The following is a 72,089-nucleotide window of genomic DNA, read 5'->3' as shown; positions in this document are numbered from 1 at the left end:
TGCTCTCTACTTCTTCTTCTTCTTCTCAATTCTTTGTTGTTGCATTTATGATTTCTCTATTCTTTTATTGTAATTTCCTTTATGTTGTTTCTATGATTTATTGTAGATCTACTCTTGTTCCTTCTATTTTCTTCTAATTCAATTTGAGGTAATTCATAATAATTGTGTTTCTTTTGATTGTTGTTATTAATTCCTTGCAATAAGTAGTTGTTAGATTTCATTGTTGTTATTAATTTACTTTGCTTTTCTTTTATGCCTTCCAAGTGTTTGATGAAATGCTTGGTTGGATCTTAGTGTAGATTTTGTTCCTCTTGGCTTTGGTAGAGTAATTAGTAATGCTTGAGTTATCTAATTCCTTTGTAGATTGATAATTAGAAGTTGCTAATTGATTTGGATACCACTAAAGCTAGTCTTTCCCTTGGGAGTTGGCTAGGACTTGTGGAATCAAGTTGATTCATCCACTTGACTTTCCTCCATGATTAGAGGTTAACTAAGTGGTAGCAATGGATAATTGTGGTCACAATTGAGGAGGATAACTAGGATAGGACTTCTAATTCTCACAACCTTGCCAAGAGCTTTCTAGTTGTTAGTTTATTTTCATTGCCATTTACCTTTCATGTCTAATATCTCAAAAACCTCAAACATAGCTCCATAACCAATAACAAAGCACTTTATTGTAATTCCTAGGGAGAAAGACCCGAGGTTTAAATACTTCAGTTTATAGATTTTAGGGGTTTGTACTTGTGACAAACAAATTTTTGTATGAAAGAATTATTGTTGGTTTAGAAACTATACTTGCAACGAGATTTCATTTGTGAATTCTAAACCACACAAAAGTCCAATCATCAATGCCATATTGGCTCAGAACAAGATCTTAACCCAACAGGTCAATATGATCTCTCAGCATTTGACTGGATTACAAGCTGCAGCTGGCAGCACTCAAGAGACCTCCTATGAAGGAGATGTCTATGATCCTGATCAACCCATGATGGAAGAGGTGAATTACATGGGAGAACCCTATGGAAACACCTATAACTCCTCATGGAGAAACCATCCTAACCTTTCATGGAAGGATCAACAAAAGCCTCAGCAAGGCTTTAACAACAATCAAGGTGGAAGAAACCAAAATAGGTTCAACAACAGACCACCATTCCCAACTTCTCAGTAACATATGGAGACTTCTAAGCAGAGCCTTTCTGACTTAGCAACCATAGTCTCTAAACTCTCCAAGACCACTCACAGTTTCATAACAGAAACTAAGTCCTCCATCAAAAATCTGAAGGTACAAGTTGGTCAGCTGAGTAAGAGAATCCCCCTAGACTCCTCCTAACACTCTTCTTAGTAACACTGAAGTAAACCCAAGAAAGGAATGCAAGGCCATCACTGTAGAAGTTGAGGCCGAATCTGAAGGGGATACTCTGGTGTTGAACGCCAGTAAGGAAGTCTTTACTGGGCATTCAACGCCCAAGGGTGAGCCATCTCTGGCGTTGAACGCCAGTAAGGAGATCCTTACTGGGAGTTCAACACCCATAGAAGCACCATTCCTGGCATTGAACGCCAGTAAGGAATGCCTTACTGAGCGTTCAACTCCCCAGGTAGCACAAAAGCTAGCGTTGAACGCCAGTAAAGGGATACAAGCTGGGTGTTCAATGCCCAAAGAGACACAAGTCCTGGCGTTGAATGCCACAATAGGAGTAGTTGGATACCCAAGGTCCACTAAGGATCCTCCTATTGAAGAATTAATGGAATCCAAGGTTCATGAGGAGCCTATTGAAGTTCTCTTGAATGCTTGGTTGAAGATCATAGAATCTGAAGAGTACTCTTCCTCGGATGAGGAGGAGGAAACTAGAAATTCTGATGAAGCTGAATGCCAAGTTATTTGGAACAGGGAATTTGGAGGAAGAACATCCAGTGCTAACTAAGGAACTCAATGCCTTGGTTTAGCAGAAGTTACCTCATAAGAAGCCAGATCCCGGACGCTTCTTGATTCCTTGTACCATAGATACCATGACCTTTGATAAGGCTCTGTGTGACCTAGGGTGAAGTATAAACATCATGCCTCTCTCTGTAAGGGAGAGGATGGGAATCTTTGAGGTATAAGCTGTAAGAATCTCACTAGAGATGGCAGACAAGTCCATGAAAAAGGCTTATAGACTGGTAGAGGATGTCTTGGTGAAGGTTGAAGACCTTTACATCCCTGCTAATTTCATAATCCTAGATACTGGGGAGGAAGATGATGAATCCATCATTCTTGGAAGACCTTTCCTAGCTACAGCCAAGGCTGTGATTGATGTAGACAGAGGAGAACTAGTCCTGCAATTAGACGAGGACTATCTTGTGTTCAAGGTTCATAAACCTCATTCTACCTCAGTTGAAGGAAGCACCATTAACAAACATGAAGTGCTTCAACCACTCCTCTCAATACAGAGCCTAACAGAGCCCCCAGACACCAATTCTAAGTTTGGTGTGGGGCAACCACCATCAAGCTCCGAGAGAAAGGGCAGTAAGAAAGTGCCCAAGGGCTGGAGGGATAAGAAAATCCTCACTGAAGGCCTCTAACCTGGCATGAGAGTTATCTTCATTGACAATCCAATCATCCCAAACATTGTGAACAAGATCCTGTCTCTAGAACATATGGAACTTATCTATGAGAGCACAGGCAAGAAGTTCACTATAAGGGGCAAAATTCTGAGCCCCTATTCATCTCCGTAAGGAGCTAACCGTCAAGCTAGTGACGTTAAAGAAGTGCTTGTTGGGAGGCAACCCAACCATAATTAGTTATTTCTATTTTTCTTTAAGTTTATTTAAGTTACATCAGTTTAATTTTCATGTTTTCTTTAAGTTTGTGATCATGTACATTAATTAGAATAGAAATAGAAACAGTTAGAGCTGGAAACAGAACACCTTGGAGCAGGTACCTTGCTGGAATTGAACGCCAAACAAAGGGGCCAGAGTGGGCGTTCAACGCCCATGAGGAGCAGTATTGCTGGCGTTAAATGCAACCAGAGGGCAGAGACTGGGCGTTCAAACACCTCAACAGAGGTACAGACCTAGCGTTGAACACCAAGAAGGAGGCCCCCAATGGGCGTTCAACGCCCTAAAAGGAGCACATAGCTGGCGTTGAACACCAGACAGGAGCAGGAGCTGGGCGTTCAACACCCACAAGGGGACAAGGAATTTGAATTCCCTAGCCCCTCAGGACCAGTGGGTCCCACAGAATCTCCACTTACCCTACCTTCTTCTCTCTCTTACTTTCACTCTTTCCCACACACTCTTACCTATAAACCCTCAACCAATCACATCTATATCTCTTCCCAAAACCATCATCACTCTCGCCCACTTCAAATTCAAAATTTTCTACCTAATTCCCACCCATTCATTCGAACCATGCCATATCCTACCATTATAAATACCCCTGCTTCCAACCATTTCAACACACAATTCATACACTAAAGCCCCCACTTGGCTGAAACCATCTCTCCCTCCATCTCTACTATTCTCTTCTTCTTCTACTTTTTTCTTCCTTTGTGTTCATATTTTGCTCGAGGACGAGCAAAGCTTTTAAATTTGGTGTTGGAAAAGCCTTGCTTTTTGCTTTCCATTCACACTTATGGCACCCAAAGTCAGAGAATCCTCTAGAAAGAGGAAAGGGAAAGCTGTTGCTTCCACCTTCGAACCTTGGGAGATGGAGAGATTCATCACCAAAGCCCATCAAGACCACTTCTATGAAGTAGTGACAAAGAAGAAGGTAATTCCTAAAGTCCCCTTTAGGCTAAAAAAGAATGAGTACCCGGAGATCTGAAGAGAAATCCGGAGGAGAGGTTGGGAAGTCCTAACCAATCCTATACCGAAAGTTAGAATCTTGATGGTGCAAGAGTTCTATGATAATGCATGGGTTACTAAAAACCATGACACTAGTGTAAACTCACATCCCAAAATTTGGAGCACCATGGTTCGAGGGCAACCCTTGGATTTCAACCCAGAAAGTGTAAGGTTGGCACTCCATTTGCCAATAATGCAAGGAGACCCACATCCTTACACTAGGAGGGTCAATTTTGATCAGAGGCTAGACTAAGTCCTTTCATACATTTGTGTGGAAGGAGCTGAGTGGAAGAGGGATGCCCAAGACAAGCCTATCCAACTAAGAAGGCTTGACCTTAAACCCGTAGTTAGAGGATGGTTGGAATTCATCAAACGCTATATCATTCCTACTAGCAATCGGTCAGAAGTGACCATTGACAGAGCCATCATGATTCATTGCATCATGATTGGAAGTGAGGTGGAGGTACATGAGGTAATACCTCAATAATTGTACAAGAAAGTTGAAAAGCCTTCCACCCTAGCAAGGTTGGCATTCCCTCACCTTATCTGTCACCTATGCAATTCAGCTGGAATTATCATAGAAGGAGACATCCCCATTGAGGAGGACAAGCCCATCACTAAAAGAAGGATAGAGCAAACTAGAGAGCCTACACATACACCTCAACAAGAGCATGTGGAGATACCTCAACAAGAAATTCCTGAGATGCCTCAAGGGATGCATTTTCCTTCCCAAGGCTATTGGGACCAATTGCACACTTCTCTAGGAGAATTGAGCTCCAACATGGATCAATTGAGGATGAGACATCAAGAGCATTCCACCATCCTCTATGAAATAAGAGAAGATCAAAGAGCCATGAGGGAAGAGCAACAAAGACAAGGGCGTAACATAGAAGACATCAAGCGCTCAATTGGATTCCAAAGAGAAAGTAGTAGCTGCCGTCACTAAGGTGGATTCGTTTCATACTTCCCTTTGTTTATGATTATTTTTCTGTTTTCCATGTATTTTGTGTTATTGTCTATTTCTAGTGCATGATCATCTTTATTTATGTCTTAAAGCTATGAAATATTCCATGCATCTCTCACCTTGCTTAAAAGAAAAATTTTATTTGAAAAAGAGAAGTAAGATGCATGAATTTCGAGTTATATAATAAGAATAGTTCAATTATTTTGATGTGGTGGCATTGCTTTTACTTTATGAATGCATGAATAAACAGTGCATGTTTGATATTGGAGTTAAGAATGTTGGCTCTTGAAAGAATGGTGAAAAAGGAAAAGTATTCTTGATAATCTGAAAAAATCCAAAAAAAAAAAAGAACTGATTCTTGAAGCAAGAAAAAGAAAGAACTTGCAAAAAAAAAAAAAAAGAAGAGAGCAAGCAGAAAAAGAAAAAAAAAGAAAAAGCCAATAGCTCTTTAAACCAAAAGGTAAGAGCAAGGATCCAAGACTTTGAGCATCAATGGTTAGGAGGGCCTAAAAGAAACAAAATCTTAGCCTAAACAGTTCAAATGAACTCCTCCTCTAACTATATGATTGTGGTGTGAAGGTGTCAAGTGAAAAGCTTGAGACTGAGCAGTTAAAGTTGTGATCCAAAGCAAAAGAGTGTGCTTAAGAACTCTGGACACCACTGGCTGGGGATTCTAGTAAAGCTGAATCACAATCCTAAGGGGTTCACCCAGTTAAGTGTTTGTGGCGTTTATATATTTAGTGGAAATACTGGAAAACAAAGCACTTAGAGTCACAGCCAAGACTCATAAGAAGCTGTGTTCAAGAATAAAAAAGAACTAAACTAGGAGAGTCAATAATATCATATGGATTCTAAGTTCCTAAAGATGCCAATTATTCTAAGCTTCAAAGGAAAGTGAGATGCCAAAACTATTCAGAAGTGAATAGCTACTAGTCCCGCTCATCTAATTGAAACTGAGCTTCATTGAGAACTTTGAGATTTATTGTATCTTTCTCTTATTTTTTATCCTACTTTGTTTTTGGTTGCTTGGGGACAAGCAACAATTTAAGTTTGGTGTTCTGATGAGCGGATATTTTATACGCTTTTTGGCATCATTTTCATATAGTTTTCATTATGTTTTGTTTAAGTTTTATTCTATTTTCATAGGTTTTAGTGCAAAATTCATATTTTTGGATTCTACTTTGAGTTTGTGTGTTTTATGATGATTTCAGGTATTCTCTAGCTAAAATTGAGGAGCTTTGAAAAAAGTCTGATTCAAAGACAGAGAAAGGACTGCAGATGCTGTCAGGATCTAACCTCCGTGCACTCAAAAGAGCATTTCTGAAATTATAGGAGTCCAAATGGCGCGCTCTCAACGGCTATGGAAAGCTAACATCCGGAAAAATATAATAGTTTATACTTTGCTTTTGAAATGAAGGCCCAAAACTGGTGTTCAACGCCAGCCACCAGCCCCATTCCTGGCGTCCAACGTCCAAAAGGGGGTAGCTAGCGTCCAACGCCTAAAAGGGAGTCCCAAGCCAGCGTTCAACGCCCCTAAGGGGTACTAGCTCATGGAGACACTCCAAACTTAGCCCAAACACTCACCAAGTGGGCCCAGAAAGTGGACTTTTGCACCTCCAAGTCTAGTCTATCATACTTCTGTAATTCTTAGTTATCAGATGATTTTCTACAACACCTTATGCCATATTTTTGAATTACATTGTTTCTCTGTACAGTATGAGTCACTAACCTTCTAGGTTAAGGTTAGGAGCTTTGCTGATTTTTATGAATTAATAATATCACTATTCTACTTTAATCTATGCTTGATTCCATTCTAAGATGTATCTTCGTTCTTCATCCTAACGAATTGGGAGTGTAACTTGACCATCATCCCTATTCACATGGGTTCTTGCGAGTCCTTGATGGGATAGTATTAAACCACAAGTTTGATTATACATCTCTTAGACGGCTAATCCACGGCTTCGTTGGGGACTTCTCGAGATATCAGTTCAGCCGATGTGTGGGGTAATTAGGGCCTTGTGGTATAGGCTAGAACCCAAGGAGCAGCGTTCTCTGATCTGGAAGATCCGATCTTGTCTGTGGCGCTTTGAGTAGGATCACCAAGGGAATGGACTGCTAGAACTTCACCCCTGTTCAGATTAGATGACCGCTGACCCGACGTTTGATCTGAAGCAGAGGAGATTAATGACCGCTGACCCGGCGTTAATCATTTACAGCCTGTCATAGAATGAATCAATCAGAAGTTGTAGTAGATGGTGAGAAAAGTTGATCCAAAAGGAAGAAGCATCTCCAAAGCCTCAACCGTTCTCATACTATTGACTTCACACCTATCTAGTAATGTTTTATTTATTTATCTGTTTTATACATTTTCTCGTGACAACTATGTTTTCTATCCGCCTGACTAAGATCTACAAGGTATCCTTTGCTTGCTCAAACCAACAATCCTCGTAGGATCGACCCTCACTCACTTGAGGTATTACTTGGACGACCCAGTATACTTGCCGGTCTATCTGTACTAGTCAGTTTTATGCACCAGGAGGCGTCGGCAGGAGGTGCCAGCGGTGACGGGGCTAACGAATCGGCAGGAGAGAGGAGAGAGTTAGAGAGAAAGTGGGAGAAGAAAGGTTAGAGAGAGAGAGAGAGAGAGAGAGAGGAGATTTCAAAATGAAGGGGGAGGGGGTTTGCGCCTCGAATTTTAGGGCTTGTTACTGTCGGGTTTATCGGCGGATAAATTCGACGGTAACGCATTGCGGGTCACCAAAAAGCCGGTAAATCTCACTCTATATATCGTGCCTATTTTTTTATTTTTCCTCCAATTATTATTGGCAAATTTATCGTCGGAAACGGAAATCCGCAGGTAATGATTTGACCTGACGAATTTCACATCAAAACCGTCCATAAATCTGTCGGTAAAGTCGATGCTAATATGCGACGCTAAATCCGATGGTAACTCCAATGGTATTTAGCGCATCTCTTGTACTGAATACAATGTGGCATATAGTCGAAACATTGGATTTCGAGGTTAGTTTTTTTTTCTCTTTTATTTTGAGTAATTAATTAATTTACATATATTTAAGCTTTATTAAGTTAGTTAACATGTTATGGTACCTTGAGTTATTTAGTAGAAGATATATGAGAATAATGACAAGTCATATTATATTGATTTACATTGTTTTATTCAACATGTAAGGATAATTAGATATAAGTAGTTAGAGTACGTGGTAAAACATTGACATGTTAGATTAGATTTTTTCGCTTTAATTAATTAGGATAGTTGGTTTTAAATTAACTATAAGACCATTAGTTTTAGTATAAAATATTTTTTAGATGAATAATTAATTTTTTTTTAAATTACATGCATTTTTTATCGAATATTTAGGATATTACTAATTAATATTAATGTTGTTGTATGAACATATTATTCATATAAGAATAATATTTTGCTAATGAAATTATTTATGTACAAAGTGCTAATATTTAATTATAATAAATATTAGATATTCATGACTTAGATATGATTAATCTAGAAGACTAAAGGTTACTGACGATCGGTTTTTCTATCGGTAAAGAAATGTAAAAATATAATCGCGTTGTAAGTATAGTTTTTAAACCAACAGAAAATCCTTTCGTACAAAAGTTTGGTTGTCACAAGTAACAAAACCCAATAAAAAGTAATAACCGAAGTATTTAAACCTCGGGTCGTCTTCTCAAGGAATTGCAGGGAGGTATGATTTATTATTGGTTATGGAAAAGGTAGAATTTTGGATTTTTAATGTATAAGATAAAAAGCAAGAATAGTAAATGGCAAGAAAGTAAATTGTAAGGAATTAATTTAAATAAATAATAAAACTCTTGGCAAGGTATAAGAATTGGAAGTCCTATCCTAGTTATCCTTATCAATTGTGATGAGAATTGGATTTTTCTCCCACTTTGTTAACCTCTAACTATGAAGGTAAGTTAAGTGGATGAATTAATTTGAATCCTCAAGTCCTAGTCTTTCCTTGGGAAAGGCTAGAGTTATTGAAACTCGAATTAATTCTTGAAGAATTCCAATTTTCATTCAACACCTCGAGTTTGATAACTCAAGCGTCACCAATTATTTAACCAAAGCCAAAAGGGAAAATTCTAAATTATATTGAAGACGTCATAAATGGAATAAAGCAATCATAAATCTGAAACACATCAAACTACATTTAAACATAAATTCAAATATAACATGGAAAAATTTATAAAGTAAATTGGAAAAAAATAAATAAAAGGAACGTTGAACCTGAGAAGAAGTTGAAATCCTAAATCCTTTAAGAGAAATCCTAATCCTAAATCCTAAGAGAGAGGAGAGAACCTCTCCCTCTAAAAACTACATCTAAATTATGAAAAGTGAATGTATGAGCTGATGATTATGAATGAATGGATTCTCCCACTTTATAACCTCTAATCTGTGTTTTCTGGGCCGAAAACTGGGTCGAAAACAGCCCAGAAATCGCTGGAGAAGAAATCTGCCACGCTGATTTTCATCATTGCAATGCGTCCGCGTGGAGCACGCGTTTGTATCGCCTAGCGTCAGGGAAACTATGGCATATTATATATTAAATAGAAGCCCTGGACGTTAGCTTTCCAACGCAACTGGAACCGCGTCGTTTGGATCTCTGTAGCTCAAGTTATGACAGTTTTAGTGCGAGAGGGTCAGGTTGACAGCTTTGCAGTTCCTTCAACTTCTTGTATTCCTTCCACTTTTGTATGCTTCCTTTCCATCCTCTAAGTCATTCCTGCCCTATAAACTCTGAAATCACTTAACACACATATCAAGGCATCGAATGGTAATAAGAGAGGATTAATATTAGCAAATATAAGGCCAAAGAAGCATGTTTTCAATCATAGCACAAAATCAGGAAGGAAAATATAAAACATGCGATTTCTATGAATAAGCGTGAGAATAATAGATGAAAAAACCACTCAATTTAGCACAATATAAACCATAAAATTGGTTTATCAGTTACTATTCTTGCAGAGGCCTCAGTTGCTCTTGTCATGCCATGTAACATTGTCTATCCCCCCACCCGACGTTCTATTGCCTTACATTAGGGAGGTTAGATTCGGACATACAGTAGAGTTAAGGAATTTCATATTTGACAATACCTTGCTTTCTGTATTTGTGGAGCGGTAGAGGCCCAAGACCCATAATTTCTACCTTCTGTGGGGTGAGGTCATCATTACGCTGCAGGATGTTGCTTAACATCTTAGTCTGCATAGAGATAGTGAGCCGATCAAGGGTTTTACCAGAGACTTCCAACAATACCATGGGCACCCCACGTGGCTATGAGTTGAGGATTTGCTCAGGGATAGGTTGCCATCACAGTTAGAGGATAGGAAATAGATTTTTGGTTTGAGGATGACCTAGTTAAGGAGCAGGGTCTTACACATTCTACTTGGGATAGATCCAAATACTCTCTGTAAATATGCCCAGTGCTACTTGATGATGCTGATCGGAGGATTTTTGTTCACGGACAAGTTAGCGACACTTTTCCCTTTCAGATGGTTGTCACTACTAGAGGATTTCGATAGATGCGGACCATTGCTTTGGGGGGGGTCTGCATTGCTGGCACACACTTACAACTTTTGTGCACCACTTCTGGGCATGACATGACGGACATTGCGGGGTGTATACCATTTGTGTTGTCTTGGATTTACCATAGGTTTCTGAAGGTTCCAGAAGGCTTAGAGAAGGGGGGTTGAATCTATGGCCTTCTTTAACTTTGATTAATTAAGCCTTAAATATGAAATTAAACTTGGCTTCTGTTTGGTCTGCGCAACGGATTATGCAGGAGATAATTTCGTTTTGTCTCATAAAAACCGAAAAAAATAGAATTAAAGTAGAGAGGAAGAAGGTGACACAACCATATATCTTGGTTCAGTTGCCTTGTGCAATGCAACCAACATCCAGTCTCCACCATAGCATTGGTGGAATTTCCACTATCAATCCAAGTATTACATACACCAATTTTTTAGGACTCAATGTAATCCTATCTAGGCACACAAGCTTCAACATAAACTTGACTTAGCTATGCTAATACCTAGACTTATCACACTAAGTGCTTACCCAACTTAGCAAAGGAATCCCTCTCAGGTACATGACTTAAGACAGAAAATACAACCAAAAAGAATCTGAAATCACTCTTGGTTTTTCTCTCAAGTGTTTCTCTCAACCTTTTTTACTCTATGGTTTTTTTCAATGCCTCTCTTTCTTGCCTTTTACCTCTCAAAGAAACCTAAGAAAGATATACATTGAAATTGAAATACAAAACAGTAAAACATGAGGGAGATGACAATTCACAGCCTTGACTCTATGCGTTAAACCCAACTTCTGAACTTAAAACCTTGTTCTTCATCTTGGCGGAGTGCTCCCTTTAGTGTAGGTGCAATACTTCCAAGACTTCAAACTCAGTAGTAAGGATTCACTTTTTGCTCTCTCTCTCTCTCTCTCTCTCTCTCTCTCTCTCTCTCTCTCTCTCTCTCTCTCTCTCTCTCTCTCTCTCTCTCGGGTTCTCTCTCCTTGGTCTCTTATTATATTCAATTTTCTTTTTGTACCTTAGTCAGAGCCACGGTTAGGGTTCCTCAAAAGTCAACTTCTTGGACCTTGGGCTAGTAAAAATCATCCCTTCCTTTTCTTTAATCAATCCCAAAATTAGGGACTTTAAATATGGTTCTTTGTTTGATCGAGGTGTGCAGAGCAATAGAGATTTGTTTGCTCAGTGACAATCCAAAATCCAAACTCTTGAAATTGTGCTTTGGCTCCAAGTAACAATGTAAGCGATTGATTTACAATAGAGATAATCAGACACCAATTTCTTCATTTATCTCAAAATGGTATTGTAGAGAGTTGGAGAAGAAGTGAAAAGATTAACTTGCATGCAAATAGAAATAAATCACCTTTAACCTCTGACTTAACTTAACATGCTTTTGATTAGTGTGATTGGACGTTGTTTTCTTGATTTACTTTTTCTTTCTTTCTTCTCTGGTGTGAGCTCGAAGATGAAGCTCTCTCTCTCTCTCTCTCTCTCTCTCTCTCTCGTGTTTATCTGAAGTGCACAAGAGAAGCTTAGCTTAGGTTTGATTCACTAAAGCTTGGTTGACATTGGGCTTGGTTTGTAGATCAATTTCCATTCAGCATACTTGAGTGCATTGTGCCTTATTAGTTTGAGTTGCATCTTAAACAAATTTGGGCCTGCATCACTAAATAAAACAATCAAACCCAATTAGGTATTTAACCTAATAAATTAATGTTTGTCATCATCATTAAATTAATTGTGTTCTCAACTCAACAGTTTCCGTCCTTCTGTCCGACTGGGTATGATGTACAATGGTTCCCACTTATAGCCAGGTAATTAATTAATTAATATTCATTATCCGTTACTACTTGCAATATTAATTATTAAGAATATTTTATTCACCATGAATAGGTTGGCGGGATTAGAGCAACAAACCAGACACCACCATTATGACAGGATATTACAATTACGACGTAGGCTCGATGCCTTCACAGTTGATGAGGTATGATCTATTTTGGTTCCTACTATATTATGTTTAGTACTCTTCCATGTCTAATTATTAGAATTTGTATCAATGATCTAGTTTTGTTGGACACCAAACGAGGATCTCCAGCTACAGCACATGGCTCCTGACTGGATTAAGAGTGTTGGGGAGATTCATACATAGAGAGTTGTGGTCTGATTGTCTGCTTCTAGTTTGTAGAGTTTTTTCATGTGGACAAAGTAAAGAGACAACTTAGGGGAGAGTAGCACCGGTCAACGGATCTGGTCAATGTCGTCGAGTTTCTGTTCAAGACGACTCGAGGTGATGATATGTGGTGGCTTGATGTGCACCGTGACTGGTATGACTTGTGGAAGGCACATGGCCAGCCACAGCACATGGTGATCATCGACGGGATCCCTGCTCCTCGACCCACTTCGGAGTACTGGACATGGTGGCAGGGAGCATGTCGAGTTAAGTTTCTATCTAGGGAGAACGTGCTGGTTGATCCAAGGGTTGCGGCACCGCCTGCGAATATCCTACTGGCTACCCCAATACAAAGGGATGTCTTAGACATTCCAGTAGATGCTTCAGACCATTGACAACGGGCGAGAAGGCATGTCAGAGATGATGTTCGAAAGTAACATGGAGGCTCAGAATCAGCGAGTGAGATGTGCAGATGCGAATGAATAGTTGTCGGATGAGGCAGCTGAGTATGCACGCGAGGAGGATATGGCTGAGGAGGCCACAGAAGCGACACATGGTGATATTCCATTGCCCAGCTTCTTTGCTGGGCATGAGGCGGACATTGCGAGGGAGTTCATGCAAGGGTCCCATTAGGGGCACAATAACAGTAGCCCGGCCCCTCATCATCAGCAGCACAGCAAGAGGAGGGTACATTTGCTTGGGATTAGGCTGATTTTGACATAATCACACCCAACTTATACAGTTCCATGAGATGTATCAACTTATGACTGCACCAGGGGACATCATGGATTACTTGGCAGATTGCTATCGTGGTAGGAGAGACCATGATGAGAAGCAAGGAGGTCAGCCAGCTACTTCTTGGGCCTGACATACACGTCACTGACAGTACTATACAAACCTGGGCCATATATAGCTCCTGCTTTTCATCAGCAGATTCCTTTGTCGTGGGACTACACAGGCTCACCCCACATGTAAGTTTACCACTACGCCGCTCGTATATCCTCTAGTATCACATCCACCAGTATATCAATAGATGCCATCACGATATTACCAGTCTGTTATTCCTCATCCCTTAGTCTATCAGCCTTCATCACTTCCTATCACATCAGCCAGTACTAACTTCGTCACCCCCAGCAAACTCCTCTGCCAAAGCTCCTGGGTGTCATTCGTCCTCAGTCAAGCAAACTTCAGTGACAGATACGTGCACCTGATTATAGGACGGGGTACCACTTGGATCATCACAATGATCAACAATCATAGTTTTCTAACTGATGTATCAGTTTTATGGGTAAAGTACTAAATTGGTCCCCTAGGTTTGGGCGTAATTCTATTTTGATCCTTAAGGTTTAAAGTGTTCTATTTAAATCCAAAAAAGTTTCATTTAGCATCAATTTAGTCCCACAGTGAGGTCAAAATTAAATAATTAACAAAATGTCCTACATAACAACAGTACAAGAACAAAATCGATAATCTGGAGAACAAGTACAAGCTCCAGAGGCATAAAATCAACCATTGATACATCAATACATTTATTTATTATTATTTTTATAATATAAATAAAATATTTTCTATAAAACTAAAGAAAATAATAAATAAATGTATTGATGCATCAATGGTTGATTTTGTGCCTCTGGAGCTTGTACTTGTTCTCCAGATTATCGATTTTATTCTTGAACTGTTGTTATGTAGGATATTTTGTTAATTATTTAATTTTGACCTCACTGTGGGACTAAATTGATGCTAAATGAAACTTTTTTGGATTCAAATAGAACACTTTAAACCTTAAGGACTAAAACAGAATTACGCCTAAACCTAGGGGACCAATTTAGTACTTTACCCTAGTTTTATTCTGTTTTATTGTATATGTGAAACTTTTCTGTTTTATTGTATTTGTAGTACTTTTCAAATTTTTTATAATTTGGACTACTTTTTGGACTTTATCATTTTTGTAACTTTATGAATACCACTACTCCATAGATGCAACATGATGAAATATTAACAATAAACATGAAAGGTGAGGAAGAAGAAACCAAGTACCCCCACCAGTTGGAGTCTCTGATACATACTCCGCAAAAGAATCACTCTCGTTAAATGATCCGGTATTGGAAATAAAATCCGAATCTGAGTCACTATCGTCCTCTTTGACACTATCTCGAGGCTGGGCAAAGTGAATCGATATTGCCTCCACTGAGACTACCTGCGAGATAGAAGAAGACGGCCCACAGCCACCACCAATGTCACGAACGGTAGCATATCACTCCATCATACATTACGGCATTAGCCTAGCATGTATGTTAAACATTACCCTTACATGCTGATCAGCTTCGAGTCAAAATACCCTGTTAGTAAACCCTTCACTTGGCAGCATTGATAAAAAACTATATACAACTCTTCCAACCTCTTTGGGACCTATTACCCCCATGTTGCTTAGTATGACATTCTTTAGCATATCTAGAGGATCAACACGACAAGTACGCAATATCACAGTTTTTTTACTCAAATATCACACCTTCCTCACCACTTTTTATTGTCCCATTGGGATAAATTACTACAAAAAAATTGATTATTATCCATCTGTATGTGAAGAAGAAGTATACAGACTAAAAATAGAGATATGGATGTAGTGTGACTAATATTTAAACTAGGAAACTCCTTATATAGACTTTTTTTTATATGTAGTCATCTAGGATGCAGAGATACCTAGATAATTAGACACGTATCTCAGGTACTGTGATATCATTTTCTGTATGCACGTATCTTGGGTACTGTGACCCCGTTTCTTTAATGTACGCATCTTGGGTATTGAGTACCTATTTTCGTCTTCATACTATATTCTGAATGCATCCGGGATACGTTTAGGTTTTTTTGTCTCATATCTCGGGTTCTTAGTCACTGGATATGTGTTTAATGAATTTTGGGTCACATCACCCAAGATATGACATATTGCGTATATCAATAAATGCTCTTTGCTTTATGGATTTTAGAAAATAATATATTTAATTAATTTAAATAAAAAAATTCTAATAAAATGTTATGTCATTCTCTTCATCAATCGAAGTGAAGAGACTTAATTTATGTAGTGGTACAAAATATTTTTGAATAATTTGCTCTATTTTTGAGGGGTACAAAATTGAAGTACTCTCTCTTACATTACTAAATCGAATTTTTTTTATTTGATTTATGTAAAAATATTCAAATTGAGCTTAACTTATTCGATTTACATATATTCAAATAGGACAGATGTGTAACCAAACCCTAATAAAAATATTTGTGTAATTTTATATTCCAATCATTTTATTAAAATAAATTACTCCAATAAGTATCATAATCTATAATTAGATATTTATTGCAAATTTTTAGCTTTAAAAAGTATTTAAATTTTTAATGAGAAATATATCGCAAATCTAACATGAATAATAATACAATACACATTAATATTTCAAAATTTTTAGCTAGAAGATGAATTTAACTTTTATGTGTTGTCAGTAGAAAAGAATTTTCAATTAATCTTGACAGACAAGTGATTTTGCTCTACAAGTCTTACAAGTCCTCTAATTGATGTTACGCTCAAACGCGCCTATTATGCACATATGCTTCACACGCCTCTAATAGATTTTAACTCAATCAACGCGTGAATATATAATTTCCTTTTTTGAAAGGATTTCGTTTCCTTTTCTCGAATTTCTTACCTTCTTTCTTCGATCTCTTTCGTGCGTTTCTCTCTGCCTTCTCCTTCGTCTTTTACGTGTGTTTCTCTCTGCTTTCTCCTTTTTCATTTACGTGCTTCAGATTTTTCATCGTGTATTTTTCTATTATTTTTTTACATCAAGCTGTGAAATCATTTTTGAAGATAATGGATGATTCAACTTCAGATTGTCAGCTGAACCAGAGCAAAGTGGATTTTGAAACTGAATCCAGTGAAGTTCCTGAGGTGTGATTTAGTTTTAATTAGTAATTGAATCTGAATTTGAATCCAATTAGTAGTTTTTTGTTGTGTAGCTGAATAACGCGTGAACCTTGCCTGTGATATTTGTTGTTTATTCTTCCTTGTTTGAATTGAATCTAATGTACTAGTTCTCATTAGAATTAAAATAATTGTGTCCATTTTATATCAGACATTTGGGTGTAGATCAGTAATAATTGGGTGCATTTGAGGAAAGTTTAGGTGTATTTACAGTTTATGACTTTTCATTTAACGGAGGGTGAATTGTCTTATTATTTTAGTTGAATTGTTTTAGTTTCTGTTTAGTTATGATTCATGAATCTGGTTTTCTTATTTTTGATGATGGTTTTATAGTTGTATTTATATTCTATAGTTTATGCTTGTTTTAATATGGTGTATTTTGAGTGTATTTTGCAGACCTTCTGTGGTGTTGATGACCAATTTATCCCCAAGGTTGGGATGACTTTTAACACCCTTAAGATGCTGCAAAATTCTACAAGAATTATTCGAAGGTTGCAGGTTTTTCTACAAGAGTTCGGAGCAAAATAAGAAGGAAAATGAAATTAAGAATCAATTGATTACATGTAGCAACGAGGGAAAATGGAAATCAAAAATATCTCCTACCAAGAAGACAAATCCCTCAGCTGGTTTAAATTGTCCTACAAGAATTTATATACACGTATTGAAGGATGTTGGTGTTTGGATCATTTCGAAGGTCGTGTTGCATCATTCACATCCTTGCTGTCCAGATCAGGCACAGATGCTCAAACAGCACAGGGAACTAAGCATGTCCGTGTGTCGTACAATAGATAATAACGAGGAAGGCGGTATCAAACCTAGCAAAACTTTCCAATCATTTGTTGCAGCAGTCGGGGGTCACCGCGAGTTAAATTTCATCGAAAAAGACGTAAGGAATAACATCACTAGAGAAGTGCGGAATGTTTCGGAACAAGAGGATGCAAAAGAATTCGGGAAATAGTTATTAAGAATGAAAGAGAAGAATCAGAATTTCTTTTTCGAGCTCGAACTCGAGAACGATCAGTCCATTAAGCTTGCTTTTTGGGTGGATGCAAGGAGTAGAGCTGCCTGTGAATATTTCGGAGATGTTATTTCATTTGACACCACCTACAATACAAACACGTAACATGCTGTTCTGGTTTATGATGCTGAATTAATGTTGTTTTATGAATTTGCTGCAGAGGTGTGTATTGGAGGTTTTTTGGTGTATAAGATCATTATTTGGGTGTATTTGTTGATTTTAATTCTGTTTTGTCATAATCTGTTTCAGGTATAATCTGGTTTGTGATTCTTTTGTCGGGGTGAATCACCACGGTCAGTCAACATTCTTGGATGTGCTTTGATGAAAAACAAAGATATTGAATCATTCAAATGGTTATTTCAATGTCGGCTTCGTTGCATGGGAGGAAATGCTCCAAAAGGGATTCTCACCGATCAATGTGCATCGATGCAAAGGGCTATCGAGGCTTGTATGCCCACAACAATTCATCGTTGGTGTATTTGGCACATCATGAAGAAGATTCCAAGCAAATTAAACGGGGGACACACAGAAATCGAACAAGAAATGAGTCAAGTTGTTTGGAACTCTCATACCAAAGAATCATTTGATAGGAATTGGGATGATTTTTTGCTGAAGTATGGTCTTGTGAACAACAAGTGGCTTTCAGGTAATGACATTTAAAATTTGCAGCTGAGGTGTAAATTTCATGTTTTGTGGTGTATTATAGTCTGATTTGGTGTATTTTGTAGATCTTTATGAAGACCGTCATATATGGGTTCCAATTTATCTGGATCACCACTTCTGGGCCGGGATGAGAAGCACACAAAGGAGTGAGAGCATGCATTCATTTTTTAACAAGTTCATTACCCAGAACAGCTCACTTATCCAATTTGTCAAACAATACGATAATTGCCTTGGAAGCAGGGAGCAAACAGAGAGATAATCGGATGCTGCAGATTTTCACACGGTCATACCGTGTGCAACAAAATCCTCCATAGAAGCTTAGTTTCAACATGTGTACACTCACTAAAAGTTTAGGGAAGTCCAAGCACAATTCAGAGGGAAGGTGAATTGCATCACAAGATTAATGAATTCCGCTCTAGACTATACAGTATACGAAGTTGGAGAACAAGTTTCCAGCTCAATATTCAACAAGTTTGCGGTTACTTACGACTCAGTAGCAGCCCAAGTGAAATGCCAGTGCTTATTATTCGAGTCAAGAGGGATATTGTGTCGTCACGCCCTAAGCATGTTAAGCTTTGAACGAGTAACCCAAGTGTTACCGAGATATATATTAGAACGATGGAGCATAAAGGTAAAGAGGTGACACACACACATCAAGAGCAGCCACGACGAGCCACTGTTGGAGCCAAGAAGTAAGAGATTTGACGAATTGGTGTTTCGTTTGCAAAATATATATGAATTTGCATAAGAATCCGAGGAGCTGACTGCCATTCTGCACCATTCCTACGATAACGTCATGGTTAAAATGGAAGAACTGAAAGCCAAAAGGAAGGGAACATGTTTGTTATCTCACGAAGATGACAACTTGGAATCCGTTAACGAGCTTCAAAGTCCTCCAAGGGTTCGAACAAGAGGACGTCCAAAAAATAGGCTAAGTTCAAAGTTGGACAAACATATTACAAATGCCTCAAAGAAGAAGAAAATGAAAGCTCTAAGCGATGTAAAAGTGATGTTCTTTAAATAGGTGGTAATTGAGTTTAATTATTTTGTTAATAGTTTTTGCTAATATGTGAGTTTATTATTTCCAGTTAAACCTTTTTGATACTACATCAGTGGTGCAAGCAAATTCCAGCCATTGATATTATGAATTATTAGTTCAGGGATCCAACAACAGCAGATAGGTTTTTGGGTGTATAGTTACAGGATATTGGTGTAACTCTCAGTTTTTTGGGTATATTTCTGAATTCTCTTGTGTTTGAGATTTTAATTTTATATTTTTCAGATGCTGCTGTTTATGTTAGAAATTAGTGTTTTATTTAGTTTATAGGGTTTAGGGTTTAGGGTTTTGGGATTTAGGGTTTAGGGTTTTAGGGTTTAGGGGTTTAGGGGTTTAGTGTTTAGGGTTTAGAGTTTTAGGGTTTTAGGGTTTATGGGTTAGGGTTTAGGGTTTAGGGTTTTGGGATTTAGGGTTTAGGGTTTTAGGGTTTATGGTTTAAGGTTTAGGGGTTTAGGGTTTATGGTTTAAGGTTTAAGGTTTTAGGGTTTAGGGTGTAGGGGTTTAGAGTTTAGGGTTTTAGGATTTAGGGTTTAGGGTTTTAGGGTTTTAGGGTTTAAGTGTCTAGGGTTTTAGGATTTTGGGGTTTAGGGTTTAGTAGGGGTGGCAGTGCAGCGGGTAGGGACGGGTTTTTACCCTACCTGACCCCGCCCCGCCGTCCTGTTACTCATATACTACCCGCCCCTGTAAAAATTAAATAACATTTTAATTTTCACATATTCATATATAAATTAAGATAAAAACTTAAAATTCATGCATAAATTAAAATACAAACATAAGATTCATACAATGTTAATAACTTAAAATTAAAAAAAGCTAATGTTTGATCACTATAAATTTAACACCACAACAAAAAAATTACAACATTAATATAAAAGAGTATTCAATCTTTATTTTTGATCATTTTCCACCGTTCTTGTCCTCAAAAGACAATGACAACCAAGGCATACTTTCAAATCCTTTCTTAAAGGATTCTTCTTACTCATCAAGAGGTATCATCACAATCTCAAAGTTCTCCTCATCTGACCTTAACTCGTAATAAAACTCCACTAGACCGAAAGTAAAGTCAGTGCATCTTTCATATGAACTCGATGAGAAATAAAGCCCAAACATCTTGTTCTTGAATTCAAAAACATCTATCTGAATGAATGAATAAAAATACACTCAATCACATTTGGAAACTGCTACATATGTTTTAGTTTACAAAGTTAGTTAATTAGTAGCTTACTTTATTTTCATAATAAGAAATCACAAAGTCACCAGAAAGAGATAGCAAGAGAGGTTTCAAAGATTAGTTCCTCTTAGCTTCCTCTTCAAGATCCTTCAATTCTTGAATCTTTGCTAATGTAAAAGTCGGAAGCACTTTGAAAACTTTACAAATAAGCATTATAGCATAGGTAAGTATTAAATTGTAAATACTAGTATAAACTATAGAAGTATTAAATTTTTATTGTTCTGTTGATCTAAAGCATAAAGCATGAATATGATAGCCTCATTCTCAATCAACATATATAACCAATTGCAATTGCAACATACCAACATCATGAAAAATACTAGAGCCGATAACAATTTAAAATGAAAAATAAAGAACTGCAATCAAACACATATAAACAAAATTACAATTACAATGTCTCTTATTCTCATTCAAAATAAAAAATTAAAAAACTGCAATTAGACACATTAAAGCAAAATTACAATCACAAAGTCTCTAATGCTCAATCAAAATGAAAAATGAAAAATTACCATCAGAGACACAAACAAATTGCAATCAACAAAGTAATTCTCAATCAACAAATTTACAACAAAATTCTCAATCAAACACATATAAACCCACTTCAGCACATACATTTACAAAATTGAATAAAAAATTGTAAAACTTACAGTCACAGAATCATAGAGACAAAGAGAAGGGGCTCCGGTGACAGGCTCACATGCAATGGCGATGGCCAAGCTCATAGCAACGGCAACCAAGAGATGAATCTGTGGAAGAACAAAAAAGAACTTAGATCTCATAATATGATGGAGAGGGAGAGAGAGAAAGCGCGCATGAGAGAACAAAAGCAAGAGGAACTTACGGTCTTATGGAGCTAAAAACTGAGCAGCAACGGTAGGCTGGAGCTGCGGGCTGAGCAGCGATGGCGAGGAGCTGCGGGCTGAGCGGCGACGGCGAGGAGCTGCGGGCTGAGTGGTGACGGCGAGGAGCTGCGGCGACGACAAGGAGAGGGAAACGACGGCGAGAGAATGAGAGGCTAAGCAGCGACGGCAAGGGGATGAGGGACTGAGCAACGGAGAAGAAGACTATGGCCAGGTGACTTTGGTTCTCTGAGGAAGAAGAAGAAGATTATGGTGTCTGAAGGGGTTGGAGGCACAAAGAGAAAAACACTAATCCCTGAAGGGGTATGGGCGAGTTTACCCTGACCCCAAACCTGCCCCGCCCCGACATAAACCCGCCCCACTCTGGGTCGGGTTTAAACTCGTCTCGATCGGGTTGGGGCGGGGCGGGTACCCGCGGGTTCGGGTACTCCTGCCACCCCTAGGGTTTAGGGTATATATTTGGGTGTATACGGGTTATATTTGGGTGCATAATTAAGGTAATTGGGCGTATTAGTTGGTTTGGTGTTGTTTTTCTTTATTTTTTTGTACCTGTAATTTACAGTTTTTGAATACAGCACAGACAGTTTATTTATGCAAACAAATTTTATAATACAACTGCATTAAATATTCACAAAATTTTCAAGTGTTCAAACTATTTCAAGACTAGATAACACTGAAATTAACTGTCACTGTCAATATCATATGAATCTACTTGACAATATGGACTCAACAAAACTGCAGATGGCTTGGACAATCTCATTGCTTCACTTCCCCTGATTGCTGTATCTCTGTCATGATTCATCTCATGAAAAAGAATTCGGGAAGTAAATTCAACTCTGAAGTGGTCCACCTCTGCCTACAGTTTGAAAGAATATTCTTTTAATCAACTCTGTTAATTTAGAAAAGTAATAGAGAGTTATATAGTTTTAAATACAATTACCTGAGTCCAATTGTCCCACTCATACTTCCCTTTTTTAATGTTTTGAGGCTGGATTATTTCAAACCATTTCATTACATAAACAGCACAATCGTATCTGAAAAACAAAAAACAAATTAGCAATTTAATACAGGACAGTAAGAAAAAACACAATTTTCAGAGTGAAAGATTTATACGGTATTTGTTGGCCTGAAATGTCAATGTATGGAGGTTCAATTTCATGATCTTTTTTCTTGAAAGGTGCTCCCCCAGCATATATCCTAATTCTCAAAATCACGTACCCCTAAAAACAAAAAACAAAGCAAAATATAAGAAAGAATAAATCTAATAAATGAATATACCAAAAGGATCACAATGTACACCTTACTTTGAATTGAAATACACTCAAATTTTAAAATGCAAAAAACATAATCAACTTACAATAAATTTATTTAGCTTCATTCTGGCTTTGGAGGGACACTCCTTGTGATATGGGTCAAGTATATAAAATTTTTTCTTTCTTACATCAATCACCCATAACCACCAATGCTTTGAATAACAAACAGGTGCAAAAATTTGAAGCATGTCCACATTGAACAGTGTTTTACTTTAATTCACAGATAACCAAAGAATTGTGATAAGAAGTTTTAGAAATAAAAGTTTACATATGGATGTGATGCTAATTTTGTCAGGTCCAAAAAGGGTATAAACATTGGGTAGTCTTCGACCTTAAATGGCTTTTTGGATTTCGGCTGTAAGAACTCCCCATCTGGATGATTTCCAATGGCCATGTTCTGCAATATTTGTGAAACACAAAAAAAAATCTTTTCATGTACCCAAAAGATAACAAAATAAACCCAAATTTTATTACATTACACCTTACCACAATATTAGGCGGGAGACAGTAAATTTCTTCCTGAAATCTTTTAATATTTTCTTGGTTTAGGATCAAGCACATAACAGTGACAATCTAGAAAAACAAAATAGCCAAATTAATTACATCAATCAATATTTCAGTCACATGTCATAATATAATTATTAATCTTATTTTAATCTTACGTCAGCTTCGATATATGAAGTAGCTTTTAGAGATGCAAAGTGGACTCTTGACAACACCAATGGTTGTGGGACATTGAGTGTGCAAACTGGATCATACTCATCAGTACTTCCGTCCCCGTATGTCTTTATACGTGTGGCCCAGAGGTAGCATTTTTCTTTCATTTCGGCTGACATTAAATTGCTCCTTGCAGGAGTTTCAAACTTGTCAAAAATCTGGCCCACGGTCTGCTTTTCAATTGGGGAACTTTTACCCTCTGCAGAATCTAGTGCTGTCTTTACTCCACCCTTTGTAATTTTTTCCACCAACTCATCTAATTCTTCTATTAGTGCTGTGGTTTTCGGAATTTTTCCCACCTGAGGTTCTGGTTGCCCCTGCCCCTCTTGGCTCTGTGTTTCTTCTTGGCTTGAATCAGTGAAGCCAAGGCTGAATGATGGCAACGGACATTCTCTAGGTACGTAGGATGCTGTCCGGGCCATCAACAATAATGCAGCAGCAGTGGCTTCGGGGGCTGGATCACTGCATGTTGACATATATCATACTATAAGAATAAGAATAGATGAATGATATCAAAAACCAAGTTATATTGTGTTGAACATACATTTTAGATGGAGCTGCTGGCACCGTCGGTGTGATTTCATAAACTTTCTGGGGTTGTAGAGTGCTGCAGGGTTAGAGAAAACGAATCAAATTATAAAAAAAATCAACTACAGCTCAATTTTCAAGATATACACCCAAATAAGAAAACAATATACCCAAACAATAACTAAATACACCCGAATATTATTCCTCACCTCTCTGTTAGGGGGATGGTTCGATTGGTGGCACAGGGCTTGCTGATGTTATCTGGGATGAAGCCAGGCATAGTTGAATTGGAACTCTAAACAAGACAAAAATAAAACGTTAAGAAAGCCCTTTAAAATAGATTATTAGAAGGTTGAAATTTAGTTGTAAAACTTACATATTAAGCGATTCAGAGGGCGGTTGAAAAACGACCATTTGTTGTTGAGTTGGGTCACTGACCGATTCTTCTTCCCTACTCAACCTGAAATCCACCCAAATAAGAAAACAATGCACCCAAATAATAACCAAATACACCCGGAAAGGCTCTTTTTTTTTTTTTAGAACTTACGTAGTTGCAGATTTTTTTTCCTACCTTTTTTTTTCTTAAATAAAACATTAAAGGGCTCTTTGTTCTAAAAAAATATATAAAGAATTAGAAGAATATGGTAAAAAAAAGAATTTAAAAAATGGTATAAGAAAAAGATGTTACATGTAATCTGAAGGTTTGTTTACAATGCTTTGATCCGTTTGTCCTTAAAACAAAGGATCAGTCTCGTTTGCTAAGTTCACCTCCGGCATTCTAAGTATAGAATAAATATCATTCAGTAAAAAATACTATTTAGTTAAATCAGGATATCAAAATTCTATCAAATAAAGCAAGAATAATAATCAGCAACCAAAACACCTTAAAAAAGATCATATACACCCAAATTCAACATACCCCTGTGCAGCAGCCTCTTTCATTTGTTTTCTTCTTTTTTCATTGTCTTAAAAATTCTTCTATTGTTTCAGTTCCAATTTCAGTTTTGCCAGTACATTCAAAATTACATGTTAACAAAATATAGTTTTGATTATAGAGTGTAAGATAGCTTTAGAAAGTATCTTACCCATCATAGGAATGAATTTCTTCTTCTGAAGACGAATCCTCAATTATGTGCTTTCTTTTTTTGGATTGCATCCTGAAAATAAAAAAATTATGAATCAGACAAATACAACAATATTGATGATGAGATACTCTTGAAAGCAGTGCATACTTTTTTGCAGGAGTGTGAATTTTTTCTTTGATTTTTGTTTTTTAATTGCCAATGATTCTTCACTCCTAAAATTAAATGAGAAACCCTCTGTTAATACATTAAATTTTGTAAGAAATAGGAAAGAAATTGATGATAGTTTCAGAATCTTACTTATCATTGGATTCACTTTTGCTTTCTGAACTGGAATCCTCTAAAATTTGCTTCCTCTTTTTGGAAAGCAAATAATCATTAGGAAAAAACACCCTAAAACTGACAAAATAGACCCAAAAATATTACTTACTTTTTGGCCGTCCTTTTGGGATATTTCCTTCTAGGTTCCTTTGAGTCTTCTTTCAACTCAGACTCAGAGAAAAAATCAACTTCAGTCTCTGATGGATCACTCTCAGATAATGCACTTGGCTTCTTTTTTTCTGTTTTTTACTTTTCCTCTTTCTTTTCTTTTTTTTTTCATTTCTTTCAATTTTTTTTGTTTCTGCCATCTTGACGATGCCTTGAAATAGTAGAAATGTTAGTTTATAGCATCTACATAAATAAAACACACCCAAATCAGAGAAGGTATTCTATTCGCTTACCATATGACCATCTATCTCTGCTATCATCCTTGCAACGAGCTGCTCTCTATTCCAGTTGCTAACCCAGGGTAGTCCAGGATTTTCTTCTTCTTTCTTGTCCTTGTTTTTTGCTAGATGGAAATAGATTATCATCAAGACATAGAGGCATCCGTCAATTGATTTTTTCTTTTTCAAACGGTAATTTGTTATGCCTTTGATGATAAAATTCAGCCCCAGTTCCCCTCCGTTATTTTCTCCATCTCAAAAATTGGAGCTATGTGCATGGGAGATACTTTGTTTATTGTAGTTGGCAACAAGAACGCCATCTGAATATAGAGGATGAAAATCCTTTTGAACATCAGGCGATCTTGTTCGTTTTCAACATTGATACTCATCATGTCATCGGTCAGATTCTTTAGAGTGTTGCCCTGGAACTTTCTAAAAATCAGTTTGTTCTCTTCAAAAAGATTCTTATAACTCACTTTATCAGGAAATAGATCTCCTACAAAAAAGAAAACAATTTATTACTTGAAATACACCCAAATATCACTCATATACACCTAAATTTATTACTTGATTACATGAGATCAGAATAAGATATTACGAAGAATATATTACACAGAATGAAAGTATAGAGGTTTTCTGTAATGAGTTACTTGATGCATTGAGGCCAAGGGCAGCCCCTATTGTTTTGGGTTTAACGTTAAAGGAACCATAACTTGTTTCCAGTGTGTTTTTTCCCAATTTAAAGGAATTAGCCAACTCATTTAATAGTTTGTGAAGCACATTCATTGGCGGGATGTGCATGAGTCCACCAAAACCTAATTCATGAACGATCACTTTCTTTGGCTCGCTCATCTTTTCAAAATTTTTACTCAATAGTCTGGTGGCACACATCAAGTCTTTGGTTTGCTGTAAACAAAGCAAAATTAGAGTCATTTAAATAATCTATATTTGTATTAGGAAAATTTGACTTGTTCTAAGATATCTATATGTGCTTACATTGTATTTTTTTTCCACCTTGGTTCTTGGTTGTTATTTTTACTGCAAGAAAAAAGAAATACTGTCAATAGATAAAAAATGTACCCAAATACCAGATACATACACCCAAATATCAGCCACGTGCACCCAAATACCAGTCTCATACACCCAAACAAAACATGTATAAAATGACACTACAAGGTCAAGCACAATTAGAACAGCACCAGATATATATATATAGGAGTGTTCGCGGTGCGTGTTTGGTTCAGTTTTTAGAGAAAAGTCATCCGACAAAAGAAATTAAAATACGACAATTAAAAAAGTTTAAAGGTTCAATAGTCAACACAACAAAAAATAAAAATAAATTTCCAGCAACAGATAGCCACGTCTTGGTGTCCTCTCTAACAAAACAATGAAACTTCTTTAAGCAAACCTACCTAAAATCAAAAGATAGTTATATAATAAAAACAATAATAATTGGAAAAAGCACTTGATCATGTCACAGGTGAATCTTCACCATCATCTCTTAGGACCCATTCTAGGGACTACCTTATCAAACAATGTCAAAATTCTACCACTGACATGTCCAATACTCCAATCAAAAAGGATCCACACACATAGACCACTACAACCTTTATTTAAAGTGCACTTGATTTTATGATTAATTTGAACAATTATTTCAAAAATAAGATTATAACATTAACCATTTTACTTGTCAACCTAAAATTTACTTAACAGACCTACGATCAAGATCTATGGAAAGCATAGTCGAAATTGTGCTGTTAGATTGAGATGAGTTTAAGTAAATAGTTACCATGAATGGCAAGATCTATGGAAAGCACATTCGATGCAAGACCACCATGAATAGTTCCAGGCTCAGATGCCAAGGGATTTGTTGCTCCAATCAACTTTCAGCCAGTTGCAACAACACCTTTACCCTCCCAGACCATGGCAACAATAGAACTAGAGATAATGTATTAGACCAATCCATTAAAGAAAGACTTTATAATTACTAGCAATTTGTGGAGTTTCTAAGCTAAATTGTTAGCACGTATGTTAAGTAGTAACAAAAACAAAAGAATTTACCTTTTAAGTAAAATCCCTTCTTCTCAAATCTGCTAATAATCTCCCGAACCTAAAATAAAAAGTAGTTTTTTTTTTCAAATATTATAAGGGGAAAAAAGAATAACATTGACCTATTTTACAAAATAGCTACCTTCATCAACCTAATTACTAATATTTTCAAACAATCAGTAATGAACAAATAATTAAAAAATCAGTAATGAACAATAAACAACAACCAGCAATCAACAATGAACAATGAACAGCAATAGTAATTACTAGCAATTTCAAAAAATAACAACAAAATAATAAACAACAATCAACAATCAAACAACAAATATATAGAACAATGAAACTGAAATGATTGATTTATTGATTAACAAGTTAACAACAACCAGCAGCAATCCATTAATGATTATTGATTTATTGAACAGAAATTAGTCAAATTACTTAAATACATACCTGACTCGGAGGCTCGGGCTCCATATCTCAGTTGAATCGGCGGCTGGGTGGCTCAGTGGTCAGTCCTGTGCTGTCTTGTGTTGTGGGTTAAGTTAAAACGCTGCTGGCTGGTGCTGTGTTGGGTGGCTCAGTGGGAAGAAGGCTTCGGCAGTCGACGGATCGGTGCTGCTGGGAAGAACGTTGCTGGGTCGATGCTCGCTGGCAATGCTGGGCACTATTGGGAAGAACGCTGCTGGGTCGGTGCTCGCTGGGTGGAAGGCTTCGGTGCTGCTGGTGGTGGGAATTGAGAAGAATAAAAGGCTTCGAGAAGAGCCTGAGAGCAGCAGAGAGTGATACTGAGAGAAGAGAGGGAGAGAAGCTAGGTTTACATTTGGGGGTGCGGGGGTTAGGTGACTTAGGTCACGAGTGACTGAGTGAGGACTGAGGAGACAGGAGTCACGTTTGGGGTCTTTGTGGGGTGGCTGGGTTGGTTTTTTAGGGTTTTTCATATGCCGGTTCGGTTGGGATTTTCATTGTCAGAACCGAAAACCGAACCAAACTGCAATAAAAATAGCAAAATTTATTTTTTCGGTTTTTCAGTTTTCAGTTTGTTCGATTTTCGGTTTTTTCGGTTCGGTTGGTCGGTTTAGGTCAGTCCTGATCGGTTTTGAACACCCCTATATATATATATATCAGAATGATATTTAAGTTCAAAATGCCACTAGAAGCACCAGTCACATTCAAAGTCTGACATATACACCCAGAAATGCATCATACAGAGTTTATATGTATACAAACCTACTTAAAAAACATCCAAACATGCACAAAACAGAGTTTATATGTATACACCCAAAAATTATTTCACTATAAGTACGTAAAACAGCGTAAACGACTTAAAGAGTTTCATCAGAACAGTAATATGAGATCTAAACCAAGAACAGTGAAACAGAGAGAGAAATGCGACGATATAGTGCTTCGATTTCGAAATCAGAAACAAAAATGTGAAAAATCTAGAAGAAAAATGAAACAGTACCTTGAAAAATATTTGTTTGTTGTTTTTGGTGCTTTTTGATGGAGATTTGTATGTTTTCTTCTTGATTTCTTTTACTTTTCACGAGGAGTTGGACGGTTTCTTTAGAACTTTGTTTGGTTTCGAACGTTGCTTGAATCTCGAGGGTTTGGGTATTGATTGAGGAAGAGTCTCTCATAATGAGCGCGCTTTGGAAAAATGAAACGGTTGAGTAACGCACGTGGTTTTTACGCTCGAGTGTGGGGAGTGTGGTGCGCGTTCTTTTTCTTGGGCTTGGGCCAACTTGTAGAACTTGTAAGCTAAAAAAGCTTGTATGTGTAGCAGGCCTGTATCAAAAATTAAATTTTTGAAAAATATGTATCTTTTGTTTTTGTTAGTATTTCTAAAATATGGTTAAGGATTAGTTTGGATAAATAATTTAATTAAATTTTTTTTAAAAAAAAAAACCTAAAAGATAAAGACTTATATTAAAAATAACTTATCAATTTATTTAATTTTTTAGTTAAAAAATGTTTATTTTAAAAAGAGAATAATAAATTTTTTTATTATAATTTTATAGAAGTAATTTTTTTTAAAACTTCTTTGTAAGCATTTTAAATAACTTTTAAAAGAGTCACAAATTAATATTTTTTTATAAGTTAAAAGTTTAAAAACTCACTTATAAACTTATTCAAAATAGCTCTAAGTTACAATTTATTATATTCTCACAAAATTTATCTATATCCATATTACTATAGTATATTTTAAATCCTCTTTTTGTAAGTAACGATTATGGTATCTTTTTTTTTTTTTCTCTTTTCTCTTCGTGACCACATATTTAAGCTTGTAAACTATTGAATAGAGAATATGTGTTTAATAATTGTTAACATTTACTTTATGCTCTCTGTTAATAGTTTGTTATCAAATCATTAAGAAGGATAAAAATGCAAGAAAAAATTATATAACAATTGAAAATAGAGAAAATTTCACTCACCTCCTTTGCGAGATGTTAAAATAACACTCTTTTTTTTCTATTTTATAAATGTATATTCCCATCCTTTCTAACTTTTAAAAAACTTCTTTTTTAATCCATTTTAAATTTTTTGTGTTAACTAATATTAACTTTATCCATTTTTTAAGAAAAAATAAATTATTTTTTGAAAAAATATTCATTAACAAAAATTTTATTTTTCATCATTAAATTTTGCTTACCAAAATATTCTTTAATAAATTATTTTTTTATTGATTAAATTGTATTTTTATCAAAATACTTTAAAAAAAATTAATAATTAAATTATTTTTTTCTGAGATACCTACTCTTCAATAATTTTTAATTATTAAATTGTGATTTTACTAAAATTTTTGTTAACAATTATTTTTATATTTTATTATTAATTTTTTGATTAATATATATTATTTTAACATTAAATAAAAAAATCTTAGCACTGTTAATATGTATAACAATTAATATATATTGATATTGAAAAATAATCTTACTAAAATTTTTTATTTAATGTTAAAATAATATATATAGATATCAAAAAATTAATAGTAAAATATAAAAAAATTGTTAACGAAAATTTTGGTAAAATTATAATTTAATAATTATAAAATTATTGAAGGGTATTTTAGAAAAAAATATATAATTATTAAATTTTTTTAAAAATATAATTTAATCAATAAAAGAATAATTTATTAAAGAATATTTTGGTAAGTAAAATTTAATGATAAAAAATATAATTTTTGCTAATGGGTATTTTTTAAAAAAATAATTTATTTTTTCTTAAAAATGGATAAAGTTAATATTAGTTTACACAAAAAGTTTAAAATGGATTAAAGATGAGGTTTTTTAAAAGTTAGAAGGGATCGGAATGTACATTTATAAAATAGATGGGAGATGAGTGTCATTTTAGCATATCGCAGGAAAGTGGAGTGGAATTTTCTCTTAAAAATAATAGTCTTATTTTATTTTTGGAAAAAAGTTAGTTAAAGCATTTTTAACTGCATTGTGATACTAAATATTACACCTGATCATATTTAGGATTTAGGGTCAGACCCATTTCAAACAAAAATTTAATTGAGTCCATTTGAATCTCTTCCAATTCATTTATGTATTTGAGAAACTTGCATTTCATTTTCTTAAAATTAATTTTATCTTTCAGTTCAAAACAATAAAAAGAAAAATTAATTTTATACTGTAGAACTAGATTATAAAAGAAGTACTCGACCATAAAACTAACAATAAAAAAAACCTAACTTAAAAAATTCAGAATCATTTTTAAAGGAATTATCAACTATAATTGACTGTATTTTGAAAACAATTTTAAGTAAATCAATTCAATAAACATAGAACCCAACATAAGATGTTTGGGTTTTTGTTTTTTAACAATGCTAGGTAACCAAATTATTTTAGTAATCAAGTTCAATTAAATTAGGTTTAGTTTAGTAAAATTTTTATCTTTTAAAAGTAGTTTATGAAAGCTAATTTTTAAAAGTTAGTTTTTTAAAAGTTGTAGTATTTGTATTTGATAAATTAAATTAAAAATAATTTTTAATAAGCACAAACAACAATAAATACGTTTAATAAAATAGCTTTTAAAATTTAAAAATATTATAATAACTTTTAAAATTTAGATATTAATTAATCTATAAGATTATATTAAATTTTTTTAATTTTAATAAATACAAGCCAACTTTAAAAAGTTTCTCTTTAAATGCTTTCAAAAGCACCCTAATTTTTAAAAAACTACAAGCATAAGCACATGAGTTTTTTAATTTATCAAACACAAAACGAGTTATTTGTACTACCTTTTCGAAAAACTTTACCAAACCAAGCCTTACTTCAATCACTTATTAACTCAATAAAAATCCATTAAATAAAAAAAAGAAATCTATAAAAAAATATTAATTTAATTTGATTACAAAAATAATTTCTTTACCTGGCATTATTTTTGAGAAATGCTATTATTCCTTTAATAATTATTCATTAACCAGCCTTTAAATTTAATTTATTAATTATAATATTTTTAATAGATTCATATTTCAAGTTTGTAGAAGAAACAGAATACATTATGTAACTTTTTTTTTCATGAATTGAGATTGTTATATATTCTCTCTTTTCATTCAAAAAGCGGTTACTTTTACTCTTTTTATTTATTCATTTTTGTTTTTTAACTTACCTTATCTTTTGTCGTCTTCATCATCAAAAATAAAATAAGGAGACACTAAAATCGTTTAAACCATATTTTAAAACATAGTTTTATTTTAGATGTGTTCATAATTCATTTTGTATGTAATTATATTATTTTGAATGTGTTATATATATATATATATATATATATATATATATATATATATATATATATATATATATTGATGTAATATTTTAAATGTGTTTTCAAGGCACATCCAAAATAACAAATAACAAATATAACGTTTTCAAAACACATCTAAAATTCATCCATTATTCACACAAATTTTGCATGAAAATGTTCAAAAATATAAACACTTTTACAATTAAATGAACAACATAAATACGTCTAAATTAGATATTGACACATTTAAATTACATTAATATTATAGGTTCCAGATCAAACAGAATAGAGTAAAAAAAAAATCAATACAAATACATAAAGAAAATTACAGAGACATCCAACATACATTATGTATAGATTAAAAAGATGAAACCTTATATTAGGCATAAAAAAAAGAGATGAGAGACTAAGAATTTTAATAACACAGAGAATTTAAAGGAGGTAACAAATCTCAAATAAAATAAAATAATACAAAAAATTATAAATTAAAAGATAAAATCTTTTATTAAATAGAAAAAAAAATAGGAGATCAAGAATTCTAATAACATAGAGAATTTAAATGAGATAACAAATCCCAAATCAAATAGAGTATTGCAAAAGAAAATTATCAATACAAACACATTTAAAATTATGCATAGATTAAAAAGATAGAATCTTTTACAAAATCGAAAAAATAAAGGAATGAGAGACAAACAAAAACTCTACTAATTTATAAAGAAAAAATTTAGGGAACTAACTACAACATAAGTCAATTCAAACCAATTCCTTTTATTTCTAATTTTGAAATTCAAAAAATTAAGGTAGTGAATTTTTTTTTATAACAGATCTAATTTTTCAACTAATTAGCTCTAATTGACTATACTCCTAGTTAATTTTCTAGCGGAACTGATTCAGAAAATGCGAAAGAAATGATGCTTTGCGTGCGAGATGGAAAGTGGGAAAGAGGAAGAACGTGCTAATGAGAAACTAATGCGGCGAAGATGAGAATTGCGACGGAGGAGTGTGCGCTGCGGAGGAGGAGTGTGCGCGAAAAGGAGCGTGGTGTGGGGGAGGAGCATGATGAGGAAAGACGGTTAAGGATTCGATGGTCCCATAACGTTTAGACCATTAAATGGTCTCATTACAAAACATGTTTTTTAAGTTTTTTAATAACGGCTAAATAGTGCTTTTCTAATTTTAATTACAAATTAATCCCATATATTTTATTTAATTATAAAATTTTATTTTTTATTTTATAAATTATTATTTTATCATTCATCTATTATGTTTATTAACAAGCAAAAACAAAAAACAATAACGAATTAGATCTTCCATTGATCGTAATAAACTTTTTGGCAATCCCAATCGATTAAAAGTTTATCTTTGATCCGTCACATTCGTCCAGGGCTGTGAAATTGTGTTTCTTAAAAAATCAATCGATTGGACTTTAGATTATCACAAAATAATCGATTGAAAATTGTAAGGCAGTATGGTTTTTGCAAAAATCAATCGATTGGTCATATTACCCAATCGATTGAACGATGACTAGAATGAGAGTTTTTTATGATTCAATCGATTGTTTTATTACCCAATCGAAAGTTATTTTTATAACCACCTGAAAGCTTGTTATTAGAGTGAAGAAAATGACCACTGCTGATATTTTTGCATTCTCGAAATTACTTGTGGAAAAACCATTTGCTATGCCCAATTTATCCATATAGTAATCTCCTTCCACAAAATCATGGATGACAAATGTCTTTAGCTGTGGTTGGCTCCCAATTTCATCCAACAGCAAATCTGTCCATAATGGATAGGACATGAATTAATTAAGTTTGAGATAGTTTCATAAATTCATAATAGAAAGAACAGAAACAAGAGAAAGGTGCATACTTACATATAGTGCTTCTCATAGGGACCAACTTTAAGATTACTCTTGGATTCAACCTTAGCAAAAAAATTACCATTGATTTGGAGCTTGACTCTGACCTAAGGAACAATGTTAATACGATTATTAGGATCAGCGAATGACTCTTCCTAAAGATCCATTATTTCACCTGGATCAATAAAAACATAGATCAGACTTTCCTTACTTGTGTGGTGACAACAAAAAACGTTAGACACTGTCCCAATTTCATCCAATGCATTCACATGTACAATTGCCACGAGTTTCTTCTTAGAAAAGTCATAGATGTACCAAATAGTGACAAAATTAATAATAAGAAGATAATCACTGCAACCCAACCGAATGAGTTTCCTACAACAGTAATCATGAACCGGTGAAAAATTGCACTCAATGGGCTCCAAATGTCAGCAGTGGTCATTTATTCACTCTAATAACAAGCTTTCATGTGGTTATAAAAATAACAATCGATTGGCTAATATAAACAAACGATTAAATTATAAAAAATCCACATTCTAGTCATCGTTCAATCGATTGGGTAATATGACTAATCGATTGATTTTTGCAAAAATCATACTGCCTTACAATTTTCAATCGATTGTTTTGTGATAACCTGAAGTCCAATCGATTGATTTTCTAAGAAACACGATTTCATAGCCCTGGACGAATGTCACGGATCAAAGATAAACTTTTAATCGATTGGAATTGCCAAAAAGTTTATTACGATCAATGGAAAATCTAATTTATTATTATTTTTATTTTTTATTGTTAATAAACATAATAGATGAATGATAAAATAATAATTTATAAAATAAAAAATAGTTTTTATAATTAAATAAAATATATGGGGTTAATTTGTAATTAAAATTAGAAAATGATTATTTAACAGTTATTAAAAAACTTAAAAAATATGTTTTGTTATGGGACTATTTAATAGTCCAAACGTTTTGGGACCATCGAATCCGGTGCCAATAAAGACGCTGCAATGACTAGATTTTACGGGACTGAAGTTTATTTTGGGATATTTAAGAGTTTGTTTTAGGATGTACTAGTGTTTAGAAAGTTTAAAATTGATTTAAAAATTTAAAATTAAAATTTTGGATTTTAGTTTTGTCTAAATTATTTTTTAAATTTATATTTTAAATTAAAAAAATATTAAATTTGTTTAGATGTATTTATTTTATTTTTTTTAAAATTAATGTAATAAAAAACTGGTTAAAGGAATAGTTGAAAGGGGAGTTTTTTAATTTTGATATGGAGACGGTGTAGGAGTTTCGCAACGTTATGGGGGTTTGGGGTGTTTCACGGAGATGTGACAGCGTCGTCGAAGAAATCGGTGGCACCGATGGGGGGACGGAAATCGGTGGGTCTGATTTCAGGGAGCGGTAGGTGTGCAAATCGGTGGCACCGATTGGTGACCCCGTTGCCACGCGTCGCGCATGCACCTGGCTTCTGGGTGGCCCGTGACTCTCTATGCGTGTTTCACCCCTCAAAACCCGTCTTTCCCTATCTCTTTCACCCTCCCAACACTATCTCTTTCACTCTCACACAAACTATCCCTTTCTGCTTACTCTCAACCCCACCATTTCACCATTGTTGGACCACAACAATCTCGGTGAAAAATTTGAATAAAAATGCCAAAAAGAAGAAAAATTAAGGAAGTAAATCATCCAGAACTTCATATATCTTGGACATTCAAATTATGTAAGTTTTTATTTTTTAATAATCTTATTTAATGATAATAATAGTGATAATTTTAGATTTTATTAGCAATATATATTATAATGGCACTAAGTAGAGATTAAGCATGTATGTATGTATGTAAGTCACCAAAAAAAAAAAGCATGTATGTATGTATAATTTTATTATTAGGTGGTTAGAAATAGAAATTAAAATAGGAATAAACCTTGTATGTAACTATGTATGTATGTATGTATGAATGATATAGTTAGTTAGTAAATTGTACCGGTGAGGGTGAACTGGGTTTTTTTTTTATGCATATTAATTAAAATAAAATAAAAAAATGAATGTTTGTAAAGAATGAATGAATGAAAGAGAAAGAAAAATGAGATCTGTACATATTAGATTGGAATAGGTGGATATTGATATATTGTTATTGTTATTATCAGTATTAGTAATTGAGTTTAATTAATTATTATGATTAATAATAAAAATTTAATTAATTATTTTATTTATGATCATTAACAATTGAATTTTAATTTAGTAAAATTTAGACAATAAATTAGTAATAACTAAACTTAGATTTTATGCTGTGTTAAATAATAATAATAATAATAAAAAATTAGTAAACCTAGTATATATGAATAATAATAATAATAATAATAATAATAATAATAATAAAATTAGTATGTATGCTGTTTGAATAATAATAATAATAATAATAATAATAATAATAATAATAATAATAATAATAATAATAATAAATTAGTATGCTGTTTTTTATATGAATAATAATAATAATAACAACAATAATAATAATAAAATTAGTATATATGCTGTTTGAATAATAATAATAATAATAATAATAATAATAATAATAATAATAGAAAAATTAGTATGAATAATAATAATAATAATAATAATAATAATAATAATAATAATAATAATAAATTAGTTTGATGTTTTATAATAATAATAATAATAATAATAATAATAATAATAATAATAATAAAAAATTAGTATGTATGCTGTTTGAATAATAATAATAATAATAATAATAATAATAATAATAATAATAATAATAATAATAATAATAATAATAATAATAATAGAGGCTGATTTACTATGTAAGGTTAATTAATTTCTGTTATAAGGTAATGAATATGATTGAAGGATTTTTGTATAACAGATTTAATGTGTATATTTGAATTGCAGTTATGCTGGGAATTAGTTATAATGGACATGTTAAGTATAATTGTGTTTTTGAATAATATAGTTATATTATACTTGTTCTTATAATGGAAATGTGATATTGTAGGCTTCAAGGATGTTGATGTGTGATCATTTACACCCGCCGGATCCATATAACCAAATTGTTGAGTCATAGTTACGCGAGACTGGATTTTATTATGTATCCCAAATTGGAGTTATTAAAGGTCAGTCAGCAATGTTGACCCCATCGGTAACCACCATCAAATGCCAAAGCATACTGCTCACGAGGGATCCGATCAAGCCAGTTGGTGTAAGCCTCACCCCGTTCCTTTAATCGTTCATAGCGCATCTGGTACTCCCTGGTCGTCCTCGAGTATCCTATGAAAAACATTCAGTCAACTATGAACACCATTCTATTTTGATCGTACTTACAATAAATTCAAAGTTCATTCTATTCAAACTTACCAATGTTGACGATAAGCTTTTGCAAGTAAGGTGCCTTGAACTTCCTCAAGAAGTTGGACTCAATATGCCGGATACAAAACATATGGAAAGCTCTAGGAGGAGACCACGCCCTATTACTTCGTTCAATAGCTAACCTAATCGAATCGTGTCGATCAGAGATAAGTCCGACACCATCACGTGTCACCACATGTTGATGCAGGTTGCTCAGAAAAAAGTACCATGCATCAGAAGTCTCTCCCTCCACTATGGTAAATGCAATAGGCACTATGTTGTTATTACCATCTTGTGAGACTGCAACCAATAAACAACCCTTGTATTTTTCATACAAATGAGTCCCGTCCACCTGCACCACTGGCTTGCAGTGTCTAAAGGCCCTTATACAGGGGTAATAACTCCAGAAGACTCTATGTAGAACACGTATATCAGGAACCAAATCATCTCCCTGGTAAGTAGGCATTGTTTCAAAGTGAACCACTGCTGATGGCTCTTTGTGGCACATGGCCTCAAACCATATGGGCAAAGCTTCATACGATGCTTCCCAACTTCCGAAAATTGATTCGACCGCCTGCTGCTTTGCTAACCAAGCCTTGCGATAACTGATGGTGTAGTTAAACTTTGACTGGACATCAGCAATTACTGATTTCACCTTTATAGACGGGTCAACCTCTACCAACGGCTTTATTGCTTCTGCACTGTCTTGGAATCCAGCTTCGAATGGTCTTGAGAAATAGTAGACCTGGTACAAGTATGACTTCCATTGTACCTCCTTATCTCCCAACAGTACTTCTTCTGCATTTTGGTTACCCTGATCAACCAGTCACAACCATTCCCATATTCTATACATTTGGCATAGAATGTCGTCGGTTCCGACTCATATACCCGATAGTCCACACCTCTCCGGATGGTATAATCTTTCATTGCCTTGATTACTGCCTCCCTTGAACTGAATTCCATCCCCACTGTGAACTCACCATCCGCCACAACAGGAGGGGCTGCATACATCAAAAGTAATAAATGCTTCATTATGTACTCAGTAAGAAGTCTTTTATTACAACTCAATTAATAAACACACTTTACTATGTAAGATCGTTATAGTCTTATTTTTCGCTATTCCATCTACGTAAACAACAACTAAATATCATTCACAACAAAGAACTATTAATTAATAAAAAAATCAAACGCTATGGTCACAAATGCCTAGTCACATATCACATACATTACTCATCCGACTTATCGATCTGCTACTTCAGAGTTTCACATAGCTACCTAGGTTTACGCACCGCATTCATATATTGCGGAAACTCCGGTGCGTGCATAGCCTCCAAATCCAATGACCGCATGAAAGAAGGCTCCTGAAACGGATGCGGGTTTGCTAGTGCATTTGCAACTTCCGCCACATCTACGTTCATGGCGCTGCCAGCTTCATCTTCGTCTTCACCTGGACTGACGATCTCATAGTTACTTTCAAATTCATTTTCGCTTTCACTATTATAATCTTCCAATTCAATGTTACGGTCCGCTTCAGATTGCTCAAACTCAATATATAACTCGATGCACGACATTCGGTGGCGATTTTCCATGTACATTGAAAACATTTCATGCATACTCGCTTCGTCCATCACATACTTGGTCTGAAATTGAATAAACCCACCAAACACAGGTAAAGGATACCTGTACAAAATACACGATACTCTCCTACATCTTTGAGAATCTATCTTCTCACAAATCACACCTTTCAATTCCTCAAATGACAATGTGAACGGAATAACAACATCTAATGGATTTTCACACACAAATTGAACTCCCTCATATGTTTGCAATAAGATCTGTCCGTAATAATAAATCTTCAATTCAACTCTATCATCCATAACACTAACTATTCTCAACCTCACAGAAATTTCTTTTACAAAAATGAAGGAGAAGAATCAGAGAAGAGAAGAGAAGAGGATGAACATTAGCTGAGACCGGCGAGGAAGAAATGGGGCTTCTGTGAACTCACCATCCGCTTTTTGTATGCACTAACGGGCATATCGGATGGACCGACCGCTGCACCCCAAATCGGTGGGTCCGATTGGTGCACCCAGGATTAAAATAAAATTCTCTGCCTCCAATAATCGGTCCCACCGATTACTGCACTCTTCAGCTAACGTCTTCCTCCACCCAGAAATCGGTGGCATCAATTTCATACCCATCAACCTCTCCCTCACACAAATCGGTGGGACCGATTCCTCTCTGCTTGAAATCAGTGGCTCCGATTTCTTCCCCCAAAATTCCAAAAAAGCAACGCCGTCATAACAGTGTAAATCACCCGTAATGATCATATCCCAGCATAACTCATACCCCCAAATCATATCCAAAAAAATCTGCCTTAAAAGGGTACCAAGTTGAGTTGATTTTTTTTCTATCATTTTTTAAGCTTACAATGAGTCAATGAGATTTTACTAAAATTAAGATTCATACATAAATCGCCAATCCTAAAATTTATTAATTTACTCATTCAACATTTTAAATATTTTGCTATTTGGATTTTGGAGTGAGTTTTTAGGCAATCTGAGGATTTGTATTTTGACAATTCACACCTCCTGGTGGTCTCAAAAGACATCATGCCAATGAAGGACAATCTGGTCAATATATATTGCAACGGCTATTAACATAAACAAAGAGAACTAGCCGTTGCCGCCAATCCGCCACCACCATAACCCAAACACCGCAAAAACCCTAATTCGCATTTCTTCCCCTATTTAAAGATTTCACTTCAATTTTCCTCACCATAATCATTATCATCTCTCCCTCTTTATCCAATCTCTCCGGCGTTCTAAATCTGCTGTGCTTTGACTTCCGCTAATTTCTGATCTTTTCGCTAATAATAATCATCACTTCATTGTTGTTATTAAATTCTGTGATTTTGTGATTTGTTATTAGATTTTGTGAATTCTTTCATCTATTCCATTTTCCGCTTTCTGTTTTTCCCTTTTTTAACTAACAATGGATGCAGGATCCTTGAGTTCTTCTACCACAAAGACACAGTCTCTGAGTTCTAACACAACAACCATGAAAACACATTGTCGCTCCCCTCTCCGGGAGCAGTTTATTCAGAGAAAGAATTCCAAAGAAAATGTAAGAAAATGATTCCAAAAAGTCACTCCATTTGCAATTCACTTGTGATACATTGTTTTCAGAAATGAGAATTTATCTGTGTAGAGCAAGTATTTGATCCCCTTTCATTTTTGTTTGTTTTGCCTGCAGTTGGACAGGTTCATTCCGAATCGATCGGCCATGGATTTCGATTATGCTCACTACATGTTAACAGAGGGGGCAAAAGGTAAGGAAAATCCAGTTGTAAGTTCCCCCTCTAGAGACGCCTACAGGAAGCAGCTTGCAGAATCCTTGAACATGAACCGGACCCGAATTCTCGCTTTCAAGAACAAGCCACCTGCACCAGTTGACTTGATTCCTCATGAGAGTTGCTCTACTCTTCACCAAGATAAACCGGCAAAGACCCGAAGATACATTCCACAGGTTCACCACTATGATCTTCCTTTGATTATTTGTTGTCTGATTGTATGTGCTGATTTGATTTGATTTGATTTGCTGGATATGTCAGACTTCAGAGAGGACATTGGATGCTCCGGATCTTGTGGATGATTACTACCTCAATTTGCTGGATTGGGGAAGCGCCAATGTTCTTGCAATAGCACTTGGAACCACAGTGTACTTGTGGGATGCAACAAACGGTTCTACTTCAGAGCTTGTTACAGTTGATGATGAAAATGGACCTATCACATCTGTTAGCTGGGCACCGGATGGACGACACATCGCAGTTGGCTTGAACAACTCTGAAGTACAGCTATGGGATTCGGCTTCAAATAAGCAGGTTGGTTTGGTTTATCTCTAACCAAGAAATGAATTGAATTTGGTTTATCACTTTATCCTTAGTTTGCTGAAGTTGGTTCTGTTTTGATTCTGCAGTTGAGGACACTGAGAGGTGGACATAGGCAGAGAGTTGGATCATTGGCATGGAACAATCACATACTCACAACTGGAGGAATGGATGGAAGAATCATCAACAATGATGTTAGGATCAGATCACACATTGTTGAAACCTACAGAGGGCATGAGCAAGAGGTTTGTGGGCTAAAATGGTCAGCTTCAGGTCAACAATTAGCAAGTGGAGGCAATGATAATCTACTTTACATATGGGACAGAGCCATGGCATCTTCGAATTCGGCAACACAGTGGGTTCACCGGCTCAACGATCACACATCAGCGGTTAAAGCCCTTTCTTGGTGCCCTTTCCAAGGGAACTTGCTAGCTTCTGGTGGAGGCAGTGGTGACAGAAGCATTAAGTTTTGGAATACACACACTGGTGCATGCTTGAACTCAGTTGACACTGGGTCTCAGGTATGCTCCCTTTTGTGGAGCAAGAATGAGAGGGAGTTACTAAGTGGTCATGGTTTTTCACAGAATCAGCTAACACTTTGGAAGTACCCTTCAATGGCAAAGATGGCAGAGCTGACTGGACATACATCAAGAGTTCTGTTCATGGCTCAGAGCCCTGATGGTTGCACAGTTGCATCAGCAGCAGCCGATGAGACATTGAGATTTTGGAATGTATTTGGAGCTCCAGAAGTCACAAAACCTGCACCTAAAACCAGACCTGAGCCATTTTCCAATGTGACTCGCATTCGATGAGCAACTTGGATGATGTATACATCCATGTATATACATACATACATACAATGTATGTAAATTTGTAATTTGTAACATATTATATTTCACTGGCAGTGAAATAAAAACACAACTTTATGCCCGTGGATGTAGTCACGCACACTAGTGACGAACCACGTATATCGCCTTTCTTGTCCATTTTCTTTTTGTATGCTCATTCCAAACGAGAAGCTAGCCCCCATTTCATATCTCGAATATATCAACAACCATACCAATAAATAAAACTTAGCAAAGAAGGAAATTGTGATTCTGTAGTTAAATTTTGACCTTTAGCCACAAAATTTTTCCTTTTTTTTTTCCTTCTTCTGAAGGTCTACTTTAACAATGTTGCAAATTAAGTAATTTGGCCAATTATTAAATGAACACGATCAATTTTAATTAGTTATATGGTTAAGATTTTTCAAAAATATTAAATGATGACACAATTACTTTTGAAGTATAAAAGGTAAAACAAAAATGAAAAAACACAAATATTAAATGATGACACAATTACTTTTTCTTGTTAATCACTTCTGAGTTCTAATACCAAAAAATGCACGAAAAATTGTATACAACAGTGGTAACATTACTTCTTAACAAAGCATTTTAATTTTAAAAACTCTTCTTCAGACAACTAAAAGCGAGAACTAATTCAGCATGCCAAGGTACTTAACTGTGGTTATGCCGTGGCGATAACTTGTGGTTTACTAACCACAAGTTATCGGCCGAAGTGCTGCTGGCACTTCCTGCTGCCAAGAGAAGGTAATAGGTGATCCCAGTTACAATGCTTGCGAGGGATAAGATTCCACCCACCGCAAATACTCCTTGTTTAACAAAATTTCACGAGTAATAATCACTGTGTGTGCTCTTCTTATGTACATTATTTAAGATAGCACCAATCACCAAAAGGAGGATTGCAACAACGAGTGTCACCCTGTTCAAACACATATTTTAATCACATTAAATAACCGACTAACATGAGTATTTAACCAAACTAAAAATGTTAGGTGATCAATACTGTTTTCTTACTTTTTGCATTATATTTGAACCAACATTAATCGAGTCTCCCATTTTTCATAGTAAAAATATCGGTCCTTAGTATTTTTCAGAAAGAAAAAAAAAAACTACAAACTCAAATCAAATAATAACTTCGTTGTTGCTAAGAGTTGAATTTTATGTATGCATGCTTTTTACAAATACACAAGCAAACAAGATGCACTTGTTAATAATACTAAAGTTAGGATTGGCTTCTAATTTACATTCACACACATGGCACAGCTCTTGAATTCCTTCTCATGATGTAATCCATCACATGTTTTAGAAAATCAAAACCATAATGACAATATGAAAAATAAGGCATAATCGACAACAGAAGAAGTAAATGGCAGAAGCAGAGTCAAATAAACAACTATGAAGTGATGAAATTAGCATACCATGACAAAATACTGCAGAGAACTACACAGCTGCGCTTGGCATGAGGAGATTTTCTGTAACAACAACACCAACACCCGTTTGCAGCATTCAATATTATCTGTGCTATCCCAATACATGCAGTAATCAGAAGGAGCAAACTACCAAAACCACAACGTCTTTCTTCTCCATTGTGTGGATCAGTCACTACTCTTTTCTGGGGATGAGTGGAGTGCTTTGTGTGTGTTATTGTGTGAGGTTAAGTTAAGGTATATAAAGAAGAAGGATCGAAAGAGGATAGTGACTTATATTTTTACAAAATGTTAAACAATGAGAGAGAAGCTTTTTGTTGTTTTGAGGGAACAAGAATGCGAGTTAATAAATCCGCATACACCAAACGGCCAATGTTTAATATAATATGTTTGTTTTAATGCACCTCATGCATTATATTTCTTTGTTCCTCAAAACTATATATGTAGTTGTGGACCCTTCCATGGCATATCAGAGCTCACTCATCATACATCAAGACTTCTATTCATGGCTCGTGGTGCACATTAGCATCAGCCGCTGCCGGCGACACGCTCTGATTTTGGATAATTCTTCTCTCTAATCTATTCATTTTTTTTTTATAAGGAGGAGTGTTAGGACCAACAAATTTTGTGATTTATAATCATCAATTAGTTATCATTAGCGTTTTTAATGGTATGAGATTATATTTAATAGTGTAGAATTATTCACTCCTCTTTTTACTGGTTAAATACTGACCAAATATTTCTTTTTTGATGTGTTTATTTTTCTTCTCCTTTAATTAATTTATTTTAGTATCCAGTAAACGGTTAAATCAACATATAATTGAACTTGATTATTAAAATAAATTATTTATTATATAAAACAGGGCGGAGCTAGATGAAAGTTTATAGAGGGCTAAAAATATTTATAATAATAAAATAAGACTAAAATAAAATTTTAAGGGGGACTAAACTGAAATTTGTAGGACTGCACACGGATCGGATCGGATCAGATATAGCATAAAATTCTATCTGATCTGCACTGCACTCATCGGATCGGATCGGATACGATATCCGCATTTTTTCAGGCCAGATCCGATCCGATCCGATTCATATACTTGCGGATCGGATCGGATATCGGATATCGGATATATCCGCATAATTCAAAAAAGAACCATTTTAAGATTCTATTTGGCTATTTTTACAAAAAATATCCATAAAATTCATTTTTCACCTGTTTAAACCTATTTATTCCTAAAATATTATCAATAAAAGTTCTCTTGAATAAAAAAAAAATAATAACACAAAATTTAACTTTAATTATTCTAAGTTGAAGTACAACATAAAAAATAAAAAATAAGATATCATAAAATTCATAAAATAACACACTAAAATTCATATCACATTAAGGTTTACTTTCTTAAACTATGCTATTTATATGAGACAATGCGGATATGCGGATTTGCGGATCGGATCTGCAGATATTACTGCTAAATCCGCAATCCGATCCTACCATAGTGCGGATCGGATAATATCGCAAAATTCAGATCGGATGTGGATAATTACCGCGGATATGTGGATATTATCCGATCCATGTGCAGCCCTAAAAATTTGCATATAATTTACATGTAAAAAATTAAAATTAGGGAGACCATTGCCCCTTTGCTACAATGTAGCTCTGCCCTGATATAAAATTATGTTTAATATTGAAATAAGAGTCTAATTTTAATATCTTTACATAGACATTTAATTATATTTATTTTTTTAAATGATTAATGATACAACTAATATAATTTTTTTTATTTTAATAACATAACCTTACGTAATTATATATATATATATATATATAATCCTTTTACACTTATAATGCATACCAAAACAAAATTCTTTTAATAAATCTAAAAAATAAGACGCTTGAAGTATTTAATACATAGCTCCATCAATCTCAAAACCTACCCAAAGGCCAGACCTCAGTCATTTTTCATTGTGACTCGCATTCGATGAAGTATCCTTTTTTTTTGGGGGGGGGGGGGGGGGCACATGGTTGGAGACTTAGAGTATGTATATTTTTTTTTTGGGGGGGGGGGGGGGCACATGGTTGGAGACTTAGAGTATGTATATTTTGAAGTAGTTTCTCTAATGTGGTAGAACAAAAATACTATTTGATTTTAGTATTTGATCAAATTTACTTTTATTTTTAAGTAATTTGACCAATTATAATGAACACGATCAATTTTAGGTAGTTTATATGGTTAAGATTCTTTCAAAAATATTAAAAGATGACACAATTAAAAATAAGGTGCTTAATTTTGAAGTAGAAAAGGTTCGGTAAAAGACAGAAAGGAAATGAAAAACACACAAATACTGTGTGTACTTTTTCTTGTTCATCTTTCTATGGATCACTTCTAAGTTCTAATACCAAAAGGTAGAAGATGCACGAAAAATTGTACACATCAGTGGTAACATTACTCCAACACAAACGTTTGTTAATTTCTTAACAAATCATTTTAATTTTAAAACTTAGTTCATTTGAACTGTGGTTGTGCGGTGGCAATGGCTCCCTGGTTAGGATACGACGAGTTATCGGAAGGGATGCCGGCACTCTTTCCTGCAGCTAAGAGAAGGTAATAGGTGATCCCAGTTGCAATGCTTGCGACGGATAAGATTGCACCCGCCGCAAATACTCCGGGTTTAACAACAACGCACGAGTAATTATCGCTGTATCCGCTCTCCTTATGTACATTATTAAAGATAGCACCCATCACCAAAAGGAGGATTGCAACAACAAATGTGACCCTGTTCAAAGTTCAAACACATTTTTTAACCTTATTAAATAACTGACCAACATGAGTATAATCAACCAACCCAAAAATGTCAGGTCACCATATTTTTTTTAAAAAAATATTCGAGAGACAAAAAAATGTAATTAGATATAACAAATATGTAATTTTAGATATTATATACATAAAATTATATCTATTAAATTAAATTAAATAATTTTAAATTATTATCTTCTTACCATTATAATTTTTTTAATTTTTGTTTTACATTTGAATTAACATTAGTCAACTCTCCTTTTTTTTGTGTGTGTGCAAAAGATATTAGTCTCTATTTTTTGCCTTATATTTCAACTAACAATAGTCGAGTCTCTCGTTTTTCGCACAAAAAATATTACATCATTAATCCTAAAAATTTAAGTTAATTTTGGAGTTCACAAAAGATCAAACTCTTGACTTTTCGGATCTAAAACTCTAATACCATATCATGAAACCACTTATCCCAAAAGCGTAACCTGACAGTACAATGTAACACTAATGGTTATATCTCTAATACTTCCTAAACCTCTATCTCAAATCGAATAATACTTTCACAAATAAATTAAAAAAATGTAAAAAAAACTAACTTTTAATTAATTAATATTAACTAATTTTAAAATTTACAATTAAAATTTTATCATTTAAAATTTAAAATTTAAATTTAATATAAACAAAATAATTTTTAAAAAATAAATTAATATTTGATTAAAAAATTAGTTATCTAACATTTATCATAAATTTATTAACAAATACATATCATTTGTCAAACTCTAGATTATTTTTATTTAAATTAATAAAATAATATTTATTGAAATATGTAATGTGTAAGTAAATTACGATTTTAACTACTTATTAAACATCTTAAATACGACCAAAAAATATTAAGTACACAAATCGAGTAGGGACTTTGCTAGGTAGACAATGACTTTTGTGAATAATGTGAACAATGAGCTCTAAAATTAACTTAATAAAGTAAAAACACACTACACCCCCAAATTACCCACCTAAATCTTAATATTAGAATAACCATCTACACACCTAATAAATTGAACATTCGATATATTCATTATTCACATTGTTTAATATTTTCATTGTCTACATAACTATACTTTTTTATCGAGTAGTATGTATCCGAAACATGATATATTAAAAAAAAAAAACCCTAAAATATAAACTACCTGAAATATGGCCATATAATTGTATCAAATTTCGGATACACACAATTTGGCTAATTTTTTTTATATTGATTAAATATATGTGTAATATATTGTTATTGAAAAATTAGGTGTTTTTTTTATATGGTGTTTTATTTAAATTGGACGTTCCGATTTGTTTGATAAAAAAAATAAATTACAAATCGGAGGGTCCGATTTATTTGAAGAAAAAATTAAACTCCAAATCGGAGGGTCCAATTTGTATTTTTTATTTTTTTTATTTGTTAAAATAAAAATCGGACGGTCCGATTTCAACATTAAAAATTTTTTTATTTTCGAAATCACAAATCGGACCGTCCAATTTGTGATTGTTTGTTTAAAAAACAAAACAATGCAAACAAATCGGTGCCTCCGATTTATGTCATTCCATAGCCAAATAAAACACCTCTCTCTTCACACCATATTGTCATACACGTTTCTCTCCCACACGAAAAATAAAAAGCGCACACTATCCTATTTGTGTAATTAATAATTTTTTTATCTGCGTACCCAGAATATATAATAATATTTATAATCGTAATTCATCTAATATTATGCATTTCAATAAATGTTATAGAGGAGTGCTAGGAGCAGCAATTTTTGTGTTTTGTAACCATCAATTGGCCATCAATAATATTTTTAATGGTGTGGGATTACATTTAATGATGGAAGATCATTCATTTTTCTTTTGATGGTTAAGGTGCTGGTCACAAAACAACAAAAATTGCTGGCCCCTAGACTTTCTCAATGTTATATTTTGGATTGATGCATTCCATAAACTTGCTAAGAGTGGAATTTAATGTATGCATGCTTTCACATTACACATGCAATCCATCACATGTTTTAGAAAATCAAAAGCAGAATGAGAATACGAAAAATAAGGCATAATCGACAACAGAAGAAGTAAACGGCAGAAGCAGAGTCAAATAAACAACTATGAAGTGATGAAATTAGCATACCATGACAAAATACTGCAGACAAGTACACAGCTCCGCTTGGCATGAGGAGATTTTCTGCAACAACAACACCAACACCCGTTTGCAGCATTCAATATTATCTGTGCTATCACAAGAGCCACCACTGCACCTACAGCAAGACCCGAAGCCGGACTACTTCGATCCCGGAGATATATGCAGTATTCAGCACTAATCATCGGAACTTCGGAAGCCTGCAAAGCGAAAATTCCACAGTAACTGTTATTAGTATTACACTACTAACCAAACCTTTTCCCACATTATCATGTCTTGCTCAGTGAAGACATAGAAAGAGAGATGTCGCCGAATGATTAAGTGGAGACCTTGACCCTGGTAACCTCAGCACCGAAAGCTAAAGCAGCAGATAAGATGCCGAAGATGGCAACGACAGAGGACACCGCCACAACCACAACGTTCTTCTTCTCCATTTTATGAATCAGTCACTACTTTTCTTGGGATGAGTTGAGTGCTCTGTGTGTATGTCATTGTTTGAGGTTAAGTTAGGTATATAAAGAAGAAGAAGAAGAAGAAGGACCGAAAGAGGATAGTGACTTATATTTTGACAAAATGTTAAACAATGAGAGAGAAGCTTTTTGTTGTTTGGAGGGAACAAGAATGCGAGTTAATAAATCCGCATGCATGCACCAACGGCCAATGTTTTTTTTTGGTGACTACCAACGGCCAATGTTTAAAATAAGGGTTTAATTATACCGTATAATGTATTTTAATAAGTATTGAATTTAATTTTAATGTATTGATAGTTTAATTATATTCGTTCTTTTCTTTTGAATGATTTTTTATAGGGATGAGTACGGGTAGTGGGTATCCGATTACCCGTCCGAATTCGAACCGAACTAATTAAATTGATTCTAAAACTAACGGGTAATCGGGTCCAACTCGAACCAAACCGATAGCTTTTGTTAGTGATTGGTTCGGGTATCGGTTTGGGGGTGCGGAATCCGAACTAACCTGCGAACCTGATCATATATTAATTAAATAAAAAAACTAAAAAAATATATATGGCATTTCCATTAGACAATGATTATTCATTATTAATATGTTAGATTTTAATGAGTTTAGTTTTTAATATATTTGGTGTTCACATGTTTGGATTATTTCTATTGATGTTACATGTTTATTGTACTTGTTGAATTTTTAAGATAAAAATTTGGTTTTTTTTTTTATGAATTTCAAAATCATCGGGTACCCAATTATCCGAACCGAACCAATCCGTTCTTAATCGGTTTGGTTTGGTTCGGGTACATGTATAAAAAAATGCAAATCCGAACTAATTACATTTTGATCGGTTCGGTTCTAATTTTACGATAAATCCAAACCAAACCGATCCGTGCTCACCCCTAATTTTTTACGCGGTCAATATTAAAGACAATTATTTTTGTTAATGTGGCTTTATGTAATTAAATGCACGTGTACAATTATTTTATATTGAGAGTGTATCAAAATTAAATTTATAAATATTATATTATTTAAAAATTAATTAGATAATATATAAACTAATGTTAAATTTGAATAGTTTTATATTAAAAATATGTTACAGAGCATTTATTTGATAATTTATATATAATTTTATATAATTATTCAACTAAAATTTAATACAAATTAAAATATAGTTTAAATTTACTTGGGTTAAAAAAATGAATGAGAATAAAAAATATAAAAAATATTTAAATATATTTAGTAAGAAAATATGTCAAATTTAAATTTATTTAAAGAAATTTTAGTCAATTGATATGAAGGATTAAGAAACAAAAGAATAATATAAAAATCTTATGTAATATGTATAAGTAGACTAAAAATATCATAATAAAAAGGGCAAAAAACTTAAATAAGCCATGATGAGTTATTTACACAAATCAGCCATTCTCAAAAATGCTTCATCAATCAACCAAACCACATTTTAATGTAATTCGAATTAGCTTCATTTGAACCTCATTTGAACTAATTCAAAGCTACTCGTTTTGAATTATAGCTAACCAAACTAACATACTAATTCGAAACAATAAGATTCGAATTACGTACAAAAAGGAATAATTCGAATTAGGTGGCTTCGAATTACTAGTGAGCGCGATTCCCCAAGGAGTTCGAACCTTATTGATTCGAATTAGTCACATTTTGCAACTAGTAGTAATTCGAAAGGGGTTGATTCGAATTACAAGGGATTAGGCTATATAAGGAGTTCGAACCAAGCTCATTCGATTCAGTTTTCCATTCTCATATCCCACTAAATCTCAAAGAAAACGACACTGATTCGGTCCGAGAAAGACTCGAGCAGAATACTCAGCCGATGGGGGACGATCCGAAAAGGCTATATCGTTTGGATGGAGTTGCTCATATAGCCGGGGTCATCAACGACGAGGTTAGTAGATAGAAAATTTTGTGCTAGTGGTTTATTTGAGTTAGTGGTTTATTTGAGTTAGTGGTTTTGTAGGTGGTTTATGTTAGTGGTTTATGCTAGTGGTATTGCAACTGGTTTATTTTAGAGGTTTTGCATGCAGTTTTGTTGGTGGTTTATGTTAGTGGTTCATGTTAGTGGTTTTTGTTGGTGGTTTTGTATGCGGTTTTGTTGATGGTTTATGTTCGTGGTTTATGCTAGTGGTATTGCAAGTGGTTTATTTTAGCGGTTTATGCTAGTGGTTCATGTTAGTGGTTTTTATAAGTAGTTTTGTATGCGGTTTTGTTGATGATTTATGTTCATGGTTTATGCTAGTGGTATTGCAAGTGGTTTATTTTAGAGGTTTTGCATGCGATTTTGTTGGTGGTTTATGTTAGTGGTGAATGTTAGTAGTTTTTGTAAGTGGTTTTGTATGCGGTTTTGTTGATGGTTTATGTTAGTGGTTTTACATGTGGTTTTCGTAAGTAGATTTGCTTGTGGTTTATGTTAGCGATTTAAGCATGTGGTTTTACTAGTGGTTTATTATGTTGGTTTTGCATGTAGTTTTTGTTAGTGGTTTGCATAAGTGGTTTCTGTTGTTAGTTTTTTTTTTTTTGTTAGTGATTTTGTAAGTGGTTCTAATTATGCGGTCCATGTAATGTGCAGCCCCAGCGATGCATCTCGAGCATGCGGCGGCAACAGGGCATGCGACTCGATGAGCGGTACGTTCCGTACTTGCAGATGGCCAGATTATACCATCTTGTGAGGCTGAACGATAGATGGTTCCGATTAGATGAGCCCCTGTCAGTGCATTCGTCGAGCAGTGGCGTCCGGAGATGCACACCTTCCACATGCCGTTCAGAGAGTGCACGATCACACTTCAGGACATGGCATACCAGTTGGGGTTGCCAGTGGACGGGCGCTATGTCAATGGTTGCCTTACAGATTTTCAGATATACATCCAGAGTGGTCGTCCTGCTTGGGTGTGGTTTCAGGAGTTGCTTGGAGTGACTCCTCCTCCGAGCCAAGTTCAGAAGTTCGCTGTAAACTGCACCTGGTTCCAAGAGACTTTTGAGGAGTGCCCCGTGGGAGCCGATGAGGAGACTGTGCGCCGCTTTACTCGTGCCTATATCATGATGTTGTTGGGTACTCATGTATTCATTTAATTTGTAGATTTATTTATTGCCTTGTGTATTCAACAGACATTTCGTACAAAACTCTGGAAACGGAACATATTCATTAATTAATATCCCATGCAAAGTACATCGCATTAACATTAACAAATTCTATCACTTATCAACTACAAATAAGGAAACCTATAACAGTGGAATCTAAACGCCAAAGTGAAATAAACAAAGTACCAAAGCTAACAATACACCTACTCATGTCCCCCTGTATGCTCTGGTCCTCCGACCTGTGGGCAACTCTGACGTGTGTGTCCGGGTTGCCGACAGAGGCCACATCTCTTTGGCCGGTTTGGATCTGCCTCGTCCATATTGGTCTGTATCCTAGTGGACCTCGGACGACCCTCTCTCGCACGCCTCTTGTTCGGGTCCGGGATCACTGTCGGCCCGTCATATGGTGGCCAGAAACCCTCCGGAATGGGAGGTGTGAATTCCATCCGATACACACTAAACATCGAACTAAGACGATACACCTGGTGGACGTAAGGCTGCCAAGTAAGCCGTGAGTAGGCACAGCATGCCAGTGCATGCGGACACGGAAAATGAAGTGCCTGGAAGTATCCGCAGTCACATGTCTGAGATCCAAGTGAGACCCTGTAGCTACCCAGTGAGAATGAACCAGTCGGAGTCGTCTCTGCGACGGTGAACTCTGAGTTATCCCTGTCGTACAAAGTCATCGTGAAGCACCTTGCCGTCTTCAAGTTGGCCTCGATACACTTCACCAAGTGCTGACTGAATTGTTGTCCGGTACCCAGCTGGGCCTCAGCCTCTCTCCCATTGCGGACAAATAGTTCGGCCAACCTTCCGTATGCTGCCTTCACCAGCGAGCACACAGGGAGGTTTCTGACACCCTTGAGGATTGAGTTCACACACTCAGAGATATTCGTCGTCATGTGCCCGAATCTTCGCCCCTCATCACAATGCTGTGTCCACAAGGAATACTCAATCCGGTTCGTCCAGTCACACATCGCCGGGTCTTCAGACCATAGAATATCAAACCAGTAATTGAACTCTACCTCGGTCTTAGCGTACGCCGCGTTCACAAGAAGCCTCCTTGCGTCTTTGCCCTTGAAGGTTAGGGCGAAATTTGCTGCTACATGTTGAATGCAGAATGCCCGGTATGCAGATGGAGGTAGCCATCCTCCGTCGGGAGCCTTAAGCGTGGCCTTGATGCCGTTATGCCTGTCCAATATAACCAGCAGGCCCGACTGCGGTGTCACGTTCTGACGCAGGTGGGAGAGAAAGAAGGACCAGGACTCAGCATTCTCACCCTCGACTAGTGCGAATGCAACAGGGAGTATGTTGGAGTTCCCGTCCTGTGCAATCGCGACAAGCAACGTTCCCCCATACTTGCCATACAGATAGGTGCCGTCAATACTAACCAGCGGCTTGCAATAACGGAATTCCTCGATACACGGTGGAAACGTCCAGAACAGTCTGTGAAAATAAGCTTGAGACTCGTCCAGCTGTCCACTAACTCGAACAGGGCTCGTCCTAAGGACTGCAACAGTACCAGGCATCGTCAACTGGATTCCTAACACCCACCTAGGGAGCTCGTTGTACAACTCATCCCAGTCACCATAGATGAGGGCAACAGCTTTCTGCTTCGCCAACCAGACCCTCCTGTACGTCGGCCTAAACCCAAAGTGTGCGGTCGTGGCATTTAGGAGCACCTTGATGCTGACGGATGCATCAGCCCTAACCATTGGCATAATGAATGCCGAGATCACATGATAATCCAAACTCCTGTGGTCGTTGGAGATGGAGGTCGCGAGACACGTATGCGGACCATTGTACCGTTTGACCTCCCAAATGCCCTTACGCTGCCAGAGACTCAGCCGAATCAACCATGTGGACCCATTCCCGAACTCAGAACACTTCCTCACATACCGGCGATAGTCAGACTCAACTACCTTGTACTGTACCCCTCGGCGGATGCTGTAAGTCTTGACACTTAACAGGGCCTCATCTTTATCCTGAAATTGCTGACCAACCTGGAACTTTGTCATACTTGCAGACCCTTCCGCATCTCTAGCGCCAAATCCAGCAGGCTGCCCAGGAACCCCCTCGTGCCTCATGGCATCCAAGTCCAAAGATGAAAAATGTGGAGGGTACTGCTGTGTGCCAGAGCTAGAACCACCTCCCACCCCTGCAGGCTCACTCGCTCCAATATCATCGCCACTATCATCAGCAATCATATCCGGCTCGACATCATCGTCCTCTGGATCATCCAACAATCCATCTCCAACCCCAGCCAGTGCAGCACACTGTAAAGAGGTCGGCAGAAATTCTCCTGTTCCAACCTCGTCGCCTACACTGCCGTTGAGATCAACAGCGAATGAAAGGGAGGCGACAGGCTGGATGGGTGGCTCGTACGCAGGGACGGAGGAAGAAGCAACGGCAGGTCTGGAGCTAGAACCGGCTACCGTGGCTAAAGTGGGGTATTCCAGTTCGAACCCCCCGAGCTGGATACCACATCAACCAACTTTGCCAACAGCTCTGGTGTCCTCACTTCAGGAAACTGCCGGCGACAATGAAACATGACCTGCAAGTCCTCATCACTCCCGATCGTGAAACAATCATACTTCACGGTTTCTTGGAGCACCATGATTGGAATGCGATAGAAAAAGTTCTTAACCCGTTTCACACCTTCCAGACCAAGTTTCAGCAGTACAGAGCTAACAAGGTCATCATAACTCGTCGTAGGCCTCACGATAATACAGAGAGGATCCTTATCAGTGAACTTCACACTGGAACGAGTTTTTCTCTTAATCGATCCTCTGTGGTGAACCAACACTACAAAACTCTCCTCACTAGCCATCTTACCCCTCTAATGAGAGCAACTCACGTTCACACCATATATATACAGGTCTGGTCCTCACTAATTCGAACTAGCCTAATTCGAATTGTACAATGTGTAATTCGAATCAACATCATTCGAATTACATAGGAATTGGCACCTGGGAGTAATTCGAACCAGATCAATTCGAATTATATTGAATTCACGTGTGATAGTAATTCAAATTGTATCGATTTGAATTATGTATGTTTCACGTCTGCACGTAATTCGGAGAAGCTTGTTTCGAATTACATTCAATTCAAGTTCGAATGTGGTGATTCGAACTACATGAATTTATGCATTGGTTGATTGTTGAATCAATTTTCCTTTTGTCTGATTCATGTAATTTGTATCTCCCTATGACTTATTTTAGTTTTTTACCCTAATAAAAATTTTAATATGTATATGTCATAAAATTATAACATTTGTAATTAAAAACTTTTATAATTATTATTATTATTATTATGATACTTTTAAAGTGTATTTATTGTATTTAATTAGTAATTTATATTTTAATTGAATAATAATAAATATTTTTTTTTAATTTTTTAAAAATATTTTACCAAAGAATGATGAGTTAATTTTTAAATTTTGTCAAATAATTAACGTTGCTGATGACATGGCACTATTATAAAAAAAAAAACATGACTAAAATTTAATATAAATATTGGTATCAAATTTTATATAATAAAAATAGATAAATATATATTTTAATGCACGTCATGCATTTTTTCGTTCCTCAAAATTATATATGTAGTTGTGTACCCTTCCATGGTAAACATGGCATATCAGAGCTCACTCGTCATACATCAAGACTTCTATTCATGGCTCATGGTGCATCATAGCATCAGTGGTTGCTGACGCGATGCACTCAGATTTTGGATAATTCTTCTCTCTAAATGTATTTGTTCTTGAAAAATGTAAGGTAAACAAGCTATTTTTATAATTAAATTTAATCAAACATTTTTTTGTTACATTTTTTTTTCAACTAATTTTTTTATATTCAATAAATTATTGGATCAACTTACTTGAATTTAGTTATTAAAATATTTTTATTATATAAAAATACTATTAATATTTTAATAAAAAATTAATTTTAATATACTTATAAAATCGTTTAATAATATATCTATTTTTTAATGATTAATTGTTGGACTTATTTTTCTCCTATGTAAAGTCTAAGTTCAATTTTAGAGGTGTCTTTTTGCACTTTTGTGTTATTAATCTAATCAGAATTTTAGGATAATTGAGGAAGAGAGAATGGTTACAAAAGTGATAAAGAAGAGAAAAAAAATAGAATTTTCGTCTTTATGCAGAGCAACAATTTTTGGATAGCAGTTTTTCATTTGTTCGCTGTTGGATCAGTTTGAAATTCAGACTACGGGTTTACCTCATCTTGTTTTTCATTCTGGGCAATGAAGATGTTGATTGGAGGTCTTTAGTGGAAGAAATTAGCTTCGCACAACAGCTTTAGTTTTTGGGTATTTTCATCTTTTGGTTTTTCATTTGTAAGTTTTGGTGCTTTGGTGTTTTGACTGGTTGTATGCAAGATTTGTGCTTTATTTGAGACCCTCTTGTACTTTATTTGATTATAGTGAAACTATTTTATTGGTTTAGACGATTCGTAATTTTTACCTCTCACATTGAAGGAATTTTTTATGTTAATATTTTGATGTGTTTGTTATTGTTTTGCTTGATATTTTTTACTTGCTCATAGTTACTGTCATATTGTGCTGTGAATACTTTCATTAAGACAACTAACATTAAAAAAAAAGTTTTTTTTAAAGAACGTAACCTCACGTAATTAAACATATATAATCTTTTTACATTTTCCGTGCATATTAAAATAAATTTCTCTCAATAAATTTAAAAAATAAGACACTTGATGTATTTAATACGTAGCTCTAGCAGTCTCAAAAGCTACCCCAAAAACAGAACCTCAACGATTTTTCATTTTAACTCGCATTCGATAAAGTATCTTTTTTTTGGGTACATGGTTGGAGATTTAGAGTATGTGTATTTTAAAATAGTTTTTCTAACGTGGTAGAACAAAAATGCTATTTGATTTTAGTATTTAATCAAAATTATTTTTATTTATTAAGCTAAAAATAAGTAAATCAAATGTTACTGAAATTTTTGCACTTGTCACTTTTTATTGTTTTTAAAGTATGAGTAAAAGCCATTTTTAATTCTTAACTATTTATCCGATAGATATTGTATCCCGTAACAATTATAAAAATATAAATCGGTCCCCACCCACCTTCATATTTATTCAATCCAATCCCTACAATGGGTTGGCAGCAGGTCACATGCTGACATATCAGGTAACACGTCTACGTGACTTTGTCTTCTTCGTAATAGGGACAAATCTCCCCCTGAGTCCTTCAATTGTCCATAGTGATCCCTCTTCCGCTTCTCCCGCTCCCTCTCTGCCGCCGCTGCCTCCTCCTTCTCCCTCTAAAACTCTCTTTCCCTCCTCCCTCTTTGCCATCGCCTCCCTCAGCTCCAAAATCCTAACCCTAATACCCTCAATCCACCTCACAGCTTCCCTAGAATCATCCTCAAAATCATCTTCTAAGGGAGAGGGAAGATGCGGCCGCAGAGAAGAAGCGGGAGAAGCAGTAGAGAGATCATGTTGAACGGTTGAGAAATTAAGGGGCTCAGGAGGTGATTTGTCCCTATTACGAAGGAGACAACTATGTAAACACGTTATCTAATACGTCAACGTGTGACTTGCTGCCAACCAGTTGTAGAGACTAGATTGAATATATACGAAGGTGGATGGAAACCGATTTATGTTTTTAATAATTGTTAAGATACGCAATGTCCATCGAGTAAATGGTTAGAGAACGAAAAAAGACTTTTACTCTTAAAGTATTTACTCTACTTCATATATACGGTTCAACCGTATTTGGATGATATATAGATCTATGCATACACATACTGTACACAATGTAAATTATAAGATTCTATATTTCACTCTCAGTAAAAATAATCTCAAGAATCTAGGACTTGCTATTTAGGATAACAATAGTGTGACATCATGAGAGACAAAGAAATATTCTAATTTTGCAAAGATTTAATTTACACCGCTATTATTTTTGCAATTTATATTCATGCCTTGCAACTTCTATGGGAGAAATATTAAGATTTGTTAGAGATATAATCATTAATGCTATCTTCTCCTATTAGTTTAAACTTTTGGGATGAGTAATTTTTTGATATGGTATCAGAGCTTTATGTCTTAAAGGTCTAAAGTTCGATCCTTGATGAATCTCAAAAGTGAAAAAATAGCATAAGACAAAATAAAAGAAGAAAAGAAAGCCTATACAAAAATCAAGTAAACCCAAAAAAGGCTCTTGCTTGAGGGAGAGTGTTAGAGATATAACTATTAATGTTATCTTCTCCTATTAGTTTAAACTTTTGGGATGAGTGATTTTCATAATAAGTTTGCTTAATTTCTATTTATATTCTTAAGTTTTTTGTGTTTATACTCTAAGCTAACTTTTCGCACTAAATAGAACTGCTTTTGTAGTAGCACTTGCATAGTTACACTAATTCTAGAGATCAACATACAGATTACAAGTTTAACACACATTTTAGGGAACTAGTTAAGGTACTAGCCAACTCTAGCCAACTACAGTGCGGAGTGCAACAAAAAGGCCTAATAATACAAAAAATACCCTTAAACCTAACCCTAAAATTGGAAAAAACAACTGCACACTCCCTTCTTCCTCTCCCACTCTCATTCACGCCGTTTACCCTGTTGTCTTCCTCTCCCACCATAACCCCTCCATCATGATTCATAGCGCCATCGACCATCGCAACGCCCTCCCTCGCAATTCACCACCCCAAGATCACCACAACGCCTTCCCCCATGCACGATTCGCCGCACCCAGGACCACCGCAATGCCCTCCTTTGCTGTAGTGCCCGCCCTCACTCTTTGCAGTGACGCCGATTGCCGTAGCGCCCTTCCCCTCGTGATTCATCACGCCCAAGACCATCGCAGCGCCCTCCCTTGCGATTCGCAGTGCCGCCAACTACCGTAGCGCCCTCCCCTTGCGAACGCAACATTGCCAACCATCACAGTGCCCTCTTGTAGTGCGTTCCTGTTTATTTTTTTTGAATTTTTTCTTTCATTGTTTTTTTGGATATTTTTTCTAGTAAATAGATGTTTCTTTTACAAGATTTCAGATGTTTCTTTCCATGGTTTTTTATGTAGGTTACTGTATGTTTCTTTCTTAGATTTCGAGATGTTTCTTGTCAGAGTGCGTTCTTTTTTTTATTTTTTCTTTAACTATTTTTTAGATGTTTATTTTCTGTTAAATGGATGTTTCCTATATAGGGTTTTAGATGTTTTTTTCTGAGTAAATGGATGGTTTTTTTATGTTGGTTACTGGATGTTTCTTTCCTAGATTTTGGGCTGTTTCTTTTCGGGGGAAGACGTGGCGGTGCGCATTTTTTGAAATTTAGAAAGTTAGCTAAAGTTGGTTGGTATCCTAGTTAGTTATCTAGAAAAGTTAAAATGTTGCAAATTAATTTGACCAAGTAACAGAGATACTGCTAAAACATGTGAACGTGATCAATTTACAAAACTTATCGGGTATCAGGTTTGTTTGCACAAAAAATTTGTAAACAGTAGTGTTAACATTACTCCAATACAAATTTTTGTTTTTAATTTCGCTAGGTAGACAAGAAAAATTGTGAACAATGTGCTATATTCTAGGCCCACTAAACATGAATAAACCTAAGCATTGTTTTCCTATACTTTCTCTTTTGTTTTACCTTTCTTACCAAATCATTTTAATTTAAAAACCGTTGTGACAACTAAAACCCAGTACTATCTAGAACATAAGGACTAAGTCAGCATGCCAAGTTTATTATCTTAGCGAAGAATGAAAGATATTGGATCAATCATGTGAACTGTGGTTGTGCCGTCGCTATGCCACCCGAAGGGCTGTCGGCACTCTGTCTTGTTGTGCCAAGATAAGGTAATAGCTAAGTGATTCCATTTGAAACGGTTGCCAGAGTTACGATTCCACCGGCCGTAAATACTCCAAGTTTAACAATACTGCACATGTATATGCTCTTCTTATGTCGTACATTAAAGATAGCACTAATCACCAAAAGGAGTATTGCAGCAACCAATGTGAGCCTATTCAAAACACATTTGGGGTAATTGGCATTACTATAATTATATTGATGCATTTTATTGTATGCATTTTTTACAACACAAATAGGATGCATTTGTTAATAATGAAATCAATGGCATGTATATAGTAGAAGAATCTCAGGGAATGATATTAAGTAGAGACCTTGAACCTGGTAACCTCAGCAGCTAAAGCTAAAGCAACAGATAAGATGCTGAGGATGACGATGACGAAATACACCATCACAACCACAACGTTCCTCTTCTCCATTGTGTGGCTCAATCACTACTCTTTCTGGGGATGAGTGGACTGCTTTGTGTGTGTTACTATAAGAAGATAGTGACTTGGAGTTGACAAAGTGTTAAACAAAGACAATGAAGCTTTTTGTTGTTCTGAGGGAACAAAAATGATAGTTAATGAATCCACATTATCCGAATGGCCAAAGTTTAAGATAATAAGTTTTAATGCACGACACGTAACCTTAATTTGTTTGTCATAAATCTATTACTTATTTCATAAAACTAGTAATTTATATACCTCCAGCCATTATCATATATTTTTAATCCAAACTTGAGACTTCTAATTCTCAAACCATCAAATTGCGATGGAACCGGAGTATCTAATATCGATAATTAGAATTAGGAACCCAAATTATATTTTATGAACAGTCATGTTCTTTCCATCAGAGAGCAAATCAATTACCAATACAATTAACAGATAATTTTTTTTTAATAATTACAATACCATTTAAACTAATATTTATATTAATAAATTGGACCATACATAGAATAAAATTCTAACATTCTCCCACTTGATCCAACATTTGTTACGTCTAGTCTATAGTTATATACTATGCTCAAACAATTAAGACATATTACACGAATCATAATAGTAAATCCTCATTAATCGAGTATTACTTTCCATGTATTATAATGTAACATCTCCTAATTGAATAAACTCTTTATGTGGTATTTCTGTATGAATAAGCCTACTGCTTATTCTACGTCCTTTACTAAATTTTATTTGTCATTCTCAATCATGTATACGTATATATACTAAATAAATGAGAAACAAATAATAATAAGAATTTTATATCCAAATATGTCATATAGTACAGCATAAATCATATAAGTGACATTACAAAATATAAATCCATACCACTAACATGATCTTTAAACAATTCTGGTGGCATATTTTTTGTCAAAGGATCAACTATCATCTATTTATTAGTACTAATATGCTCTATTTGCACCTCATTAGACCTAACTCGACTTCTAATGGCTAAGTACTTAATGTCGATGTGCTTACTTCGACTACTATTTCTATTATTCTTAGCCATAAATACAACAACTGAATTGTTACAATATATTCTTAATGGCATAAAGATACAATCTATAATCTTAAGCCCAAAGATGAAATTTTTTACCAAACATCATGTGATGTAGCCTCAAAACAAGTAGTAAACTCGGCTTCTATGGTAGAAGTGACTACAGGTGATTGTTTTGCACTCTTCCAAGATACTGCTCCATCGCAAGCATAAAGATGTATCTTGAAGTTAATTTCCTAGAATCAACAAATCCCACTAAGTTTGAATCTGAGTATCCAACAATTTTCAAATTGTCGGCTCTTCTATATGTAAGCATGAAGTCATAGGTCCCTTGAAGATATCTTAAAACCTTTTTTGCAGCCTTCCAATGGATAATACCTAGATTACTTTGATATCTTCCTAACATGCCAAAAAAAAATAATGTCAGGTCTTGTATAGACTTGAGCATACATTAAGCTTTCAACGGTTGAAGCATAAGAAATATTTTGCATCTGTTCTTTTTCAAGTTCAGTTTTAGGACATTGATCTAAGCAGAATTTGCCACCTTTCACAATAGGTGCAACACTTGGTGAACAATTTTGTATTTTAAACCTTTCAAAAACTTTATTAATATAGGTTTTCTAAGATAAATCTAAAATTCTTTTATGTTTATCTCTATGAATCTTTATGCCAATGACATAAGATGCGTTGCCATATCTTTTATATCAAAATGTCTAGAGAGAAATTGTTTCACCTCATGTAACAACCCCAAGTCATTTGTTGCAAGCAAAACGTCATCCACATATAAGATGAGAAATATGATCTTACTCCCACTGACCTTGTGGTATATACATTGATAAGAAATATTCTCAATGAATCCAAATGAAAAATTACATTGTAAAACTTCAAATACCATTGTCGAAAATTCTGCTTAAGACCATACATTACTCTCTTAAGCTTGCAAACTAACTCCTTACCAGCAATTGAGATAAACCCTTCGAATTGTCCCATATAGACCTCTTCTTCCAAATCTCCATTAAGGATGACTATTTTCATATCCATTTAATGTAATTTCATGTCAAAGTGCGCTACTAATGCTATAATGATATGAAAAGAGTCTTTCTTTGAAACAAAAGAAAAGATTTTCATGTAGTCAACTCCTTCCCTTTGAGTAAACCTTTTGGCAACAAGTCGAACCTTGTAGCGCTCAATATTATTTGATAAATCCTTCTTGGTCTTAAAGACCCATTTACAACCAATGACTTTTTTTCCATCAAACAATTCTACAACATCCCAAACTTGGTTATCCGTCATAGATTTCATTTCATCCTTCATAGCACTAGCCATAAATGGGAATTACGACTTTTCATTGTTTGTGAAAAAATCGTTGTGTCTTTTTTGTCACAAACATCATAGTCAGATTAAGCAAGATACACTACATAGTCACTATAAATTGCAGTTTTTCTTATTCTAGTTGATCTTAATATTGTGTTATTGACCTCTTGTAAATGTAATGGCATAACACTATAACAGGTTCTCCCTCTTCTTGAGATTGCTCTTAAACAATATGTTTTTAAACAATATTTTTATTATAAAGAGTTTGATCTTCCATCATATGATCTGCTAGAATATTATCTTCATAATATGGAACATCATTAATAGATTTTTTTTACATTGACCCTATTTGTATGGACATTGTATTGAACAAAAGTACTCTTGTACATGGAAAAGTTTTACAAATACTATCATTTTCAATAACCTTAAGAGAACGATTTCTCCCACTTTTCACATCATACTCTAAAAATCTTGCATTTCTAGATTTAACTATTTTACTTGAGTGAAAGAGACAATAAAACATGTATGTAACCCTTAGACTTTTCTGCATAACCTATAAAATAGGCACTTATCATCCTTGGGTCTAACTTTCTTTTTTGTGAATTATAAACCCGAACTTTAGCATGACAATCCCAAATGTGTATATGATTCAAATTAGGTTTCCAACCTTTTCATAGTTCAAATGGTGTTTTAGCATCTGCTTTGGTTGGAACTCTATTTAATATATATGTGGCTGTCTTAAGGGCTTCACTCTAGAATGATAAAAGAATATTGGAGTTGTTAAGCATACTCCTCACCATATTTAGCAAAGTCTTATTTCTTCTTTCAGCTACACCATTTTAATCTGGTGTGCTAGACATGGTGTATTGTGCCACAATACTATACTCTTGAAGATACTTTGCAAATAGACCAAGTGATTGTCCATTTTCAGTATATCTCTCATAGAATTCTTCACCTCTATCTGATCTCATAATATTAATTTGCTTTCCGTATTATTTCTCTACTTCACCTTTATAAACTTTAAAAGTGTTTAATGCCTCATATTTATTATGAAGTATATAGAGATACATATATTGTGAATAATCATCAATAAAAAAATGAAGTATTTCTAACCACTTGAGGACATATCAGGACAACATATGTCAGTGTGAATTACTTTTAATATGTCAGAACTACTCTTAGTACCTTTTTTAGACCTTTTAGTTTGCTTATCCTTAATGTAGTCCATACAGGTATCAAAATCAATAAAGTTTAGAGGTTCAAGAACTCCATTACTTACTAATTTTTTCATTCTCCCAATGGAGATGTGTCCTCAACCTACGATGCCATAACACGGAAAATTTTTCATTCATAACATTACCATGAACAACTATTAAACCAAATGAAACATTATTAATTAGATAAACTTTAAATAAATCATAAAAATTTTTAATAATGTCAAGAGTATCATCATAAAAATTTATACATAATTCTTGTTTTACAAGTTTAGATAAAGAAATCAAATTCTTAGAGAAATTTGGAATATAAAAAATTCTTTCTAAATCTAAAATATAACTAGTACTTAATACAATAATACAAGCCTAAATGTTCCAATAACTTCCACACATGAACACATCTGATTTTCTATATAGATGCTCAATTCATTTTCTATCGGTTTTCTTTTCCTTATGAAACCCTATATGGTATTTGAAATATGAATTTAAACACCAAAATCAATCCACCAAGTGTCGTGACATATTTGAATAAAATTATATTCAAAACACACTCAAGGAATAAGATCACAAATGTCAGTACCTTTGTTCTCAAGCCAAGCCTTAAAGTTTGGACATTCCTTCTTCATGCGTCATTTCTTTTTGCAAAAGAAACATCGTGCACTTTCTTTCTTTATAGGATGGGATGCACTATCCATTTCTTTTTTCTTATGAGCTTGCTTCTTATCACCTTCATTTGTCACCAACAGTGCACTTTCACCAAGTTCCTGAACTAGCCTTCGTTCTTCTTGAACACAAATCACCAGTAATTCATTAATGGACCATTTTTTTCTTATGTGTGTTATAAGAAATCTTATATGATCTGTATTGAGTAAGAAGAGAATTCAAAATAAGATGCAGATATCTCAACCTCTAAAGCCTTCAGTTGTGATGCTATGTCTCTCAACCTCATGATGTGCTCATACATACCTCTTACGCCAGTAAGCCTCATGAATGACTATTGTGCCATTAGGGAGCTTGTAAATTCCTTACTAAAAGACTCAAACTGTTCATCAATAGTTTTCATGTAATCCTTGGCATTATTGCAATCAGGAATTGAACCATGGATACTAGCTAAGATACGAGACTTATGAACATCATACTTAAACGGTTGGATTTCTCCCATCGTTTGTATAATGCTATACCTTGGCCCGAGTACTAGCATGAGTAGGTGATGAAGGCCCTTTCTTACGAAGAGCATAGTTGAGATCTGCACATCCTAAGTGAAAGAGAATCTTATCTTTCCACTCTTTATAGTTGTCACAACTTAATAAATGAACTTTAGATACAATTTTAAATATTATTACTGCTGCAAATAATAAATCATGCTAACATTACTTAACTTTAAATAGGCACATCAAAATTCATAACATATGTTAATACATGTCAATGCAAGTCATATCAAAATAAATATGAATTATAGTGTCATTAAAATCTACTCATCGACAAAGATTTTAACACCACATAATATTCACTATATTGACTAAAATGTTGAAACTATAAATATATAAAATATATAAAATACTACTTGGTTCTTAATATCTATGGACTAGTTAAGAAAAAATATTTTCTATTTCAACCTAATTCTATGTAAATAATATAGTAAATCCCTGTGGATAAGTTCATTATATTATTCATAAAAATTACAAATATATCATATTAACCATTATGTGATTTTTTTTAAATACAATTATTATCAATGATGTTTTGACTACTCCTCAATAAATTATATATTAATTACAATATAATATATAGCGAAAAAAATTATATTGTATACAAACATAATCATAACCATCAAATAAATAAATTTAGTAACATACAAAGTAACAAATTTAAAAATAGTCCAGTGGACACTTGGAAGGTCCAGCGGTGGCAACGAGACAAGACTCGAAGAGTCTTCCGTGCAGCGGTGGCGAGTCCAGGAAGAGCTTCATCTTCTCAGCGTTCATGGAGTTTTCTGTCGTTGCTAGCGTTGGAAGATGGCAGCAGGGGTGGAAACAGGTTAGGGAATGGGACTATTGGAGATAGATTAGGTCTGTCAAGAATATATAATAATATTTACTAATGAAAGAATTCAATAAAACCTAACGCAAAAGCCAAGAATAAAATCTAGTAAAAAAAAAAACAATAAACAATAGTCTAGAATATATAATAATATTTACTAATAAATGAATTGAATAAAATCTAACGCAAAAGCCACTTGCGTCGTTCTTCTTCTTGCATGTTCGTACGCTTCGTAGATCTAAGTTTCTCTCTTCATTTTCTTTTTTTAAATGCTAAAAAGAAAACGAAAACCCAAAAGAAAGAATAAACACGCCAAGAACTACCACAAGTCCTTACTCTATTACCACCGAAACAAATAGGCCACATTCAAGTCATGGTAGTTTGAGAAAGTCTTTTTGAGATATTTATCGTTATTCTCTCTTCTCTTTATTTGAGTCTCTTAATTAGATTTCAAAATTATTCTTGTATAGAAATATTAAATATTCATAATTCTAAAATAAGTATGAACATTTTCTGAATGATGTTAAGTAATTTTAAAATTTAATAACAATCTTAAAATTTTCTTTTGGATTCAAATACTATTTATATTCTTCCGTTATAAGCAGAAGTAATTATTTTTCTGATATCACATATTAGATATTTTATAAAACCAGTAATTTACATCCCTCTAGTCATTGTCATATATATCTAATCTAAATTTGAGACTTCTAATTCTTAAACCATTAAATTCCATTGTCATATATATCTAATCTAAATTTGAGACTTCTAATTCTTAAACCATTAAATTAGAATGGAACGAATCTCTGTTATTGATGATTAGAATTAGAAATTCAAATTATATTTTGTAAACAGTCATGTTTCAGAAAACAAATCAACTGTTAATATAATTAATTGATAAAATTTTTTAATAATTACAATATTACCCAGACTAATATCTATATTAACAAATAAGACTACAAATACAATAAAATCCTAACAAAATCTCCATCAGCTTTAAGCTCCTCCTATCACATTTCTTTGTTCTTTCAAAACTATATATGTATCCTTCAATGACAAAGAATTGAAGAGCTCACTGGTCATTCATCAAGAGCTCTATTCGTAGCCCCATTTCCCACATAGAATAATTTATTCATCCAAAAAATAAAACTTGCCATAAACGGAAGTACGTGATTCCCTAGTTTTGTTACTGAACGGCTAAATTTCGAGACTTACTCTTTTGGAGATTAATATTATAATAATAATGATATCATCAGAGACAAATAAATATTCTCTAGTTTTGCAAGGATTTAATTCATAGCGCTAATATTTTTGCAATTTATGTTCATAGCTTGCAACTAGAAGTTTTTTGAGAAATATTAAGATCACTTTCTGTTTTGTTGAGATCAATAAATAACAACAATATTTGATAATGACAAACATATTGATGGTTGAGTTAAATGCTTAATTGGGGTTTGATTCTTTTATGAGTGGTTGCAGACCCAAAGTCCTGGGACAGCCCAATAAATTACAAATTGAATAATAATTCAGCAAGTGGATCATTTAGCTAATCCAGTCCATTGCCATTCAAGAAAAAAAAAAAAGCAACCTACAGCTGGTGATGCTATGTTGCTTTGGGTAAGGCACTGAGGAGAAAGAAAATGATCACTTTCTCACTAATCATCAAAGAAAAAAAAGTGTTTCACTTTTTCACTAAACACAAAAGGAGAAGAAAGGAAAACAAATCAATGAATCTGGGTCAAATCAAAATCAACATGCACAATTTAAACATAATCAAAAGAAAAAAGGTAATTTGTTTTTATTAACATGCAAGTTAATTGCTTGCTAATTTCTCCTTTTCTCTCCACAACCATTTCGAGTAAATTGAAAAAATGGTAGCTACTTTACTCTGCTGTGAATCAATGGCTAATATTGAAACTTGGGGCCAAAACATAAGGTTTATGGTTTTGATTTATCAAACCCATTGAGGATCTGTTTTTAAGAAAGCTGCATTGATCAACTCTGATTCAAAATTCGTGACTTTCTGGTCTGATTAAAGAAAAGAAAGGAGGACTTTAGCTAGCTCAAGATTCAAGGAGCTGACTTTGGGAAACAAGCTCAAACTGAGGAAACATAACTCATACAAAAAGGAAAATTAACTTCATTTTTGTTCAAGAAGAGAGAACCCAAGAGAAGAGAAGAGGAAACCTCACAAATCTAAGTTTGAAGTCTTGGAAGTATTGCATCTACACAAAAGAAAGCATTCTACCAAGATGAATAGCTACATTTGAGAGTTCAGAATCTGGGTTCAGCATATAGAATTTGAGCTGTTCAACATCATCTCTTTCATGGTTTATCATTGATTATTCTGTTTGTATGTTGTATCTTTCTTTGTTTCTATTCAATGGTAAGAGACATTCAAGTGAGGCATTAAAAAAAAAATCATTCAGAGAAAAGGCAAAAGGAAGAACTTAGAGAGAAAAGTCAAGATTTATTTTTTGTCTCTTTTGATTTTATTTCTGTTTTGTATATTGTATCCGAGGTATCCCTTGCTAAGTTAGGTAAACACTTAGTGTGTTGAAAGTCTAAGAAGTTGCGTAGCCAAGTCAAGTTTATGTTGAAGTTTTGGTTGTTCCTAATAGGATTAGGTTGAATCTTTGGGAATTGGTGTATACAAAACTTGAAAAAATAGAGAAAATTCCACCATTATTGTGGTGGAAGTAGATTGCATTGCATAAGACAGCTGAACCAAGATAATACATGGTTGTGCATCTTCTTCTTCCTTATTCTGATTCTATTTTTCACGATTTATGAGACAAAATAAAATTGTCTCCTACATAATCAAACTCGCAGACTAAACAGAAGCAAAGTTTCAATTTTTGGTTTGAAGTCTTATTGATTAAGATTAAAAGAAGGTCATAGATTCAACTCCCATTCTCTAAGCCATCATGAACCTTCATGTTTATATTCTTAAGTTTTCTGTTTTTATGGCTAGGACTAATAAGATCACTTTCTTGTTTTAACAAGCCAACAAGGAGTTCAGTTTAATGCAGAGAATGGTAAATGGTAAAATGGCAAGAATGAAAAAAAGCAGCACAAAAACGATAGCTCTAACAATTAATGCCCCCATGTAGCACTTTTGTTTTAGTTGGACACTTTAATCCTCTAATTCAGGCATACACAACTATCATATAAAACACCACCTATATAGAACACAACAACTAATTCACCATGCCAAGTTTATCTTAGAAAACTGAGTTTAACATGTATATACACGAAGATCTTGGTGAAGAATGAAAGGTGCCGGACCAATCATGTGAACTGCCGTCTCACATATGTGTCCTCGTGTACAAACACAGGATCTTGACTGGTCTGCGGCGGGAACTGTGGTTGTCCCATTGCTATGCCACCTTGATTAGGATACGACGAGTTACCCCAAGGGCTTCCGACACTCTTTCCGGTTGTCAAGGTAAGGTAATAGGCGATACCCGATGCAATGCTTACAAGGGATAAGATTGCAGCAGCCGAAAATACACCGGGTTTAACAACATAGCAGTAGTAGTTGCCAAAGTACATGCTCTCTTCACCATGTTGATCATTGAGGGCAGCACCAGTCAGCAACAGGAGGAATGCAATAACGAATGTGAACCTGTTGAAACAGATATTTTAACCACATAAGCATACCTGATCGACATAAGTATAATTTACAAAACTTAGCACCCAACAAGTTTGTTTGCAGCTCAGTTGGAACATTCCTAAGTTTTCAGGACATATGTGAGATCCAAATCTCCATCAAATGCCTTGCCAGCACCCGGTTCTATTATAGAAAAACCTAGTCTATCACTGTACAGAAAACTTGGGTTTTGATGTACAAAAGAAGAACAAATTGCACTTATGATTCTCTACAAGTTTGAAAGGATGGAGAGGGAAAAACATAATACCTTCACAAGTACATATCATTTGTGCTAATTGACATGACTAGTATCAATTATGCATGCATTTTTAGCACATACAATAGCATTTTTTTAATACTCAAGTTAAGCTTGGGTATCTCATTCACATTAACATTCACAACATCAGAACATTTTCTAGAACATCACAGAGATTCCTAAAAGAAGTCCAATGACAGCAGCAGACTTAGAGTTTAAGAACTAAAAAGTGAATTAATTAGCATACCATGAGAGAACAAAGCAGAGAACTACACATCTCCAATTGGCATCTGAGATTGCAGGGGATCTTCTGCAACAGCAACACCCATTTGCAACAGTCAATATTATTTGTGCTATGATAAGAGCCAGCACTGAAGTTAAACCAAGTGGTAAAGCTGGTGTTCGGGGATATTCACATTGAACAGCAGTAACAAACTGAACTTGAGAAGCCTGCAAAGCAAAAAACAAACCTTTCTTATTATTATTACTTCAAAACCTACCCTGCCAGCAAAAATCCCTAGCTAGGATCCTATATGGTACGAAAAGGAGAAAGAAAAAGAGGGATCTGACCCTGATCCTGGTAGCCTCAGCAGCGAAAGCAGTGGCAGCAGATAAGAGGCCCAAGATGGCGACGACGGAGCAAACCGCCACAAGTTTCCACTTCACCATGCTTCTTTTCTGGGGATGCGGGGTTTGTGCGAGTGTGCTTGTGTGGGGTTAAGTAAAGTATAAACAAGAATGAGAAGATGTGGAAGTTGATAGGGAAACTGGATAGTGACTTGGACTGTGATCAAGCTAAGTGTTAAAAGAGAGAGGAAGTTTGTATTTATTATTTAGAATAGAAAATGTATCTCGAGAATATTTTTATTAAAATTTAACTAGTATTTAATTAGTAAAAAAAAATAAATAATTTTATATTATTAAATATAATTTTATATAATTAAAAATATTAATAATAATTAATTAATAATTATAAATTATAAAATTTGTTAATTTTTTAATACTTTTTTAGAATAATAAAAATAATAAATATTTTTAAAATTTATTATTTTTAATTATTAATTTATTTTTTATTTAATAATATATTTTATTTTATATTTTAGATATTAATAATTAATTAATAGTAAAAAATAATAAATTTTAATATTTTTTAAAATAATATTATATGTATAAATTTTTTTATCAATTAAATCTAATTAAATTAGTCTAACATAAATAAAAATTATTTTTATTACCTTTATTTATTCATTTAAATTTTATTAATAAACTTAATTGAATTTGATTTACTGGAGAACTTATACGTGCAACATTTTTCTTCAATGTTGATTGAGGGAATAAGAATGCCACTTAATAAATACACACCTGTCTTGATAAAGCAACTTCCTAATGCCGATATTTAAGTTTTAATGCACGTCACGTAACCTTATTCGTAATAAACTCCGTCAGCTTTCAGCTCGACAGCTCCTCTTATCATATTTCTTTGTTTTCTTTAATTTTATTTTTTATTATTTAATTTATATAAAAATTATTAAAAATCCTAATTTATCTTTCTAACTATTTTTTAATTTTTATTTAAAAATAGTTTTATATTTTTATTTATTTTTAATATTTTAAAAATATATATTTAAATTCTTATTATTTAAGTATTAGAAAGATAAATTAGATCTTTTAATCATTATTCATATTTTATTATTCTAAAATAATACAATTTGTAGATTTTATTTCTTAATAAATATTTGACTAATTAATTTAAATAATAAGATAGATATATTTTATTTACAAATCATATTAATTAAGATTGATACACAATAAAAAAGGGACATAACTAGATTTATTAAAATGATTAAGAATTAGTAGAATTTTAATCATTAAATATTAATATTTCTATAATTTCAAAAAAATATACTTTTTAAAACAT

At 34.4% G+C, this 72,089-nt stretch overlaps 3 protein-coding genes and 1 long non-coding RNA gene across 4 annotated transcripts; 1 reads left to right on the top strand and 3 right to left on the bottom strand.

Annotated features, from left to right (window-relative positions):
• The first annotated feature begins 40,363 nt into the window (after nucleotides 1-40,363).
• LOC112749788 (cell division cycle 20.2, cofactor of APC complex) lies at nucleotides 40,364-42,666 on the top strand. Its single transcript, XM_025798174.3, has 4 exons — nucleotides 40,364-40,814; nucleotides 40,944-41,216; nucleotides 41,302-41,571; nucleotides 41,667-42,666. The coding sequence occupies exons 1-4, from the start codon at nucleotides 40,683-40,685 to the stop codon at nucleotides 42,387-42,389; spliced, it is 1,398 nt and encodes a 465-aa protein (XP_025653959.1). The 5' UTR covers nucleotides 40,364-40,682; the 3' UTR covers nucleotides 42,390-42,666.
• LOC140179613 (uncharacterized) lies at nucleotides 40,816-44,063 on the bottom strand. Its single transcript, XR_011873205.1, has 2 exons — nucleotides 43,838-44,063; nucleotides 40,816-43,338 (listed from the first exon to the last, which is right to left on the bottom strand). It is a non-coding gene; the product is annotated as an uncharacterized lncRNA (long non-coding RNA).
• Nucleotides 44,064-46,110: 2,047 nt separating this feature from the next.
• On the bottom strand, nucleotides 46,111-49,302 carry LOC112749787 (uncharacterized). Its single transcript, XM_025798173.2, has 3 exons — nucleotides 49,129-49,302; nucleotides 48,791-48,999; nucleotides 46,111-46,618 (listed from the first exon to the last, which is right to left on the bottom strand). The coding sequence occupies exons 1-3, from the start codon at nucleotides 49,231-49,233 to the stop codon at nucleotides 46,348-46,350; spliced, it is 585 nt and encodes a 194-aa protein (XP_025653958.1). The 5' UTR covers nucleotides 49,234-49,302; the 3' UTR covers nucleotides 46,111-46,347.
• A 20,021-nt stretch (nucleotides 49,303-69,323) lies between these two features.
• LOC112749786 (protein MODIFYING WALL LIGNIN-2) lies at nucleotides 69,324-70,968 on the bottom strand. The gene is made up of 3 exons (XM_025798172.2): nucleotides 70,742-70,968; nucleotides 70,419-70,621; nucleotides 69,324-69,891 (listed from the first exon to the last, which is right to left on the bottom strand). The coding sequence occupies exons 1-3, from the start codon at nucleotides 70,838-70,840 to the stop codon at nucleotides 69,555-69,557; spliced, it is 639 nt and encodes a 212-aa protein (XP_025653957.1). The 5' UTR covers nucleotides 70,841-70,968; the 3' UTR covers nucleotides 69,324-69,554.
• Nucleotides 70,969-72,089: the final 1,121 nt, after the last annotated feature.

This window comes from Arachis hypogaea, chromosome 15 (assembly GCF_003086295.3).
Source record: "Arachis hypogaea cultivar Tifrunner chromosome 15, arahy.Tifrunner.gnm2.J5K5, whole genome shotgun sequence".
In the NCBI taxonomy this organism is placed as follows: Eukaryota; Viridiplantae; Streptophyta; class Magnoliopsida; order Fabales; family Fabaceae; genus Arachis; species Arachis hypogaea.
Note: the sequence above shows the minus strand (reverse complement) of the source record. Positions and strands in the feature narration are given on the sequence as shown.

Bases quoted from the DNA above. Each gene is read 5' to 3' on its own strand.
- LOC112749788 (XM_025798174.3), top strand. From the start codon at position 40,683: ATGGATGCAGGATCCTTGAGTTCTTCTACCACAAAGACACAGTCTCTG. The intron at 40,815-40,943 runs GTAAGAAAATGA...TTTTGCCTGCAG, and splicing joins GAAAGAATTCCAAAGAAAAT to TTGGACAGGTTCATTCCGAA. The intron at 41,572-41,666 runs GTTGGTTTGGTT...TTGATTCTGCAG, and splicing joins ATTCGGCTTCAAATAAGCAG to TTGAGGACACTGAGAGGTGG.
- LOC112749787 (XM_025798173.2), bottom strand. From the start codon at position 49,233: ATGGAGAAGAAGAACGTTGTGGTTGTGGCGGTGTCCTCTGTCGTTGCC. The intron at 49,000-49,128 runs GTCTCCACTTAA...TTCGCTTTGCAG, and splicing joins CTGAGGTTACCAGGGTCAAG to GCTTCCGAAGTTCCGATGAT. The intron at 46,619-48,790 runs GTATGCTAATTT...AACTTTGAACAG, and splicing joins GTCTGCAGTATTTTGTCATG to GGTCACATTTGTTGTTGCAA.
- LOC112749786 (XM_025798172.2), bottom strand. From the start codon at position 70,840: ATGGTGAAGTGGAAACTTGTGGCGGTTTGCTCCGTCGTCGCCATCTTG. The intron at 70,622-70,741 runs GTCAGATCCCTC...TTTGCTTTGCAG, and splicing joins CTGAGGCTACCAGGATCAGG to GCTTCTCAAGTTCAGTTTGT. The intron at 69,892-70,418 runs GTATGCTAATTA...CTGTTTCAACAG, and splicing joins CTCTGCTTTGTTCTCTCATG to GTTCACATTCGTTATTGCAT.